The sequence below is a fragment of the Gossypium hirsutum genome, chromosome A12, assembly GCF_007990345.1.
Source record: "Gossypium hirsutum isolate 1008001.06 chromosome A12, Gossypium_hirsutum_v2.1, whole genome shotgun sequence".
In the NCBI taxonomy this organism is placed as follows: domain Eukaryota; kingdom Viridiplantae; phylum Streptophyta; class Magnoliopsida; order Malvales; family Malvaceae; genus Gossypium; species Gossypium hirsutum.
In genome coordinates, this window is record NC_053435.1 from 89898339 (window position 1) to 89970427 (window position 72089).

Here is a 72089-nt window from a genome sequence, read left to right on the forward strand (position 1 = left end):
CTATGTTTGTTTCAGGCTCACATAATTTATTCTAAAATAATAAATAAATCATGCATGGAGATGATAGTCCACAATCTAATTATACATACCCGAAATTTAAAAATAATTACATTCATTTTCTAGGAATCACAACTTTGGCAAAATTACTTTATCATATATAATAATAAAATAATAACATACATTTATTTACATACATATCTCTAAACATGCTGATAATTACAAGGATGTCATATCTTATCAAAATTAATCACATATGAATAAGAGAGAAAATTTTGGTATTAGATTATACTATAAACATAGAACAACTTGTCTCTGATACTAATTGTTGGAAAAAATCCTGTTCAAAAACGGTTTTCTTACACAATGAAAAATTAAAATTTTGAAAATCAAGTCAGTTTGTGATATTTATATCAATAAACATTACCTGAACTCGCACATATGTTTTCGGTTAGACAAATTCTTATCGTTCTTGACTTTCAATCAAACAACCTTCTCTATTGTTCTTGTACCACAAGTTGCTTTGAGTGTGGACTCAAACGAATTCGAATAAAATATAAAACTATAAATTATTTATTTTACTTTCAGTGGGAAAGCAAAAAATCTCTCTTTAATAAAAATCGGAAGAATTGTAATTCTAACAAATAGAATTTATACTTAGAAATAATTTCTCACTATTTTTGAGTAGAATAATAATATGTCAAAGTTGTGTAAAACTTATTTTCTTTTTAGAATAATAATATCTCAAAGTTGTGTAAAACTTATTGTCTTTTTAGCCCTACCGATGCCACCTATTTATAAGAAGAAGAAGTGAAACCCTTGTTAAATTAGTAGAGGTCTATTTAATAAAAAAAAAAAACTTCCTAGATGAACTAGGAGAGAGGGGTGTCCAATAAGGTGTGCTTCCCCTCATATGTATTATCATGGGGATTCAGGCCTCTCTTGTATTGAGTTTAATTATACGTGCTTCCTAAATTTTTAACTCAACACTTTATAATTTAATCCAACTCAGTACATGTTTTTTCTATTTCTTAAAATAGACATTATTTATTAAATTAATTAATTTTCCAATTAAATAAGTTTTTCAACCCAATTCTAATTTCGTTAAAATTATGACAACTTTATCATAAAAGAATCTATGAGAAAATATATTTAATTTTTTTACATTTAATGGATTCACTATGATCAATTAATTTTATTTTATTTTCGAACTTCAATTAATTAATAATTCCAAAAACCATAAATTAATACTCAGGTCATTTTCATATTTGGTGAGAAAACCATATTCATGTCCAAATGTGTCACATTTCTCTAACTTTACCATTTTTATTCATTTCTGTTCATTTGATTTAGCATGCAGTTCATTTTCGGTTTCAACAAGTTAGCGGAGGAACCGATTTAACATATGTAATTAGGGCTCAAATGGTTTATAATTAAGTTCCAACTTTTAGTCTATTAATTGTAAATTCATTTAGTTACAAAGTCATTCCACTATAGTATCATGATTGAGATCTCCCTAATGACATATAAAAACAACTTGACTAGTGCTCGTCCAATGGCCTTGTTATAAGTGTGTTACCCTCATAGAATATCATTAATCTCTTTGGGATAAATTCACTCTCCCAATATGATCATATTTTATCTCATAGTAACCATTACATCTTCCTTCATGAAAAGTTAATTACTATCAAATAGTAATTAAGTCATTCATCACAAAAACAAACAACCCGTGGCCATATTTACTTTTCATCTATAATGCAATGTCAATGAGAGGATATCATTTACTCATGTTTTAGGCTATGAATTCCACTATTGCGAATGATGCTACATCTAGCAAAAGTCATATACCCAACGCTCCAGCTTTTGATTCCTTATCTATTCGAACTCAAGCTTTTACTTACATCAAAATATACGAGTCACGCATACATAGTTCATCGCTCACTCAAGATTAAGGTATGCCACTCTATGAATGTTACAAGTGAATAAATCTATAAACAGATTTAGGATCTATTCTACTTGGGTCATGTTCAATTTACTATCTGTTCAGTTAGTCACATCTATATTTGTATCTTCTAAGAGTCATCGGCTCCGATACCCAAGACAAAACATCTCCCAAATCAGACTTGATGGACAACATATTATTCTTTCAATCGGTTTGCCTATTTTCGATTAGATTAAGGACATAATTAGGTTTGTCTAATAATATAAGTTGTCTTTTTGTATTATGATCCAACCACTTAATACCGATTAGTATTAGTTAAACATTAAACAACTAGTGAGCTACTATTACAACTATTGAGTTAATATTCGCTTTCATTTTGCTTTGTATGCAAAAACCATTGAGGAAAATATACAAAAGATATTAATATAATTCATGAATAATTTTATTAACCAATCTGTTCAAAAAAATTATAAGTGTACAAATGAATATACTATACTAAGGGCATTAGATCCAACATGTATAACAATTTCCACTGGTCAAGGAAGAGATTATAAAATGACCTTCCTCGAGACAATACTTATTAGTGGATGACTGTTTATGGCATGGGAGTGGTTATATCATTGCTTGCATAAGAGAATAAGCTTGAAAAGTCAAGTTTAGTGAAGCGAGCCTGATAAGGTGAACCTTGTACAAGTGAGCTTGAAGAGGGGAGCTTGAACGCCTTATGAGGTGAGCTTGGAAGAGTGAGCCTAATAATGTGACCTTTGTAGGAGCAAGCTTGAAGAGTTGAGCCATATAAGAGAAAAGGTGAGTTTTATAAAACTGAGCATAAAGAGCCAAGCTTTATTTAAATGAGCTTGAAAAGGCAAGGTTGTACGATCCTAGGTTTGTAGACCTTTGTAAGGACTTCTCTTGCATTTAGAAGAACTGGTAACCAGAGAGTTGCCTGAAGCACGTTTGAATGACTGTGATATGGTAGTTTCCCTAAATGTTGGCCTTTCATGGTTGATTATTGTTAAAACTAATGTCGATAATGATAATATAGAACGATCGCAAAGCAGAAAGAAAAGGAAAAATAAAACACACAAATTTTACATGGAAACCCTATCGGGAAAAAAACCACGGACAGAAGAGGAGAAAACCAATGTTGAAAATTGAATGTTACAAGAGGAATTTCGACTACATCTAAGCCCTACACTGATCCCCTAATTTTACCACTATATTTTTTTTAATAGAAATTTGAGTCACACAATTCTAACAATTATTAAATGACAGGCCTCAAATCAAATTCTAAGTGATGGATGACACGACATGAAAATGATTCTTTTGCGCATAGAATTGATGCGGTGGTAAAAAAAATCAATAAAATTATAAACTCAATAAACCTTACCACAATATTGAACCATTAATATTGCAATATACTTGTAAGTGCATGTTGCCAAGTAAGAATTAAAATGAAATAAATCTATATGGGAGAACTTTGAGGGTCTAACTCAAAGGAAAAATTGAACCATTAATAATAAAATAAAATTAAAGAAAATAACTATCACTAGCAAATTAGCTAATTAATGTAAATATTTAATCTGAAAAATTAACCAACTAATTAGCTAACAAGTACTTAGTGTTTGAGAGAAATATTCTAAATTAACTAACAATAATAATTGGTAATTTTTTTCAATAATGGGTATTAATAACTTATGTCTAATAAATATTCTTGATATAATAACTTGAATAATCTTAAACTTGGTAACCTAAGTTGAGATACATCTTTTAGGTTCTTAGAAATATCTAAATTGGTGCATATTTTATAGGTGATTTTTAAGATTTAAACCCTCACTACCATGAACTCCCTCTTAATCTGAGTTCGGTGTAAAACTTACAGATTAAACCTTGATTGTTGACATATTTCTCAAGGTTGAGTAATTCCAATAACTAGATATTTAGGACCAGAGCTATAATATCCCTAGCATATAATTAATTTGTCGTCAGTCAAACTAGTAAATGATCACAGGTTATTAAGTTAATCTAGTTATTAATCTTAAGTTATATTCATCAAATTTCAATTAAACAAGGAGGACACATGCAACAATGAGGTAATGAGGAGGCAATACCAACCTTGCCGTCACCACTTTCACCACATACATTGACCCGTCATGTCCAGCAAGGTTGATGCACTTACAGTGACAGTTCACACTTTTTGCGATGATGTGGTGCTTCGTATTACAGCTTTGGAGGAGAGCATGGCACATCTTATGGCTCGATATCGATGCCACCATCAGTCGAGTGATTTTTATTTTGGTACTTGGGATGTTCTTGTTGGGTTGGATTTGCTTTTAATGTTTGGTTGACTTTTGGATGTAGGTGTTTATTGCATTATACCATTGGTACTTGTTATTTCAATTGGATTTTTTAACTTTGCTACTTGGATGGATATTTTAATATGTTTATGCTTTTTAGTCCTTTTAGTATGTTTATGTTTGTTATTTGGTTTTGCCATTTTCTATCATGCTTTGTCGTATATCTCCTTATGATTGACTTTGTAAAGTGTTCTCCTCCAAAACTTTGATTTTTCAAATTACTTTTAAGTTGGAATCTTATGCTTTAAATTGACAATTCTTTTAAATATACCCAAAAGAGGACAAGTTGTATGTTAAAAAAATTGTAACCTATAACCTTATGCAATCGACAAATTAATTTGTTTTCAACATTAAAACATTGCATATGGTTCAATTCAATCAACCTGAAAAATGGATCTGGAAAGCAACTTTAAATTAAATTATCCCTTGACAATCTACTTGCTTTGGATTTAACGGAAGTGGAAAAGTCCATGGTACATTCATATCATGGCTTTTAATTATATGGTAATGTTAGTGTCGGTGAATATTTTCACGGTGTGCGAAAATCCTTGATGAGCTTCGAGAAGTTGAGGGTGGCTTTGATACTTTGGTGCCTCTTAGGCTTCGGTTTCGAAGTAAATAGCCTCTCCTCGCTATAACCATCGCCTTCTCAAATTTTCTGCTCAAAAGTAACTTCCTCATTAACCTGCCCTGCTCCCAACTGGAATCCCGTATTGATGATATCCATGTGTTGTTCACAGATTGTGAGCCTTCGATTTCCAAGAAATAAAGAAAAAAACCGGTAAGAGGCAGTTGTAAAACGATGTGCTTTGCATCTCAAATACAATACTGCTACTAGTACTTCTTTAGAAACAATACGTACCTGGAAAATTTTCTGCTGATGACGACATAGAAGGGATGCTGATGTGAAGCATTAACAGGAAGAAAATTCCTACAAGGACATACATCAATCTCTCCATAGCAACGTAGTTGATTTGCCACTGTCATGCACGAGTCGCCTGGTTTTTGAACAAGTTGCTGCTATACCATGAGTTGACATTTATGCCAAGCTCCTAGCTGGATTATTTAAAGAAGCGAATGTACAACAAGTTTCTTCTCTTTAGCTGCGAATTTTGCGAACGCTGACTTTGGAGTTATTTATATTATGGGTTTTAAATATTCGATCATTGATATTGATTGCATTAGTATTCATTATTTTTTTACATGTACTAAATCGCAAAGTGATTGAAAATACCACAATTTAATTTATGATTATGTTTTAATTATTTGGAATAATTTGGCAACTTGCAGGTGATCCAACTGAAATTCTATGGGTTAGTAAAGACAGAGACAGACAGCCTGCATTTTGCATCAAATTATGCCTGGAACCTCAAACCTCTAAGGCTGTTTATATAATAATAATAATAATAATAAACCTTGAAATCTTTATTTTTCAGTAACTAAGAGGTTTATTTGAATTTCATTCGGATCAGGTTTATAAGAAATCAATAAGATGATGCATTGCTTTTTGCATTGAAAACTAAAACACGAGTTGATTGAAAGGCCAACTGAAAGCTGTTGGTTCTTTACCATTGTGCCCACCTTTTAATTAATATTTACTGGGGAGTGGAGTTGGCTACACAATCAATCCATTCCATCCCCCCAAAGCCTCAATATGAACAACAATAACAACTTAAAAACATTATTCAGAAAAAAATTTTGAACTAATTACTAGACATAATCATTTTGTTCTTCTCATCTAGAGTAAGATAATGATAAATAATAATAATTTATATGATTTAAGTTTTAGAATTTTATCATGATTTGTATGGGATGGTGATTAATTTTTTTGTCAAACACCCACTTGACATAGGTTCAAGCCTTGTCACCCATCTCAATATCGTATAAAAGACTTCTTGAATATTTTTTGCTATTCAAGGAGAAATTTTTAGGCGAGAGAATGTTACTGAATCCAAAATCAAGACATGTTAGAGGCTTAAAAAAGATTAACAATGATATTTAAGGATTACTGAGGAGAGGTCAAAACTTTTTACTGGGAAAAATTTTCAAAGTGTCATTTGTTAGGAGTAGGTGTACTCCTCAACGATAGAAGTATTGTGTTTGGGGAGTTTGTGCTCGGTTTTATCCCTAGACTTTGTCTCCTAACTTTGCGGAAAGCCTTCAATGGGTTCACGGAAGGGGAGCGCCTCACCCACCAAGGAAATGTGAGCATTTGGCCTTGGTGGGATTCGAACTCATGCCTTTATACGATATTAGTGGGTAAGAATGGTACCACTTAAGCACACGCTTCCTTAGTGGGCAGGCAATCTGTGACAGCCCTAATTCGACCCTAGTCGGAATGTGGTTTCGGGACCACAAAACCGAGTCATAAAATTTATTTAAAATTTAGTTGCATATCCTCTATGTGTATTAGTGCATGTGTGAAAATTTGATGTTTTAATTTAGACTTATGAATGTGAATTTTCTTGAAAGGTCTTAGTTGAGAAACTTAGAAAATATGATAGGCAAATTGTAAGGACCAAATAACTACAAAGTGTGAAAGCTTGGGTTTGCATGTCAAAATACCCAAAAATTCAATAAGTGGCCGGCCAAGTGGTGATGACCCTCCACTAAATTCAATTAATTATAATATTTGGTTAGAAAATGATTAAAATATTTAAAATAAAATGATTTAATAAGAAAAATAGATGAATAAAGAAGAAATTCAAGGAGAGAGAGTGTGTTCATCTCCTTCTTCCTCCAAAAACCGAAACCAAAGAAAAGAAAAAGGAAAATTCTCATTAAGGCAATTCGGCACTACTTCTTGCTAGTAGGAGGTAAGTTTTGAAGTGTTAGTTAAATCTTCTTATATGTTTAAGTTAATTTGTGAATGTATTTTGACAATATTAAGAAAAATTCAAACTTTTATGATGGTTGGGCACTAAACCGTGTATCAAAGTACTAGAATTAGTAGTTGTTTACATGTATTATTGAATAAATAGACGATAGAATGGGGTTTAAATGGAAGGTTCATTTGATTTATTTTTGTCCTTGTATGAAAAGTGATTCATTGTTAAGGTCGAATGAGTCATGCTAGATTAGTTTAAAAAAAATGTTCATGTTATGAGGTAATTTGAATAATTGACCGAAACATGGAAGGAAGGGTGAGATTTATAAATTATGTTTTAGGGTGAAAGGTATAATGAAAGTTGTATTAAGTTTAATGTGCATACTTTAGTCTAAGTGTTGAGGAGTATTCGACTAAGATAGTTGAAATGTGAGTGTTGTCGATTTTTAAATTTAGATTATGGGAGTGACTATAATGGGCATTAAGATGTTGAACTTAAGAAATTAGAAGTTTATGAACTTGATAGTATTTAAAAGATAGTACGAATAAATGGGGAGCTTTTGCTAGTTTAGAAGAATACGGTCAAAATGTTTATGAAGTGAAAATATGTGTTGAATGACAAAATGATGACCAAATGTTATTTTGATAATGATAATACATTCGGCTTTGAGATATAATATAAACATTAGTTGAAATTTTGATATTTGGAACAAGGAGGGTTGTAAGAAGAAGTGGAATCATTAAATTTACATAGTTATGAATATCTTGCAAGGTAAATTAAACTATTAACTTATTTATTCTAGCTCAAGAATCCAAAGGAGGGGAACCAAGCAAAGGCAAAGCAAAGAATATTGAGTAGTCGATTGGGAATCATTCCATCCGACATAAGGTAAGTCCTTAAGCATTTTTGTAAGGTTGATTAGCTTGTATATAAATAATATTAGTGAATCATAAAAGAATTCCTTTTGTTAGGTATTCTTTTGGAGTGATTTTCCTATTTATTAATGTAACCATATGTACTATTTGAGTTAAGTAAATGGCCTTATCATAATGAGTTGACATATGGCACTATGTGTGCGGAATTAAGTGGCACTAGGTGTGCCGATTTGGATGCTGAAAGCATGAGAGAAAATCCAATGCACTATGTGTGCGGTTTACTATGGCACTATGTGTGCGAGTGTAATTAGCACTATGTGTGCAAGTACGGTTGATAATATAAAAGGTGCATGAAAGAACTAAGTGATAGAACTATTAACTAAAATATCGAATTTGAGGCATGTGATGTGTATGTATAAATTTACCTAGTGCATCATTGTTCCATGCTATGAGGAAATGAATCTGAATCAATTGGGTTGTTTTGGTATTTGGTATGATTGTAGGACTTGGCATGAGATTGAACCGAAAATCTAAGAAATTATAGCATAGTTCGGTATGGATGGAGTAATTGATCTTGCATTATTTGTTTTCTCTTATGATCTTTTATTAATGGACGGTAGTGTAATGCTTATGACTTACTGAGTTATATACTCATTTGGTGTGTTTACTTGTTACTTATTTAGGTTTCTTTGACCCATTTTGTGTGCTCGGGACCATCGTCGAAGTCATCACGCCAGCTTGCAACTTTTTGGTACCTTCTTCTTAGTTGGTCTAAGAGAACATTTCGGCATGTATAGGCTATTATGTTTTGTTTGAACTTTGATATGTATACTTTTAGCCATGCGAATATGGCTTAAATGTTAAGTTTGGATTTGGTCTTATGGGTGCTTAGTTATAAGTTTTAGTAAGTTTGGTCTTGATAATTTGGTTATGATCGATAGTGGTTTAAATTCATTTTAGTTAAAGTGATCAGTACTACAAATGGATGATGTTTGTGGTAAGCATTTCATGCATTGAGAATGACTTTAATCTTAGGTTCGAATTCGGTTTTGGTTGAGTAATAGTCTAAGTCTATTTGATTATTATGACGTATGTCATGGCTGATCATTTTTGGTATTACGCTTATGATATGGTTATTGAGTAGTATGGAAATGCTTGGTAATGATTAGTCATTGGAATGGCTAATCATGATCATATTTGGTGATATGTATGTCAAATTACTAGTTAATCCATGGAAAACTATGAAATAGGTAAAATTTACCATAAAATAGATTCAGACAGCAATAGTGATGTGAATTTGAAAAATCACTAAAAATAGTAGAAATGGAATTAAATAATGAATAAATTATGTAATCGAAGCTTGATGAGTATATTTTTATATGGAAGAAACGAAACAACTATATGAGCTATATTTTATGAGATGTTTAAATTTTTGTGAAACAGGGCCAGAGTGATTTCCGGATCCCTTGTTCTGACTTTGGAAATTTATCATAAATTTTACAAAGATAATTAGAAGTCATGCTTTGTATGTACAGATTCATTATTGAGTCTAGTTTTATTAGAGACAAACGGCATAGGCATTGAAGCCCTGTACAGGGAGATATCTAATTCAAAATGGACAGAGGTCAGAGTAGTCGAACCCTGAAACAGGGGAGACTTTAACTAATAAACTGTACTAATTGGCCCGACCAACAATTTTACAAAAATTTTACTAGGTAGATATATGAGTCTAGTTTCAGGAAAAATTTACGGATTTGGATTTTGAGTTTCGGAACTCGAGATATGATTTTTAAAGCGACTGCGATGCAGTTAGCTAGCTTGTCTAGAAAATTTTAAAACGAATTGTATGAGCCGTTTAAGTAATGAATTAAGCCCGTTAACACCTCGTGTTTGACTCCGGCAACGGTCTTGGGTACGAGGTGTTACACAATCCCACTCTGTGAATCTGACGAGGGCTCTCCACGAAGTCGGGAGATAGAAGTCAAGGATAAAACCAAGCATAAACGCCCCTGACACAATATCTCCATCGTTAGACTTCTCCCAAGAGAGAGTCCGACCTCCCCTCAACACATATCATTACATCTTAATACTTGTTAATGCATTAATAAATCAACCAATTGAGTCATAAAATTTTATATATTACTCTTTTATTTTTAGTAAAGAATTTTTTTAGTACTAGTATCAATAAAAGTACCATAGAGGCCTTTGTATTATGAGTCATATTGTATTTTGCTCTCTTTACTCAAAAAATAGGCAAAGTAGTCCCTGTTGGTTAGATCAAAGAGCAAATTAGTCCTTTTTGTTAAAAATTTCTTCCATTTCTACTATTAAAAACTAGCGTAACTGACAGAATAACCGTACAATTATTCATTTCATGGAGTGCCACGCATGCCTCATTTTGACATACAAAGACCAATTTTTAATAGAAGAAGTGAATAATTTTTTTAACAAAATGACCCGCTTGCTCTTTGATCCAACGTATAATAATTAATTTGTTCATTTTTTTAAATAAATGGGGCAAAATACAATTCGACTACTAATACAAAAACTTCTGTAATACTTTTACCATTATTATCCAAACAAATGTGAATGTATTGTCAAATCTTTTTAAATAAATTTTTTTATCTTCTGGATGAATTTTTTTTAAAATTCATATTTTAGGAAAGAATTCAAATTCAATTACAATATTAAACATTATCCTTAAAATAAATTTTAAAAGCGTACTTTGCTAATAAATTCAAATTATTTAATTGTAATCTAAACCTTCATAACTAAACTTTACTTAAACATTTTTGTTTGGATCATTTCCTTTCTTTGGATGAGGCTTTATCTTCCAGCTAATGAAAGGAAAAGAAAAAGCCTTCTTTTGACAAAGCCTCTTAAAGAATTAGGCTTTTTTTTCCCCTTTATATCAAATTAAGAGAATTAGGTTTTTATTATATTTTTCTTATTAAAAAAAAGGAAATTTACAAACTACAATGGGCAAAGTTATCAAACACATAAAATTTGCAAACTCATCTAATGTAAAAGGAAAAATTAAAAATTTTTGGAAAAATAACATTCGCGATGGTATAAATTAAATTATTTTGACTTAATATAATTATATTATTGTTGAGAGATTTTAGAAAGAAATTTTTAGAGTTATCTCTCAATTTGGACAATAGCTCAAGTGCTTGAGTTTATCTGAAAAGATGGTGAGTCAACAAAATAAAAATGTCTCGTCGGATCAGGCTATGTACGGTATATAATCACCTATTAAAGAAATGTGAGTATTTATATTTGGTAGGGTTTGAGCACGTGCCCTAAAACATATATGACACTTATGGACTGCTATATTACCACTTGAAATAGACACTTTCAAACTCTCAATAGAGTCAAAAAATAAAACTCTTACCGAAAGCAATATTGATCCATTGAAGAGTCTATTAACTTTCGGTGGATAACAAGTTGAAAGTTTTTAAAAAAATCGAATATAAAAATAATAATTAAAATGTGTCATAATATATATAAGATTTTAAATATAATTTGACTTATTGATTAAGGGTGTTCACTATATTTTCGAGATTGTGAGATCAGATTACAGGTAGGATCTATAATTGTTTAAATGGATGTATGAGTTTAAAATTGTATTGTATAAAAAAATTTAAATATAAATATAATTTAAAAAATAACATAATTAAATACAATGAAAATGCGAAATCAGATGTCATGTCTGTCGCACACAATTTGGCGCCAAAATCCAAGTAGTTGTTTTCGGCCTTTTGGGCTTTTGTTTGTTTTTTTTTTTTCTAATTATATAAATTTCAATGCTTATGTCACGAGTTTCCTCGGGTTCTCTTTTTGAAGTTTTGATTGGTATAAACACAACATTCATGGCTACATATTTCTTTGAATTTATTATAATGATGATATTGATTTGTTTATTTAAAGCCCTTTGCAGTTGACTGCAAACATTTTTTCTCTTCTCTCATCGCCCTTCACCTTCTTTCTTCCTTTCTTGCTAACCAAAACCTCTCTATTCCCTTTCCATTCCCACCACTTTCCTTCTGCTTTCCATTTGATTCTCTCCACAAAAGGAAAAGAAAAGAATTACATCTTTCCTTTTTTTCTCCTTCTTTATTCCCTTATTCTTTCCTGGCTAGCTATAATTGTAGTTGGAAGCTGTGGGTAAATTCAGTTCGATCCAAGGAAATGGGGGTTTCAGGGAAGCCAAAAGTGGATGAGGGTCTAGATTCACAAGGCCAAAAATGGGTTTTAGCTGTGATTTCTATACGAGCTCCATTGAAGCCTATATACACGAGTGGTCCATTGAAGACAAATAATGATGAACAAGGTGACGACTCATGTTCCACCACTCCAACGGGTGAAGATGCCAAAATTCAAACCTCTTTGACGTGTCCGCCTGCTCCTAGGAAGCCAAAGCCTTCTTTGAAGTGTAGCTATGGAAGAAGTGTTAGAGAGTTCTTCACTCCTCCCGATTTGGAGAATGCCTTTATATGCCATGTCGAAAGGGAAAGCTCTAGTTAACGACTAATTCATCAACCCCAAGTTTGTAGGAGCTTTAATTGCCTCCCCACCTCTTGTCATCTGCTTATCAACTTTTCTTACTCTTTTAGTTTTCCTTTTTCTCTTTAATTCCATCTGTTTTAGGGTGTTTTATAGTGATGATCGTTAGAAGTTTATGTACATGGGACTTTATAAATTAATAACATTGATGGAAATCTTTAGCTTCTTTACTTTACTTTTTAGGTTTCTATATAGAGTAGTATTCTTTCTGGCTTCTGTATTGAATCTAAATACCACTAGAACTGGAAATTTAATCGAGAAATTCTAAAGCATCCAAATTTCAGACAAGTAATGTGGGCTTTTGTATTTTTGAAACAACAGTAGGTAAAACTATTCATGTTCATGCGTGGAAGTGATACATTCAAGTCAACATCTAACTAAGGTTACTTTATATCTTACACGAAAAGTTGTTAAACCCAAAGTAAAGGTAAGTAATCCTTTTCTAAGGGTAAGGAAGATGCTGCATCGATGCTTCACATTTCACACCAGCCACATCCATTTTCCTACTTTGCCCAATCACCCACTTCCTTTTTCCCTTGCTCTTTCCACTTCCAACCCAACCCCTCCAATAATTGACCATATTCTCACTTGCATTTACATTTCTAAAATTAATCCTTCTGCTACAACTACTAATTGCAAACATTTTTAACTCTATAAATAGGATTGATATATCTTTAAATTGTACTTATAAATTTAAAAAAGTAAATGACAAAATTTAGACTCATTTATAAAATTAAAAATAAGTGGGAAAATCCAATTGTTTATAAGTGAAGAATGTGAAGCAGCTAGCATCTATCCAAACCCGTAGTTCAACAAAATGGAGAAGGGGAGTTCATGTAATCTGGAGTTTGATTTTGTACACTTAAAAAACAAAGCGTTCTCGGGATTAGAGCTATGAGATTGAAGCAATCATGTTTCAACACGTCTAATAAAGGCTGCCAATCAATCCATTTTGGATTAGATTCTTCACTAAACCAACCTCCCCGCCTGCATACTGGCATTATTGGACACCACATGGAGAGTCCAGACTCGACACCTTGTATATTTATAATAATATTATTCTTTATTCATTCAGCAATGTCTGCCGCCCATGGTGGCTACTTTGTCATTGCCTCTGCCTGTTAGTCATTTTTTTTTTTAATTTAAATTCTGTCTTGTTGAGTATGCCTTTCCACTTGTATCATTGAAGGGGACAAGGGAGCAATGGGCCTAATCATGCAAGAATATGAATATGGATCAATTTACTTTGATACTTTTGCTATTTCCAAAACCACATTACATCATGATTTTTTTTCTTTTACTTATTCTGAACTCTGAAGTAGTTTTTGCTTCAATTATTGCAGAATCTCTATATGAAGTTTAAACAAATGAGTTGCTATATAACATGTAGCACATAAAAGTCATAAATATAATATTGGTACAACTTTTAAATATTCAAATCTAATTTTATTAAATTTATTTTAACTTGCATAGAGTAATAGTTAAAGTTTATGTAGACACTTGATTGGCACAAGTTCAAATCGTTTTATCCTATCTCCACTCATAATATTGTATAAAATTTTCATTTAATTTATTTAAAAATCTAAATTTTTTATTACCCAATTATTATTAGAATATACATTTAATTTTAAAAATAATATTCAGCAGATATCTAAATCAGTCAATATCCAAATTTGATAAATCAATTTTTAAATAAGTAATATAAAATTAAACAAGAACCAATTAGGCAAATAAAAATTCAAAGTTGTTATGGTATAAATAAGATAAGATTTATATAGTATATTTGAATATCAACTTCACTTGAATCAAAACTTAAATACATTCGGATACTTAAAAGATTCATACCCATAATCACTATAAATTTATTGTATTAAACAATGAGAATCATGTGGTGTTTTGCATTTCTCACTGGATGTTGGAATTTGAATTTTATAGCATGCTTCCATGTTTAATTGATTTATGACACATATCTTTTTAAGTTGTAATAATAAAATAAAATAAAAATTAAGTTCTTTTAGTGTCGTTTAAAATTTTCAATATCAATGTACCAACCCTTTATGAACTATGGCTCACCAAGTTTCTGATATAAATGTTTTCATTGGAAAACAATATCAACAGAGGAATAGGAATTAGAGTTTTATATTTATTTAATTTCTTTAGGAGTTTTAGCTTTACTAGGTTTTCTATTTCCTTATAAACTTTAAATTAGGAATTCTATCAGGACTTTAAATTAGGAATTAGATTAGGATTTTCCTTTGTAATTAACAGCCTATAAAAAGGCTGCCAATATGAAATAAAGGGGGAGTTTATTTTTTATCACAAACGTTAGTTTGGGAAGGGGGTTCAGTCAAAGACGAATCTGCCTTTGAGTAACCATAGGTCGAAGCAAGGATACTTTCTCGTCTAGACCTGTGACTAGATCTTACGCCAAGACGCATAACAACTTGGTATCAGAGTCAGCTGTCATGGGTGACGAAAAAACTTTTACAGCCAAGCTGGAGGCATTTATGGAACAAATGGCTACAAGGCAACAAGCATTAGAGGAGCAGATGGCGATTTTATCTCTTTCGGTCCAAAAGACAACGAAAGGGAATTCAGAAAAAAAATAATGAAGAACAAGGCAGCAGTGGAGGCAAAAAAAGAAATTCAGATTCGCAACACGGTGGGGGCATGGTGCCAAGATACTCTAAGATGGAATTTCCCACTTATGATGGTGTTGGAGATCCTTTAAGATGGTTAAAAAGATGCGAAAATTTTTTTAGCAATCAGCGGACCAACGAAGAAGACAAAGTCGGCTTAGCTTTATTCCATCTCTTAGGAGAAGCACAATTGTGGTTTGATTAAATCGAGGAAGAGGAGGCAAATCTGGATTGGGAGCGCTTTAGAGAGTGTTGTCATGTCAGGTTTGGGCCACCTATGAGTAATAACCCCTTAGGGGAACTTGCAAACTTGAGACAAACTAGGACGGTATAGGAATATCAACGCCAATTTCAATCACTACTGGCTAGGACTACTGATCTTAAACCTCGACAACAAGTAAACCTTTTTACTGCCGGATTGGTAGAGGAACTTAGAATTGATATCGAGATGCAACAACCAGGAAACCTTGGAGTTGCAATGAATATGGCTCGAGCTTTGGAACGGAAACAAAAAGTCTCTTCCAAGATGTTATCTCAAACCAATCTAAACTGGTCAGCTTCCCAAAACGCTGGCAGCACTTCAATTATTCCAACAACTAAGAGCTTTGCAAAGGGAGGAGGACAAACAACGAAACCAATGGGGAATAACAGCAAAATAGGTTCTTCCGCACCATTTATCAAAAGATTGACACGAGCAGAGATGGCGGAGAGAAGGGCTAAGGGATTGTGTTATAATTGTGACGAGTCTTACTCCATGGGGCACAGATGTAAAAGGCTATTTTGGATAGAAGTACCAGATATTGAAGATAAGCAAGATGATAAGGTAGATGATCTTGAAATTTCCTTACATGCCATTAGAGGAACTTGCAATTCATCTACTATGCAACTACCAGCAAAGGTGTCAGGAAAAACAGTGTTAGTTTTTGTTGATTCAGGCAGTACACATAACTTTCTACGTGAAGGTCTAGTGCCAAGATTGGGACTAAAAATACAAAAGAAATCGGGGTTGCAAGTATGTGTGGCAAACGGAGAACGAGTTCCTAGCATTGGCATTTGTAAATCAGTACAGTTCTTTATGGCCAATGACAACTTTCAAGCTGATTTTTATACAATACCATTAGAAGGGTTTGATATGATTTTGGGGGTTAAATGGTTGTGTACCCTTGGTCCAATTTTATGGGATTTCAGCTCCTTAATTATGCAATTTGCAATAAACAAGAAGAAGATACTCTGGCAAGGGCCGCACCCAGAGGAAGTTCCACGACTTAGTTTGATACAGGGACAGGATTTAACTAATATAGTATTAGATAAACTACTGGTAGAATTTGCGCATTTATTCTAAGAACCGTCTGGGTTACCTCCTAATCGCAAATGTAACCATCGTATAACTCTCAAACCAGGAACGGGACCAATTGTAGTCAGGCCTTATCGATATCCACATTTTCAAAAGGATGAGATTGAGAAGCAGTGTGATCAAATGTTACAACAAGGAATCATTCGACCCAGTAGATCACCATTCTCTTCTCCAGTACTATTAGTAAAGAAGCATGACGGGTCATGGCGTTTTTGCATCGATTATCGAGAGCTTAATACTTGCACTGTTAAAGACAAATATCCAATTCTTGTCGTGGATGAATTGTTGGACAAACTTCATGGGGCAAAATATTTTACAAAATTGGATTTACGATCGGGATATTTTCAAATTAGAATGGCAACTACTGATGTGGAAAAGATAGCCTTCCGAACCCACCATGGACACTTTGAGTTTCTTGTCATGCCATTCGGGCTTACCAATGCCCCTTCCACATTTCAGAGTTTGATGAATGACATTTTTCGCCCTTACTTGCGTAAGTTTGTTTTAGTCTTCTTTGATGACATATTAATTTATAGCAAAACATGGACTGAACATATGCATCATGTAAGATTAGTTTTTGAACTCTTGCGGGATAATATGTTGTTCTTAAAGAAATCCAAGTGTTTCTTTGGAGAGTCTTAGGTAACCTACCTCGGTCATGTCATCCATGGTGAAGGGGTCGAGGTTGATCACACTAAAATTAAAGATGTCACCGATTGGCCAACTCCTAAAACTACCAAGTTCTACGAGGCTTTCTTGGGTTGGTAGGATATTACAGAAAATTCATCAAGAATTATGGACAAGTGGCTGCACCCTTAACATCTCTTCTAAAAAAAAATGCCTTCAACTGAACTAAGGAAGCTGATGTTGCTTTCACCCAATTAAAAACTTCTCTTTCAGCAGCCCCAGTTTTGCAATTACCCAACTTTGCGGAGGAATTTGTGGTTGAATGTGATGCTTCGGACAGCGGGTTTAGAGCCGTACTGCAACAAAAGGGACACCCCATTGCCTTTTTCAGTTGCAAGATTGCAGATCGACACCTTAAGTTGGCTGCCTACGAACGTGAATTAATTGGTTTGGCAAAGGCAGTGACTCATTGGTGACCCTATCTTTGGGGAAGGCACTTCCTCATCCGTACTGATCATTTCAGTCTTAAGTATTTGTTAGACCAACGATTTACGACATCCCCACAACAACATTGGATCAGTAAGCTAATGGGGTTTGATTTCCGAGTGGAATATAAAGTAGGAAAGTTGAACAGGGCCGCAGATGCTTTATCTAGAAAAGACGAAGACTTACCACACCTCATGATTGTTTCATTCCCTCAAGTTGAAATTCTTAAAGCCATCAGACGAGAAATAGAAGCTTCCCCAGAATTATCACAACTCCAGCAAAGAATTCTACAATGAGAGTTGGGGCCCGATTGGGTTGCACAAGATGGGTTGATTTTCTTCAAAGGGAGGTTGTACCTTTTACTTACCTCACCAATTATTCCTAATCTTATCTCCTCTATACATGTTATGGCACATGAAGGGGAATTGAAAACATTGCATCGTCTTCGCCAAGATTTTTTTTGGAAATGAATGAAGCTTGCAACCTCAGAATTTGTGCAACATTGTTTAGTATGCCAACGCCACAAATGGCAAAATTTACAGCCCGCAGGTTTACTTCAACCTCTTCCAATACCACAACATGTTTGGGTTGATATCTCTATGGATTTCGTGGAAGGTCTACCCAAAGTAAAAAGGAAATCGGTACTTATGGTGGTTGTGGACAGACTGTCGAAGTACGCTAATTTTTTACCTTTGTCCCATCCATTTACTGCTATATCTGTTGCTACCGTCTTCTTTGCAGAGGTATTCTGACTTCATGGCTTGCCGGAATCCATAGTTTCTGACCGTGATAAAGTTTTCCTCGGCCTGTTTTGGAAGGAATTATTTCGTCAAAGTGGTTTTAAGCTCGCTTTTTCCTCAGCATACCATCCCCAATCTGATGGTCAGACAGAGGTAGTTAATCGAACAATAGAAATGTACCTACGATGCCTCTCTAGTGATCGTCCACGACCGTGGGTCGATTGGGTTCCATGGGCTGAGTATTGCTACAACACCTCATATCACACTGCCCTAAAGGCCACTCCCTTCCAATTAGTATACGGTAGGGATCCACCTCGACTTCTCTCCTATTCAGCTGGTTCTACAAGGATTGAAGCTGTGGATAAGGTTCTACAAGATAGGGATGCACTTTTACACAATGCTCGGGATAGACTCTTGCAAGCTCAGCAACGAATGAAAGCCACTTATGATTTGGGGCACAGAGAGTTGAATTTTAAAGTCGGGGATTGGGTTTGGTTACGGCTTCAATAGTATCGACAATTGACGATAACTAAACAGAAGCATCACAAGTTATTGCCAAAATATTTTGGTCCTTTTAAAGTCTTGAACAAAATAGAATCAGTAGCCTATCAGCTTGAATTACCTACAGGCAGCAGAATACATGATGTATTCCATGTTTCTTTCCTCAAAGAATACAAGGGACCTCAACCAGATGAGGTAGGAGACTTGCCCTTAGTATATGATGGCAAGGCCTTGCCTACTCCACAAGCTATTATTAATACCAGGCTTAATCGAGGTCGGCGGGAACTATTAGTGCAATGGGCAGGATGTCCTCAAGAAGATGCCACTTGAGAACCAATTAATAATTTTCGAGCAGCTTATCCTGAATTTGAGCTTGAAGACAAGCTCAACTCCGAGAAGGGGAGTAATGATATAGATGTTTTCATTGGAAAACAATATCAACAGAGGAATAAGAATTAGAGTTTTACATTTATTTAATTTCTTTAGGAGTTTTAGTTTTACTAGGTTTTCTATTTCCTTATAAACTTTAAAATAGGAATTTTATTAGGACTTTAAATTAGGAATTAGATTAAGATTTTCCTTTGTAATTAACAGCCTATAAAAAGGCTACCAATATGAAATAAAGGGGGAGTTTATTTTTTATCACAAACGTTAGTTTGGGAAGGGGGTTTAGTCAAAGACGAATCTGCCTTTGAGTAACCATAGGTCGAAGCAATGATACTTTCTAGTCTAGACCTATGACTAGATCTTACGCCAAGGCGCATAACAGTTTCACAAACCCATTGTCACAGTGGACGTCTATTATCTGGATTCCTTATTTTTAAATTATTTTGTATGACATTTGCATTCACTCATAAAAGCCATATGCTTATAACCAAAGTACATAAATATAGATATGGATATATAGTTCATAAGCACATAAATATTACTTCAGAAAGAAATAGAGTGATGATCTTCATGAAGACCAACATAATAAGGCAAGAACTCTGTAATTCAGAACCTCAAAATACATTGTGATTCTGTAACAGTAAAAGAGATGCAACTGATTTAAAGGCTTGTCCCAAGCAAATGCAAATATTTAATTTAGTAACTAATAGTTTGAGCTCTGAGGCGAATGGCTCAACTATTTAATATTTGATGTATATATTGCACACTGCAAACTGCAAACTGCAAAGCATAATGTTTGCTAAAATCCGAGTTGAAGATCAATTCAAAGCTTAGCAATTATCCCGTTTTGGATAGGCTTTGTTGCAATGTCAGTGTCCTTGAGCTCCAGATCAGTTGCGCTAGGAGGAACATCAACGGCTGGTGAGCAATTAAAGAAACCATGTGGCTGCATTACAAATAGCAAAGGGTAAACCAAGCAGTGAAATTCTTTTTTCGATGCAATAGACAAGCCCGCATCGCATGCATCCTAGCAATACGTCCCTAACCACCTACACACACTAAGGGTTCTAATTTCTAAATTGAAGTGAACTGGGATCAAATGCATGATCCCATGTTATGAGCTGCTAAGAAGCAAAGGTATGTAACTCAATCTCACAAATACTAGCATGAGGCTGTTCATTTTCATGCATGGGGTTTAGCTTATCAGAAAAGGAAAAGCAAGTGTTATATATTAAGTTAAGAAGAATCAGTCAAGTGAAGCAAAGAATGTCCAGTACCATGAGCATGAAACCAATGCGTTCCACTGGCATGACAGGCCAGTCTTCCAGCCGAGGAATGTGTGTCACTCCAAAGACATACCTGCACATAATTGTCAACATAGCCCAATACCATAAGTTCATAAAGACTGATTCATTCTAAACTACCCTGTTTTGTAAATGAAAATGATAGACTTGGAAGTCATGTACCAAGAGCAAACATAGATGATACATATCAAGATGCCTGTGAATGCATATAAAGTTTAAATTTGTACTAATTATTATTTATTTTTATGTCTTAACTATTTTAACACGTATTAAATAAGCTTCTTTCTCATGTTATTACACTACTAACCAAACGTGACATAATTCCTAAGAGACACATGTCAGAAACTAACCACAGAACTATATCAGCTTCTTCCAAAGATCGATTCTGCTTAACCCAAGTAGCTAATCCCTCCCCGACACGTGGATTTTGATTTGGAAACTCCCCTCCGGGATGCATTTCTTCACGTGAATACGGCGTGACCCAAAGATTATGTTTCAAGAAAGTGGCCCTTCTCAGAAATTTTGCCTCAGAGCCAGCCAGTGGCAAACAGTTTGAACCAGGTACCAGTTTGAAGCCTGTCAGCTGCCCAGTCCTGTTGACATTTCTTGTGTTTCTAACCTATATTCGAAAATAGCAAATATTGTGGAGGGATAAATTGCTTGAACAATGCAGAAGATGAGGCATTTCCAAAATAGAAGATAGATTGCCAAAAAAATTATTAAAAATCTCAATGAGATTGACATAAAATTCCAAAAATTCTTTTAACATGCATATACAAAAGCAAATTACTTACAATCCAGTGGCGTGCAGACAATGGATCACAATCACGCATTGCTTGTAGTTCAGATTTGAGTAGTTCCTCTTCAGCATAGAATGCATTGTTATGGACATTATTCTTCCCTGGTTCTTCAACTTTAAGATTCACCTCAACCACCTGTAAGAATATATTGATGTTTTAGTTCTGTACGAGTTTTGGTTGAATAACACCTCACATTCTTACTAGAAGAGAAAACAGCAATAACGAGACATTCAATGCTACAAGCCAAAATTGTCATGAAAATTTTACGGCAAAATAGTAGATATCATAGGATGCACTATAGACAGCAAATGTCAATGTAATAAAGGAGCCAAAGAATTATAAATGAATAACACTACAACTTACTTGATTAAACGCTTCACCGGGCTTACAATCAACTGCCATGTCCATGCGAGCCACGAAAAAGTGTTGATGAACAGGGGCATACAATCCAGGAGCAATGGTCGTGCCATATTTCCGTGTTTCACCAGGCTGCAATGCTCCTAAGCTGAGAATTCCAGTGAGTTTAACCTCAGCTTCAATTTTACCATCCTATAACAGGCATCCATAATTCAAATTTTAAGTAACATGACTTTCAAAACAAGGGGAAATTCAACATTAAAAACAGAGGAAGATGGCACCATTAATGCATAAGCATTAAGCATAAAAGCATAAGCATTAAGCATAAAAGCATAAGCATCCCTAATTCCAAAGACAACCCAAATGCTTAAACTTTGAATAGAAAACAACTTCAACTAGTTACAAGGAGGAATTAGTTTCCCAGAAGTCTAAACAAAGTTAAGTTTAATAGCCAATTTATGCAAAAAGTAAGCAAAGAAAATCCTGAGACACCAACTTGCCTGATAGAAATGCCAGAAAAACCCATACTCATAGTTAGCTACTGTGCATATAAAAGATACTGTTAGCCTTCTCGACCGTCGGACTTCTGCTAAACCTGTTCTCCAGTCCTGATGCTTCCATAAGATCCCATGATCCTCTTCATGCAAACAAACACAATTCTCAATTGTTTCAACACCTCCAGTGAAATTTGTAAAATGAGCATCAAAGTACTTGATATATCCCAAACAATCGCAACCCTACAAAACATATGAGGCAAAAAGGGGTCATTTCAACTTACATTAATGAAATGGAAGATCTAAACGAAACTCAACATGAAAAAGAAAAAACATAAAAGAAGAGAAAAACCTTCTTAAGAGAATGTGCATTTTTACCCAGCCCATCTTCTCCTGCATCAAATGCATTCTTCCTATAATGTGGCTCATTTGGATCTCCGTAAGGAACTACCATTTCAACAAAACTTAATCTATGGGCTATAGGTCTCCGACCACGACTACCATCAACATAAGCAACAGAATATATTACGAGACCCTCCCTAGGAGTGAAACCAATTCGGAAATTCCACTGAAACCAGAATTGCAAATAAAATATATTAGTACATCTTAAACTGATAAAAAGTTATAAATATAGTTTTACTACCAAGCACCTTCTGCCATTCAACAAAGTTCCCACTGACACGAAAACTGGGACCTTCTGGTTGAATGATTTGTAGTGGTTTCACATCACTTCGATCAACACCTCCTCGTGTTTCACCAGCAGTGTAATTTCTTAAAGGATCAGCTGGTGGAAGAGGAACAAGTTTACGGTCTTCAAATTCAATCACCACCATATTTTGCATGTCAACAAGGACATGTATTCCCTCAACTGGACGAGCATAACCATTTTCTATGGGGCAGTCACTCTCAGTTCTGCAGAAGATAAGGGGTTTAGCAAGTCTTCGAGTAGGAGCATCAGCATCGCTATGATACCCCACACACCTATAGAAAAAAGCAAGGCACCAAAATATGAAAGGGTGAACACCAGCATTGAAGAAATGATTTTATAGAACACCCAAATATAGGAATCTAAAGATGATCACTTACCAGGGATCAACCATCACAAGATCCATATCCTCAATGCCCCTCTTTTTCATTGCCTCTCGAAAAGGAGGAAAGTCTTTAACAACAGCCTCACATTCAGCATATTCCATAGCATCCTATAGGTTGAAAAAAAGAATATTGATGGACAACCATTCTGAATTACAAATTTATCATATATGCCGGGTGCAAAAGATGATGATAGAAGACAAACACAACACAGATTAACAGATATTAATCAAACAATATCTATTCCAACCCACATAAATAACCAATAAAGTCACGTATTAGAAGTGTTCTAATAGCAATTTGTGGACAGCGGTGCAACCGTAGAATGCACCTACAGGCTTTCTGTCAATATGATATTGTCAACAACTCATAATCTCAGTATTCCAATACAGGGGTTAAACAGATCTTGAAGAGAACCACTATATAAATTTCAATTGAATCAATGAAAGTCATTTCAACACTGAATTTTAACTGACAGTAAATCCAAACTATACCTATACAAATACTTCCATATTTCCATATTGTTAAAAGAGAAAGCATATATTTACCATGGGAGGTTGCACATCCGGAACAACTTTAGACGAAATGACTTTGCCCCTGTGGTGGCCTCCTCGAGTTGCAGCATGAACTTCTGATAATTCAACTATCCATATACTCGTCTCATTGGACCTTTTATTGTAAACAACAAGTCTTGCTTGGCGAGGAGGAAGTTTACTAGGAATCACAGGTCCACCCTTTGTCCTGGGAATCAATGAAGGCTGGAAAGGAGGGAAAAAGTACGCATCTGCCAATGCAACAAAGTGCTTCTCTGGTTCCACCAAGGCCACCTCAATAAAGCGCATGCTATCTCTCACCTAAATAAAGAAAATAGCCATATCATTTCATTCATACGAAAACAAAAAAAAGGCTACTGAAATGATAACATCAAAATTGAAGCAAGTTAAACTAAGAAAATATACATACCAGTTCATTCATATGATTAAGATAGCTCTAAAACGATAACATCAGAACAGAAGCAGCAATACAAGTTAAACATAGATTAACTTTCTTTTTACCTCAGGGGTTTTTCCAGCTGCCCTTACAGTTGCCACTGCAACCGAGATTTCAGCAGCAGATAATGGATCCAAAGGATGGCTGGTTTGAGCCCTTGGCATGATTGAAATTCCTATGCAACAAAATCACCAATTTGTACAAAAAGCACATATTCAGACTAATGACAGCCAAAAGAATTGACAGGCAAACATTTTGAAACTGATATCATATAAAAATAAATAAATAAATGAACCCAAGTCAAAAGAAGTCTTCATTTGCATAGCATAACGATCTGACATCAGCAGGCATAACTAAACATCTTGATTAATAGCAAAGAAATTGTTGTGAAATGGAAGAAGGGAGAAAAAACATCTTTCGGACCGCAACATTCTTTTTGGGACCCAAAAAGAAGAAGCCTTTTTCATTCTTTTACTCCACTGAAAAACATAGCTTCCCAATATTTTGCAAACTCAAAATCAGCAGGCATAAATAAACATCTTGATTAATAGCAAAGAAATTGTTCTGAAATGGAAGAAGGGAGAAAAAGCATCTTTCGGACCGCAACATTCTTTTTGGGACCCAAAAAGAAGAAGCCTTTTTCATTCTTCTATTCGACTGAAAAACATAGCTTCCCAATATTTTGCAAACTCAAAACAACCAGGAAATAAAAATAAAAAGAGGACAGGAACAATCTAGTAATATAGCATTCAATAAGAAAACGAACCAAGTAGGATTATCCAACAAATGATGAAGAAAAAGTGAGGTTAAGTAACTTAAACCTTTGCTGGTAGTGGTATTGGTAGCAGGAGGATCCGAGATGGGTTCAACAGGGCGGATCAGGGTTGCCATGGAAGCTCTCTTGGAAATGGTATCCTCAGACGGATTAGACCCAGAAACAAGAGCAACACTCCAGTTCTGCAACACCTTAGTAGATGAAGAAGGAGGAGGAGGACGAGGGGCCTTGTTGTTTTTGATGTCGTCGTTGGTTTTGGGAATGCAACAATGCGTCGCCTTTTCCTGAGTTGAGGCCATTGCGAGGGGTTAGCAACCTCACCGTATCCACCGTAGTACTTATCACTATAGTATTCTACTGACATACAGCAAATACTAAATCTCTGTGTTTACAGTTTTGGATTCTGAACTTCTAACCTTTCACTTCAAAAGGCTTCCAGAGAATACCCAATTTAGAAATGAAGGATGGCTTTGCTTTTATAGACAAAAGCAGGAAGAGAGTTTATTGGTTTTTCAGTGAAAGACGAAAACAAAGAAAAAGTGACTTAGTTGAGTGGTCCGGTTGGATATTTGACTTTATACGGCAGTATGCGGAAAAAGACAAATACACTTGCTAATCCATTTTCTTTTTGCTTTTTTATTAAATAATATCTTTTTACTAAAATAATATAAACTCAAACTTTTATTTACCAGTAAAAAAATTTCATTTTACCATGCCCAAATCTAAACAGTTTGTGGTATAGAAAATTGAACTATGGTGATTAGGCATGGGAAAACTTTTCTTTTTACTTTGTTTCCTAAATATTTTGATTCCAATAAAAAATTTGAATCGATTTTTGAGTAAATTAATTTTTAAATTTTTAATAATTATAATTAATTTTAAAATAAATTAATATAGAAATGGTGTGAAATACATTTAAATAGGATTGAGTGGGATTTAATATTTGAGTTGATTGAGGTTGTGGGGCTTAGGGAACAAAATAGAAAATTTTATTTTGTCAATCTGGGGCATGCAAAAACGAATTCAATCCATATCATTTGCTATATAAATTTGGGTTTATCTTAATTTAGTAGAAAAAAAAATTCTATTGTATAAATATTATAATTTGTTAATAATCTGTGTCAAGTATATCCATATTATATTATTTATCTGTACTATTATTTAAATTTTTAAGTGAATAGGTGTCAAGGGTTAATCGAACACCAATTTAGTTAGAAAAATTATTAAAATATCATTTCATATTTAAAAATAAGTTATATTATTTAAGGATACTTTAATTTTTTAAATTTAAAAATATATAAAAAATACGAATACCAATTACATCAATAAAACTTTAAATTCACCACTCAATCAAAACTTTATTTGATTTTTTTATATATTTTAATTTTGTTATGCACATTTTATTACATCCATTAATTGTATATATTAATAATGTTGTTGATTTAGTTGGTGTCACAAATTAACTCAACACCAACTTAAAATTGATGACGATACCATGATAAACAATTGTATTCATTTTGTGTTTTTAATATGATGTATTTATATGTTTAATTTTTTTTACTCACAATTGAATCTAGTTTTTATTTTAATATCGTATATGTCGAAACTATTTTCAAATCGAGCTTTGGAAAATGGGAATCGATTTTAAAAATGAAAACGGGAGTCGCCACCAATCTTTTTAGGTGTGATTGAATCACCTTTAAAACATTTTGTTTTAAAATCATTAGTTTTGGTCCACGAAGTAAAAGAACGGGTTAGGGAGTCGGTTACGTACGAGGAAGGATTAGCACCCTCGTAACGCCCCAAAATTGGTACCTAATTGATTATCAAATGTCTTTAACGTCGAAAGAAAAAAAAATTTAAGATGTAGTCCTCTTTAAAATATTTTAACTTTAAAAATTGGGATTCACTAGCGTCAAAGTATTAGCATTAAGTTATCCCTTTTTTTGAAATTCCTATCTCGAAGCAGCAAAACGCTATATCCAATAAGTTAGGACATATTGCTTTGAAATTCCAAGATACTGGCTTGCATTTAGAAAACCTTAAAAAAAACTTAGAAGGGTGCTTAATTATTCGAATTCAACGAGAAAAGTGGCAACCCAATAAGTTAGGGCACTACTTTCTCGAAATTTCCAAACACCAAGCATCGCCTTATTTGCAAAAAAAAAATCTTATCTCGAGATAATAAGATGTCATATCCAGTGAGTTAGGACACAACACCTCAAATATCAGAGAGTAAGTATTTTATTTAACACTCGTATTATGATTTAAAAGAATATGCCGTTATTTAGGTTAAACGTGAGAAAAAAAATCGAAATCCAGTAAGTTAGGGAACGATTGTCTCGGATTACCAAATACGAAATATTTACTTTAGTGAAAAAATCACTATCGGGTTGGATAAAACCTTAATTCGTAATGAAACGAGATAATAAAGAATGCATAACAAATAAAAATTGATAACCATAACAGGATAAACATAAACACAAATATGAATACTAACGATAAATACAAAGGTAAGATAAATGAGTCGAATAAATAATAAGAAAGGGAAATAATGAATAAGCTAAATGTTTAAAATTATTTTAAAAAAAACTATAAATAGAATAGATGATGAAATAATAATAAAAGTAATGATATGTAAATAAAATAAATATGCTAAAAAATATACAGTTATCAAATTAGTTAATATAAAATAATAATATATAAGTAAATATAAAAATAAAGGAAAATATAATAACAATAATAGAAAAATACAACAATAATAATAGTAAAAGATATAATAACATAATAATATAATAGTAATAGTAACAATATGACGATAATAGTAAAAATAGTATATTAAATAATAGTAATAATAATAATAATAATAATAATAATCTATTAAGTTATAATGAAAATAATGGTAATGATGATATATTAGATAATAATAGTAAAGCAATAAGTAACAATAATAAATTATAATAACAGTGATGAGAATAACAAGTGATGATAATAACAGTAACAATAGTAGTAATAATATATTAGTAATACATAATAGAGGTAGTAAAAAAATATAGTAGTTATAGTAATAATGATATAAACAATAGCATATATACGTATGAAAAATAATGATAGTAAAATATAATAATAGTAATAATAATAATGGAATGACGGTAATAATAATATTAAAATAAAGTAAACAAAAATAATACTATATATCAATATATATATACATATAATGCAGATACACACTACCATATAATAATAATAATAATAATAATAATATAGAAATACAAAGAGCAAATAAAAATATTAAATTTAAAAAACAATACTATATATAAAAGTATATACATACATATATGTACATAAAAATATACACTAATATATAATAATAATAATAATAATAATATTAAAATGCAGAAAGTAAATATGATATAATAGTAATATTAAAATGACGTAATAAAAATAATACTTATATATAAAAATGTACATACGTACATGTATAATAAACATACATTAATTAATAGTAAAAACAATAGAAGTGCTAATAATACTAGTATTAGAATGAAATAAGAGATAAATGCAAACATAATAATATAAATAAGGTAAATAGAAATAATAAAAATAATAGGAAGGACATAATCGAATCTGAGAGCAATATTTTGGGGCAAATTTGTAATAAATAAAAGAAGAGGGGATTAATTCGCACACGCAAATAACCGGGAAGGACTAAAACGGACAATAGCCCTTTGACCCAAAACGCGCAGCTTTGATTCTATCCATTATTTCTTACTACGATTGGAGTGAATATAATGAAACCCTTTGAACCTTTTTGATTGCTATTGATATACTGATTTTTTGTTCTTGAATCTCGAAAAAAGAAAAATCCCCTCTTGAATCTCAAAAATCTCTTCTTGAATCTCAAAAAAAATCTATTCTCTCCAAAATACCATAGATTCCTCTCCAATCCCCCTTTTACATTGAGATTGTGGCTTTTTATAAGCTTTTACAACTTGTTCTTCTTTTTTTTTTAAATTTATTTGTCTTTTCCATTGTAGGCAAGTGGAGCAAAATGGGGGTGGGTGGCTAATTATGGTGGTGGAGTAGGTGGGATTAGGTTTTTTTTTTTTGGGTTGGGTTAGTGTTTTGGGCTAAGTTTTGGGTTTGTATTGGGTTTTAATTGGGTAGTTGAGTTATGTTTATTTGGGTTTGGTTTTATTGGGCCCCGGGCAAAATTTGGGCCATACAGCTACCCCTCTTTGCTTGTTGTTGTGTAACAAGAACAGAGCAAAGACTATAAAAGGACCAATTTTGCCCGGGCTCGCCGAGTCTTGAGTTCTTGATCTGCTTCTTCGATCTGTTCCCCATAAACACAGGGATGCCAAATCTGCTGTCTTCAACTTGTTCCTTATAAACACAGGGATGCCATGCTGAAATCTTCGATCTGCTTCACTGTAAGCACAGGAATGTCAGATCTATTTCTTCGATTTGTTCCCTGACAATACAGAGATGCCAAATCATCTTAGATTTGCTTTAACGTAAGCACGTGAAAGCCAAATCAACTATGATTCGATTTGCTCCTTGTAAGCATAAGGATGCCAAACCATCTTGGATCCGCTTCAGCATAAACATTCGAAGGTGAGATCTGCTATGTGTCTGCTCTCCATCAAAGTGAAGATGCCAAACTTCGATTCGTTCTCTGACGATACAGAGACGAAAAATCATCTTAGATTTGCTTTCTCGTAATCACGTGAAAGCCAAATCAACTATGTCTTCGATTTGTTCCTTGTAAACACAAGGATGCCAAACCATCTTGAATCCGCTTCAGCATAAACATCTGAAGGCGAGATCTGCTATGTGTGGCCTATTACCCTACTGCTTAAGGGATTAAGGCGTGTCATCCTGTAAAATGATTATGCCTGATAATTAGGATGCCATGATCGAAATGAGTCGGATGTTCCTAATTAAACATGTTATGATGCAAAATTTTACGAATATGACCCCAATCTTAGACGTCACCACTCATTCCTTCTTTTATCTTTTCAAAGCATTATTCTTGCTCAACCTGTAGGCCTGTACCCTTCCTCCAATGCTACGATCCACTGAGGATGTCTGTAAAACAATCTTTTCTTAAAATTGAATCATTGATTTTGTTCATTTTCCTTTTAGACTGGATGAAAGAAATTCCTCGAGTTCCTTCATCCTTTACTTACGTGAATTTCTCGAACAATTGTCCTGTTTTAGTTTCTTGTATTGTCTAGAAATTTCAGAGTAATGCACAAAACTTCGTTTGTAAACATATTTAGTTCATCTATCATTATTTCAATGCAACATGGAAGATGAATAAATCTTTAAGAATAATTGGATTTGAATGAATTAAGAAGAAAGAATACAAAGGAAATTAATCCGAATGCCTATCTTTAGGAAGGAATAGAATCTAAAGATGGAAAACAAGATAGAAGTTAGATCCTCCAGATATCACCGCTTGAGTGCCTATACACCAGCTCCATGAAGTCTTTCTTGAGTTCAAAATGTGTTTAAAAGATCCCAAGTACTTTGTTGATGCCCCAGTTTGTAGCAAGATCACTGTGTACTCTTCAAAATTTGGGCTGCCCTTACAGGTTTTCAACTCAAAAACCTTTTGGTCACAAGGTACCTTTTGCGGGTTTTCACATTGGCCTCTCCGTTTTTGATTTTTTTTTCAAGGCGCCCTTTGCGGGTTTTCACCTTAGATTCTCTTTTTCTTTAGACAAAGTATTTTTTAACTGAGTCCGAGTTCACTGGATTAGGTAAACTTTTCCCATCCATTTCTGCTAAGATCAATGCACCACCGGAGAAAGCTTTCTTCACGACATACGGCCCTTCCCAATTCGGTATCCATTTTCCTCTAAAATCGTTTTGAATAGGAATGATCTTTTTCAGTACAAGGTCTCCCTCATGGAATTCTCTTGGTCGAACTTTCTTGTCATAAGCTCGCATGATTCGCTTCTAATACATCTGACCATGTCGAATGGCTTTTAGCCTCTTTTCTTCAATCAAGTTCAACTGGTCATACCGGGATTGAACCCACTCAGCTTCATCTAATTTTACTTCTGTCAAAATTCGAAGAGAAGGTATTTCTACTTCAATAGGTAATACTGCTTCCATCCCGTAAACTAACGAGAATGGAGTTGCCCCAGTAGAGGTTCTGACAGATGTTCGATAGGCCAGGAGTGCAAACGGTAACTTCTCATGCCAATCTCTATAGGTCTCAGTCATCTTCCCCACTATTTTCTTAATATTCTTGTTGGCAGCTTCTACCGCCCCATTCATTTTTGGACGATAGGGGGAAGAATTGTGATGCTTAATCTTGAACTGGTCGCAAACTTCTGCTATCGTTTTGTTGTTTAGGTTCAATGCATTTCGGATATGATCTTCTCAAGCATTCCATACCGACAAATGATCTCCTTCTTCAAGAATCGACTCACAGCTGACTTAGTAACATTCGCATAAGAAGCAGCCTCTACCCATTTTGTGAAGTAGTCAATTAATACAAAGATAAACCGATGTCCATTCGAAGCTCTCGGTGATATTGGTCCAATAACATCCATGCCCCACATGAAAAAGGGCCATGGAAAAGTCATAACATGCAAAGGTGAAGGTGGTACATGAATTTTATCCCCATAAATCTGGCACTTATGGCATTTCTTGGTGTAATTGATGCAATCCCCTTCCATAGTGGCCCAATAATAGCCAAACCTCATGATTTACCTTGCCATCGTGAACCCATTTGCATGCATCCCGCATACACCTTCGTGAACTTCTTCTAGAATTAACTTAGCTTCCACAGCATCGACACATCTCAAAAGTACTTGGTCTTTTCGTCTTTTGTACAGGATATCTCCGTCTAAAACATAGTCGCAAGCTAACCTCCTCAAGGTTCGTTTGTCATTTTCACTGGCCTGTTCAGGGTATTTACGATCTCTTACGTATCGCAATATATCTTGATACCAGGGGTTATTGTCATTTCCCTCCCTCTCAATGTTAAAACAATGAGCTGGAGCCTCGTAAACACTCATTTGAATTGGCTTCATTTCTTCTTCTTTATTTGCCTTGATCATTGAGGCCAAGGTTGCTAAAGCATCTGTCATCTGATTTTTGTCTCGTGGGAGATAATTGAAGGTGATGCTATCAAATTCCTCAAGTAACCCCAAAACTACCTTTCGATAACTAATCAATTTAGGGCCCCTTGCCTCTCATTCACCTCTAAGCTGATAAACAACCAACGCCGAATCCCCATATACTTCTAGAGTTTTTATACCTCGCTCTATAGTTGCTTGAAGTCCTATGATGCATGCTTCATATTCAGCCATATTGTTTGTGCAATCAAAGTCCAACTTGCACATAAAAGGATAATGATCGCCATTCGGAGATACCAAGACTGCCCCAATTTCATTTCCAACTGCATTAGAAGCCCCATCAAAATTGAGCCTCCAAGAAGAATTTTCAGTCATTGCTATACACATCAACTCCTTATTTGGAAAATCGAAGTTTAGTGGCTCATAATCCTCTAGAGCCCTACTAGCCAAGAAGTCCGCTACCGCACTTCCTTTTATAGCCTTCTGACTTATGTAGACTATATCAAACTCCGAGAGTAAAATTTGCCATCTCGCCATTCTCCCATTTAGAGCTGTTGACTCCATCATGTATTTCAACGGATCAAGTTTTGAGATAAGCCAAGTGGTATGGTATAGCATGTACTTTCTTAATCTCTGAGTTGTCCAAATCAGCGCACAACACAACTTTTCGATTGGTGAATATCTCATCTCACAGTTAGTGAACTTCTTACTGAGATAATAAATTGCCTTCTTCTTTTTCCCTGACTCATCATGCTGGCCAAGCACACATTCCATAGAATTACTGAACACTGATAAGTACAGTATTAATGGTTTATCTTGGCTGGGTGGAGACAATACCGAAGCATTCAACAAATACTGCTTGACCTTTTCAAAAGCATTCTGGCATTTCCCATCCCAAATACCTTGATTGTGCTTTCTGAGGAGGCGAAAGATAGGATCACATTTCTCGGTTAGTTGTGAAATGAACCGAGCAATGTAATTCAACCTTCCTAGGAATCCTCGAACTTCTTTTTGAGTACGTGGTGGAGGTAATTCTCGTATGGCTTTGACCTTGTCTGAGTCGACTTCAATTCCTTTTTCACTGACTACGAAGCCTAACAACTTTCCGGATCTGGCTCCAAAGGTACACTTTGCTGGATTGAGCTTCAACTGAAATTTTCTCAACCTTACAAACAATCTTCTCAAGACCTCAACATGCTCTTTTTCCGTACGGGACTTGGCAATCATATCATCGACGTATACCTCAATATCCTTATACATCATGTCATGGAACAAGTTCACCATGGCCCTTTGGTACGTTGCCCCTGCACTTTTTAGTCCAAATGGCATTACTTTATAGCAAAAGGTGCCCCACAAGGTTATAAGGGTGGTTTTATCCATGTCCTCTGGATGCATCTTTATCTGGTTGTATCCTGAGAAACCATCCATAAAGGAGAACAATGAATATCCCGTTGTGTTATCTACTAAAGTGTCAATGTGGGGTAAAGGAAAATTATCTTTTAGGCTTGCTTTGTTCAAGTCTCTGTAATCAACACACATTCGTACTTTTCCATCCTTCTTGGGGACTGGCACAATGTTAGCTACCCATTCGGAGTACTTCACTTCTTGCAAGAATCCTGCATCAAACTGTTTTTTGACTTCATCCTTTATCTTCAAAACGATATCTGGCCTCATTCTTCGCAACTTTTATTGGACTGGCTTACAATCTTGTTTTATCGGAAGACGATGTACCACAATGTCAGTACTCAATCTAGGCATATCTTGATATGACCAGGCGAAGATATCCTTGAACTCTCGAAGCAACTCAATCAGATCATGCCTTGTGTCTACGCCAATTAGGGTTCTGATTTTCAACTCATTCCCTTCCTCTAGAACTATATTCTCTATTGCCTCTTTCTCATGTGGCATGATTTATTTCTCCTCCTGCTTAACCATTCTTAACAGATCGAGAGATACGTCACAATCCTGAACATCTTCAAAATCCTGAGGTTCCTCTAAACACATGTCTTGCTCGCCAGAGAAATTAGGAGCTGTAGTATCAGCGCTCATATCATTGATATCTAGGGACCTGTGGGGGTATGAAAGAATATACAAAGAATGATTGTTTATGTGCTATGAATAAAAGAATAAGAATTGCTAGAATTTAAAGGAATATTGGTCGATAAAAATAGAACGATACTCGTTTAAATTGATAAAAAGTTATGTTTTATTTAAATAATTATAGATGAACATAAGCCTATTTCACGAATATAATCTTACTACTCCTAGGCCCTAGAGTAACAGACATGTTTTGAGAATTACTCTGAAAAACTCCTAAAGACTACAGGAAGGTCTTCCACAGTCCAATTATTCAGAGAGCTCCCCGGTTCGTAAGGGCGAATGCCCTCGAGGCTTCCTTGCTCCAATCCTTCATCGTGTACAGCATTAACTTGATGACTTTCCTTTATCAGCAATCCTCCTGATTTGAAGGATTTGGATATAGGTGGGAATGTCATCGGTCTCCACTCCACTTCTCTTCCATTCAAACGCGCTTTTCTTCTCGCTTGGCGCTTCTCTATTTCCTGCCTCTTGTGCTTGTGGTCTGGCTTAAAGCCTAAGCCAAAGCGGTCCTTCTTCTCAATCAGTTTTGGGATTTGAACTTCTCCTTGCAACTGTCTTCCTAGCCCTTTTCCCGGCAATGCTCCTTTCCCCATCATCATTTGTAGGGCCATCCTCGTGGCTCCAGACATTTTGGGTACCAGCACTTTGCTTCCCTCTAAAATAAAGGTGGCATTGATGACCTCTAAAGAGCGGAAAGAACATTCAATAGCCTCTTCATTTGCCTCAACATAAGGGGTCTTGTTGGTAACTGCCGCTATGATGTCCTCTTCCGCATTGATGGTTATTAAGCGACCATCTGTCACTAACTTTAATTTTTGGTGCAATGAAGAGGGCACCGCTCCTGCCGAGTGTATCCATGGTCTCCCCAATAAACAATTGTAGGAGGGCTTGGTATCCATTACTAAAAAATCAACTTCATACGTATTCGGCCCAATCTCCAGAGGGATGTCAATTCGTCCCATTACTTTTCTTTCAGTTCCATCAAAGGCTCTTACCACATTATGACACATTTTCATATGCGAACTGTCAATGGGCAATCTGTTCAGGGTAGATAGCGGCAGGACGTTCAAAGCGGACCCATTATCCACGAGTACACTTGGAAGTGTGTATCCTTTGCACCGAGTAGTGATGTGTAGGGCTTTGGTTGACCCTATGCCCCCAGGTGGAATTTCATCATCATTAAAATAAATGAAATTGTCAGCACTAATGTTGTTTACTAACCGGTCTAGCTTGTTAACGGATATGTCATGGGTAACATATATTTCGTTAAGCACCTTTAACAACGCATCTCGATGCACCTCAGAATTCAAGAGTAGGGCTAACACGGATATACGCGCCAGCTGCTTGCGCAACTGCTCGACCACACTATACTCGCTATGTTTCAGGAATTTTAGAAACTCCTTAGCCTCTTCCTCTTTTACCGGCTCATTGATGAGTACTTCAGTCTCCTTCTCCCTTTCAGTCTCGACATCTTTTGTCTTTGCGGGCTCTACTATGATATTTCCCCGTCATAATGTTTCCCACTTCGTGTATGAGAACCTTCATTTTGCGTGTCCCTGGATGTGCTAGCTATACTCTCCCCTTCAGGTATTGTTATATTGCAGTCATAGCTCCATGGCACCCTCCTATCATCCTTATAAGGGAAATGATTGGGTTTACGGATGACTATTTTGGGCCTAGTTTGCGACCCCTCCTCATTATTCCCTGGCAAGGAAATAATAATTTTCGGTTGGTTGGTTCTTTGTCGTTCATTCTCCAGCACACATATTTGTCTTTCATAAGAACTACTTTCAGAAACCTGCAACTCATTGTTAACTATAAGGCCTTGTACCATGACCTTGAACTTTTCACAATTTTGGATCATATGACCCACTTCCCCATGGAACTCACAATGGTTCTCTATTCCTTCTCTTCCTTTTCTAGAGGTCAGTATACCTCTCTTCACTATCTCCTCCCATATTACCTTCATAGGTGTCTTCACCTTAGCAATGTCTCCCTTGATTTTTCCTTTCTTTGTTTCATCAATGGCATTCACTCCTTGATTACCATGATCTGGTAACAGATTTTCGGTATTAGGGGTACTGTCAAATTTCACAACCCCCATCTTGATAAGCCTTCCACTGCCTTCTTGAATCCTGTGCAGTTTTCGATCGAATGCCCCGGTATTCCCGCATGATACTCGCACTTAGCATTTGCATCATACCATCTGGGGTATGGTGGTTGTAGTGGTTTCAAGTGAAATGGAGCAATGGCATGTGCATCATACAAGCTTTGATAAAGCTCACGATACGTCACAGGGATAGGCGTAAATTGCATTCTTTCTGAATTCTATCTTATGCCCGATTCATGTCTTTGGGTATTTTGTTATTCGACCATAGCTGCTTTGGGTTGACCAACTGTGATTGCCCTCGTGTTGAGACTATTCACCTCATTGTCCTTTCTTCTTGGGGCCGATCTTTTAGCCACTTCCCCCTCGATTTTACCACCTCTCACGGCATTCTCAATCATCTCACCCGCCATAATTATATCCGCGAAACTTTTTGTGGTTCTTCCAATCATATGTGTGATGAATGACGCCTTCAAAGTATTAATAAATAACATGGTGGTTTCATTTTCTAACAATGGTGGTTGTACTTGCATTGCCACCTCCCTCCATCGTTGTGCATATTGCCTAAAACTTTCATTAGGTTTTTTCTCCATGTTTTAAAGTGTGATCCTATCTGGCGTCATATCAGTCACATGGTTATACTGTTGCATGAAAGCCTGTGCAAGATCTCTCCATGAACTGATTCTTGCACGGCTCAACTGATTGTACCACCTAGCCACCGCTCCTACTAAGCTGTCTTGAAAACAATGGATCAACAGTTGATCGTTGTTCACATAACCAGTCATTCTTCTACAAAACATTGTTATGTGTGCCTCTGGGCAAGTAGTCCCATCGTATTTTTCAAACTCTGGCATCTTAAATTTATGAGAAAGCACCAAATCTGGAACCAAACTTAAGTCTTTGGCATCAATCCCATGATGATTGCCAGCACATTCTAAAACCCTAAACTTCTCCTCTAACCACCTGCAACGATCTTCCAATTGTTTTGAGGATTTAGTGGCCATTCTTTCCTTCCCCATTAAATCCAGATCAGGAGTAATAGGGTTGATCGAGCTATCACCTAAATTATTTCCCAACCCAGATGGGAAATTTATAGGGATTCTAGCATCCACTGGCCCATATTGAGGCCTTACTGTGACAGATGGCCTTCTAGGAGGTGCCTCGGTTTGCAGAGGCACATGAGGCGGAGTAAAACCTGGAGGAGGGCCTTCATTATCCTCTTCAGTGATCGCCATGGGAGCTTTTCCTTTATCAGTGGCTCTTAGCAGTTGAGCCATTTCAACCATCATGTTTCTCTGAGCCTCTAGCATCTGCTCCCTCATTTCATTCTGTATTTTGGCTAACTGCTCTTGCATTTGATCCTGCATATCTTTTTGTAATTGCTCAAACCTTTGATCCATGTTCTTAGTTTTAGTACGAGTGCCGTAAGGATGTGTGATTTTCAGATTTTCTTTTCTACCTCTCTCTTTTCTACCTCTCTGGAAAGTAAACTTTAACTAATCAGGGTCTTTCTATAACTTTGAATGCAAATGATGTGATGAAATGTTATGAGATGCAAATGCATGAATGCAAAAAGAATATCGATTCTGGTTCAACTTCATTTAGAAAATTTTATTTAGAAAAAGAATATCTTTACATATAAGAGGATTACAAATACGATTTTGCCTTAAGGCCCAAAGCTTTAACTCTATCTAATAAAAGGGCTAACTTTCGTCCTACATCCGACGATGATGAATACATCAGACTCAATACGTCAGCTCGAATTGTCAAGTCTTGCACATACTCAGCAACCTCTCGAATCTGGGCTATGGCTTCACTAATGACATGATCCCTTTTTCTGACCTGTTCTTTAGCCTGATATAGCTCTCCCCTCAGATAATCCTCTTGCGCCTTGAGCTGCTCAACCCGGAGATCACCGTCATGCAATGCCACCTCAAAATCTTTAACCTTGCTTCTTAGCTCCTTTAACTCGACCGTAGAATTATGGTTTTGGTGCCAACACAGGGATTTTCCAAGTTCCATTACCTTGGTCCTCAATCCTTTATTCTCTTCCTCTAATGCCAAATTCTGCCTCCGCATTTCTTGGGATTTCCTCTCCCAGTACTCGGCTCTATCCTTTTCTTCTTGAACCTCCTTCTGCCACTGATTCGAAGATCCTCCTACTCTCGCCCTCCTCAAGGCTACTTGTGCCCTTTTGTAATGCTCCCTTAGATCATCTCGATCTTCCTCAATCTTCCTTTTTTCTTTCTTCTCTTTCTCGACTTCCATCTTTTGAACATCAACGTCTAAACTCAAGTACATCTTTTCTTCTTCGAGCTTTGCTATCCTCCTCTCGAACTCCAAGCTTTGTCTCTCGAACTCTTGTTTCATAATTTCTAACTTTGAAGGCCTTACTTGCAAATATTCCTCCATTGGTCGAGCTCCTTCCATACTTGGCTTAGGGATATTATCATTAACTCTTCTACCTCTCCATTCTATATATTCCGGTGTCGTAGCGGGGCTAATAGCTTTTCCTCTCAATCAACAAGTCTTCTTCCAAGCACTAGAAACTTCACTAACCCTCCTATTGTAATCGGCTCCTCTATATACAAACTCACTTTAAGCCAAACCTTGAGTCGCTAGTATGAACTGTCTCAATCCATGCTGCCTCAGTACGAGCAAAGGGGCATAGCCAATGGCACCCCAAATCCCCAATAAGGGTACCCAATCAAAACTACCGCATCGGTAAAGAACCTCACCAGGCATCATCCACGGAGCCCTCCACTCGACATCTTTCGACTGAAGGTTCTGAAGTAACGTTATCCAATTCTCTTCTGGAACATCAACTCTCCTGGTTGAAGCTATTATATCTTTCAACGGTGAATAATCCTCAAAGTAAACCCGACAAACCACCCTATCTATCAACCGGAAATGACTGTAGAACCAAGCCAAAAGCAACTGAGCACACCCTATAAACCTGCCAGCACCAGCCCTCCTACATGCACCTAAAGACCTAAATGTTTCCGCCAAAATTGCAGGGACAGAAGTAACCTTTTTACTAAGTCGATGAAAAAGATCCGTGGTTGCCTCATCCACATATCCCAAAGCCTTAGGGAAGACCATCAATCAATATAAACTTAGGGCAAAAACATCTATCTTCTTTGTCTCATCAGGGTGTGTCAGAATCAAATCTTTTAAAGCATCCCACGAAATGCACTTGCACTCACCATTTTCTTTAATTCGGGCCGTGGCCCACTGCTCGCTCATCCCCGTAATAATCATCAATTTCTTCCAAAAGGTAGGGATACAAGGAACTCGGGAATAGATCCTATCATTCTGAAACCGGGGACAACGAAGTAAAGCAGTGTACTCTTCCACAGTAGGTAAATGTCTACTTCCCCAAAAGTGAAGCAACTGTACGCCGGGTTCCAAAACTGTGCAAGGGCTCTGAATAAGTGCTCGCCTATCTGAACATCAAGCAAGTAAGGTAAGTTTCCATAGTTACCGTAGAATAATTGCTTAGTCTCTTTGCCCCACTGATCCCAAATTTCCTTAAGCTCTTGGAGATTATTCTGTGTGACACTTATACGAGTATAATCTGGCAGCTCCGACACATATCCTATAGCTTTACTGTCTCCCTTTTCTAGTTGAGTTTGCTCGGACCATCTGTGGACGTTAACGTTGCCTTCCACTTTATCAAGAAGTCCGTTCTCCATAATAAAACTTCCTAACTTAGAAACTGACCATGAACCGATATCTTTGTAAATGCAAAATGACATGCAAGCAAAAGAAAAGAGATAGTCAGTATCACATGATATCAATAAATTTCAACGATAACTTATAAGGGTGATGTCTAAGTTGGGCTTATACGGTCCTTCGACATGGGGTTGGTTCTAAAGTTTGAGGTACCCGAACCAGCAGATTCCTCGATCCTCACCCATTATAGGCTCATTTGAATCGAGTTCAGTTCAGGGGAATACATTTCCCTATGGCTACACGGAGATGAAAATATTACGAAACCATAGGTACGGATGTATCCCGAAAGTGATCCACTGTCCTGCACGGAGGCGAAAACCTCACGAAGGCGTAGCTACTTACTCCCACTTAAGGGTGTGACCACAACGGTCATGCAAAATGCAATGCGATCAAAATATAGCATGTAATAATACAAACACATGTAATGCAAAGAGGATTAAATTTTAAAATTTTTAATTTCCGACATTAAGACAAGAGATAATCAATTGCATGGCCTGACTCTCTTATTACATTCCCCAGCGGAGTCGCCAAGCTGTCGAAACTATTTTCAAATCGAGCTTTGGAAAATGGGAATCGATTTTAAAAATGAAAACGGGAGTCGCCACCAATATTTTTAGGTGTGATTGGATCACCTTTAAAACATTTTGTTTTAAAATCATTAGTTTTGGTCCACGAAGTAAAAGAACGGGTTCGGGAGTCACGAAGTAAAAGAACGGGTTCGGGAGTCGGTTACGTACGAGGAAGGATTAACACCCTCGTAACGCCCCAAAATTGGTACCTAATTGATTATCAAATGTCTTTAACGTCGAAAGAAAAAAAAATTTAAGATATAGTCCTCTTTAAAATATTTTAACTTTGAAAATTGGGATTCACTAGCGTCAAAGTATTAATTAAGTTATCCCTGTTTTTGAAATTCCTATCTCGAAGCAGCAAAACGCTATATCCAATAAGTTAGGACATATTGCTTTGAAATTCCAAGATACTGGCTTGCATTTAGAAAACCTTAAAAAAACTTAGAAGGGTGCTTAATTATTCGAATTCAACGAGAAAAGTGGCAACCCAATAAGTTAGGGCACTACTTTCTCGAAATTTCCAAACACCAAGCATCGCCTTATTTGCAAAAAAAAATCTTATCTCGAGGTAATAAGATGTCATATCCAGTGAGTTAGGACACAACACCTCAAATATCAGAGAGTAAGTATTTTATTTAACACTCGTATTATGATTTAAAAGAATATGCCGTTATTTAGGTTAAACGTGAGAAAAAAAAATCAAAATCCAATAAGTTAGGGAACGATTGTCTCGGATTACCAAATACGAAATATTTACTTTAGTGAAAGAATCACTATCGGGTTGGATAAAACCTAAATTCGTAATGAAACGAGATAATAAAGAATGCATAACAAATAAAAATTGATAACCATAACAGGATAAACATAAACACAAATATGAATACTAACGATAAATACGAAGGTAAGATAAATGAGTCGAATAAATAATAAGAAAGGGAAATAATGAATAAGCTAAATGTTTGAAATTATTTAAAAAAAAACTATAAATAGAATAGATGATGAAATAATAATAAAAGTAATGATATGTAAATAAAATAAATATGCTAAAAAATATACAGTTATCAAATTAGTTAATATAAAATAATAATATATAAGTAAATACAAAAATAAAGGAAAATATAATAACAATAATAGAAAAATACAACAATAATAATAGTAAAAGATATAATAACATAATAATATAATAGTAATAGTAACAATATGACGATAATAGTAAAAATAATATATTAAATAATAATAATAATAATAATCTATTAAGTTATAATGAAAATAATGGTAATGATGATATATTAGATAATAATAGTAAAGCAATAAGTAACAATAATAAATTATAATAATAGTGATGAGAATAACAAGTGATGATAATAACAGTAACAATAGTAGTAATAATATATTAGTAATACATAATAGAGGTAGTAAAAAAATATAGTAGTTATAGTAATAATGATATAAACAATAGCATATATACGTATGAAAAATAATGATAGTAAAATATAATAATAGTAATAATAATAATGGAATGAAGGTAATAATAATATTAAAATAAAGTAAACAAAAATAATACTATATATCAATATATATATACATATAATGCAGATACACACTACCATATAATAATAATAATAATAATAATATAGAAATACAAAGAGCAAATAAAAATATTAAATTTAAAAAACAATACTATATATAAAAGTATATACATACATATATGTACATAAAAATACACACTAATATATAATAATAATAATAATAATAAAATGCAGAAAGTAAATATGATATAATAGTAATATTAAAATGACGTAATAAAAATAATACTTATATATAGAAATGTACATACGTACATGTATAATAAACATACATTAATTAATAGTAAAAACAATAGAAGTGCTAATAATACTAGTATTAGAATGAAATAAGAGATAAATGCAAACATAATAATATAAATAAGGTAAACAGAAACAATAAAAATAATAGGAAGGACATAATCGAATCTGAGAGCAATATTTTGGGGCAAATTTGTAATAAATAAAAGAAGAGGGGATTAATTCGCACACGCAAATAACCGGGAAGGACTAAAACGGACAATAGCCCTTTGACCCAAAACGCGCAGCTTTAATTCTATCCCTTATTTCTTACTACGATTGGAGTGAATATAATGAAACCCTTTGAACCTTTTTGATTGCTATTGATATACTGATTTTTTGTTCTTGAATCTCGAAAAAAAAAAATCCCCTCTTGAATCTCAAAAATCTCTTCTTGAATCTCAAAAAAAATCTCTTCTCTCCAAAATACCATAGATTCCTCTCCAATCCCCCTTTTACATTGAGATTGTGGCTTTTTATAAGCTTTTACAACTTGTTCTTCTTCTTCTTTTTTTTTTTAATTTATTTGCCTTTTCCATTGTAGGCAAGTGGAGCAAAATGGGGGTGGGTGGCTAATTATGGTGGTGGAGTAGGTGGGATTAGGTTTTTTTTTTTGGGGTTGGGTTAGTGTTTTGGGCTAAGTTTTGGGTTGGGTTTTAATTGGGTAGTTGAATTATGTTTATTTGGGTTTGGTTTTATTGGGCCCCGGGCAAAATTTGGGCCATACAGTATATATTTCATGTGTTATTACTATTAATTGTATGTTATTAGTTTTAAACCGTACATTTTATTATTTATTGTATGTTATTTTTAAACACACATCTCTGTTCTAAATATATGGTTTTCACATGCATACGCATATTATAAAATCTCTATTATTTATAAAAAATTTAATTAAATTGATATCACAATTGATTGGTAAAAAAGTTAAAAACTATAATGTTTAAAAATAAATGTAATTATAAATGTATATATCTCTTTTAATAATTTTATAATTATTTTTAAATTAAATAGTTTAAACTATAACTATGCTTCTTCAAGTATCGGGTTATTTGTTCAGGTTCTAAGGCTGCCAAAGATTTGAGAAGGTTTGAACAAAAATATTAACTTGAGCAAAATGATTAAATTTTTTTAAAAATATGGGTCGAACTCGGGCTCAATATTCAATACTCGAGCTTGACCCATTTTCTATATTTATAATATATTATATTATATTTTTGTATATATTAAGTAATTTATAAAACATGAAAATCATATCTATAGTAATATACAATATTATAATGTAAGCATTAAAAATTATTGACGGCGTATATATAAAATTGTAATAAAGGAAAAATATAAAAATTTAAATTTAAATAATTTTTAAAAAAATAATATCGGCGGATTTAAAATGGATTTGGTTTAGCTATTTACAAATGTTGGCGAGTTTGAACAAAATTTTACGTTCATATTCTAGACTAGACCAAGGTTGAGTAAACATAAAGTGTATAAATATTATAGTTAAACTTATCCCCAAACTCGACATGGCCTGACCATGAGCCCCTTAAACTATAATATTAAAATAAATTTTAAAAGGGATGAGTGGTTAAATTAAAGGGGTGTTTAGTTGATATTATCTTAATACTCCTTATTTGTAGATTAAACTCGAGTATGCATGTGAATTCATACTTATTGTCAAAAGAAGTTAAAAGAGTAAGCAGTACTAATCCTCAAAAATTTGTTGGGCTTTGAATACTCCAAATTTAATTTCATATGTCTTACAATTGAATACACTTGTAGATAAATAAAAAAGGTAGGGTTGAATCCCAAATAGAGCAGATAAAAAAACAAATTGTTGTGACCCGGGCTTAATCATGGGCACAACTAAGAAAGGGTTTAATTATTCTGAAATTTTAAAAAATAAAACATAAATAAAATGTAAAATAAGCCACAATTTGAAATAATAAAAAAATAAACTAAAACATTGAAAACTTCAACCTTAGGCAGGAGGTTAAGTTTTGGATGTGGATTTATGGTATCTTCTGATTCATGGATAAACTAGTTATTGTGATCAAAAAATGGATTTATATCACAAACCTTTTCTTACATTGCATGAACAATTTAATAAGTAATCATTACCAGTTAAATAACCTTAAAACACATTCTTAGAATTTAATTCACTATCAACTTTACAAATTAAAAAGACCTGAGTTTAATTAATAAATTACTGCATTACTTATTTAAATTGCCTAGTCTAGTAACTTGATAGTAATTATTAGCATATAAAGATAATTATAGATATAGTTTTCCTAATTAATTGTTTATCGTCAGGAATCTCACAACTCTAATGTATCTGAGTTTCTATCTACCTTTGGCTATAAATATGGAATTTAACTATGAAAAATGTTGAAATATTATTAAATAAGGAAAAAGAAATTGTTCAATCGTCACCTTTATAGGAAGGAGTTTCACCCTAACTTCCTCTCTATAACATTAAAGTTAATAAATGATAAAATAAAGGATAAGATATTAAAAAATAAAAAACGTAAAAAAAAATATTTAATAGAATAGAATAAAATATTTATCATTCATGAAAATAAATACAAAATAACTATTTATCTCAAAATTATCGACTTGATCCACAAGTCCTCATGTGCATGTGCTTCCCAATTTCTTGGCCCACATCACCCTCATGCCTCCGTCAAATGTCATCATTGCTCAAATTTACTCCAAATTCTAGTATCCATGCGGCATATATTGCACCCGCCAAAATCCACGTCATTCACTGTAATCATGTTCCTATTTTACTAGAATTAGTGATAAAAATATGTCAAATATACATACTAAGGTTATAGAGCTGTGCATGGGCCGGGCGGCCCGGCTCGGCCCGAAGACCCGCCCGAAAAATGAGAGGGTTTGGGTAAAAATATAGACCCGAAAAACGGGCTTGGACAAAAAACGAGGCCCATTTAGAAAACGGGCCGGGCCTCGAGTAAGATTTTTTTGGCCCGGGCCCAACCCGGCCTGGCCCGATTTTAATATTAAATTATTTTAACTTTTTTATTTTTAATTTTAAATAACTTTAGTACTTTTACTTTACTTTTTTTGTTGTTTTGATGTTATTTTGATATTGTAAAACTTTTGTTATTAATATAATTTAATTCTTAATTTAGTTTTAATTTGTTTCAATTTTTCAATTTTAATATAATTACTTTTTATTATATTTTTAATTTATGTATTATTTTAATAATTATTTTGGTCCCATTATTTATTTATTTTTTTTAATATTTGTTTTTATGTTTTAAATGTATTTGATTTATTATATTTTAAAGTTTTTATTTAATAAAAAAAGAAAAAAAATTAATATGACCGGGCCGGGCTCGGGCCTACCATTTTTTTATCGGGCCGGGCTTGGACAAATTTTCAGGCCCATATTTCGGGCTGGACCGGGCTCGGGCCTTGAAAACGGGCTGAAATTTTTTTATAGGCCCGACCCGAACCCGGCCCGGCCCGGCCCATGCACACCTCTACGTCAACCAAACCTGTTTAAAATAATATTATTTTTAGGTATATTGCGTGAATCAAAAACTAAAACATTATATTTCAACTAAATTAAACAAACAAAGCAATCCAATAAATTAAGGGCAAAGCCATAAAATTTTTTTAACAATGGTCAAAATTAAATTATAATTTTTACAGTAAAAATATAATTTTTTAAAGATTAAATCAAAATTTTATCATTTTTAAGAGGTTAAAGTATAATTTTACTTTTATTAACTTAAATTTTTAAAAAATTTAAAGGGCTAAGGGAGTCGAGACCCCTGCCAGCCCCCTAGATTCGCCCCTACAACAAATGCCAAGTAATTTTATATTCTAGTAATTCTATTACCATAGGTAATCTTACATTTCTTGAACCAAATGCCCATTAAAAGTGTTTTCTTAAAAAAATGACTTATAAATTTATTTTTTAATATTGTTCCTAATATTTTATAAAAATTTTATATTAATATTTCAATAATAAATAGAGAGAAGAATATTATATAAATAATTAATAATAAATACTTTGAAATATTAACATATCTTTTTATTATTATCTACAAATAATTAACTTTTTTCTATTAGAAATATGTTAACATTAATATTTCGAATAGAGATAGGGTAATAATACTAATTTACCCACTAGTATTACTATTGTTAACATATTTATATGTGAAATATGTATATTAAATATATTAAATAATTAATATTTTATATTTATCTCAATATTTTTATTTTAGAAAAGGTAAAGTAATAAATCAATAAAATTTATATTATTATCTATATTATTATTTATATCCATGACTAAGTTGATGTCACGAGTTAATTGAGTAAGAACTCAATTGAGAAAAGACTAATTTATCTTTTCTATTAAATTATTACTATTATTATTTTGATGAATTTTTTTCTTTTCATACTTTTATATAACTTTTAAATAAAAGAACTAAAATTAACATATATTGAACACATTTTGTCACATCCCGAATTTCTAATTGATAAAAATTGTTAAATTTTAGTAAGAATGGATAATTGTGTAACACACCTAATCTGTATCCGTACCAGAATAGGGTTACGAGGCACTACTGAACAATACACATCATTCACATACATAATACATACATTTATGCATTCATTAATTAAATACATTCAACACATTCACATTGTCCCTTATAAAGCCTTACGAGACCTTACAACATGCTTAAAAGAGGTTCGGGACTTAATCGATAACATTTAAAAACTTCGGGAAATTTATAAAATTTTCATGCATATAATGATCACACACCCGTGTGAACAGGCCGTGTGAGGCAGACACGCCCATGTCACAGGCCGTGTGAAAACAGGGCATACATACTGACTTGCACCACATGGCCAGAAACACGCCCGTGTGCCATGGCCGTGGGAAAACTGGAGGGTATACTGACTTGGGTCACAAGGCCGGCCACACGCCCATGTGCCAGCCTGTGTGCCACACATGGCCAATAGACACGCCCATGTGTCTAAGCTGTGTAACTAACTGACTTGTTTTAACTAGAATTTAGGAGTCAGACAGTCGAGTCACACGCCCGTATGCTCATCCGTGTGGCATAAAAATAGGTTTGATTTAAGCCATTTTCCCATCTATCTTTCATGTACCTAAAAGCATTCATTTGACATTATTTTCACGTACAATAGGCAACCAAAAATGACCATTTCATGTACATTTCATGCCATTAAAATTCCATCCATTTCACTACTAAAATCCTCAACCAAAATCATGCCAAATCAATATGCCATAACCTTAACTTCCATATGCATTTTCTCACCATCTTATTAACTATTTCATACCACAAAATATACCAATTCATCATCTTAAAACTAAGGCACAACATGCCATTTCTCAACCATTATACATCATTGATAATTTTGCTAATTGAAGGACCATATAACCATCACAAGAATCATACCAAACATGTCGAAACACAAGGCAATATATATATACATCATATATCTCTTATCAAACTTATGATTTAAGCCAACTTAAATGGCCAAAAACACACCAACATTTACATCACAAACAAGCCAAATCTCATGGCTATATCATACTCAAAACTTATCATCAACTCACTAGCCTTTACGTGTCATATACCATATTTACAAAGCATCCAAAAATACCAACAAGTAGTTGATAGTGTGATGATGTTCCTGATGATTCCTGAGTCCGAGCTAGCTTCAATTATCTATAAAACAGGGAAAGAACACACAAAGTAAGTTTTAAAAGCTTAGTAAACCATAGACTAATAAATTTCCATATGAATCAACATTATTTCCATCAATAGGAAAAATATGAGTAAGCACAAATAGATACACAAACCTTTCACAATGAATACTTATTCAAATTTACATGTAATTTCATCAAATACTTCCCTTTTCAATACCCGTATGAATATCGTACATACCTGTTAATTCAATCTCATATTCTTTCTTGTCTTGATTTAGCCCGTTGAACCATTCGGAATCGTTAAGGATACTCAGAAATCACATAAAGCTCGTACAATGTCATATCTCAGATATGGTCTTACATGTTATCACATATCGATGCCACTGTCCCAAACAGGGTCTTACACGAAATCATATAACGATGCCAATGTCCCAGACATGGTCTTACACATAATCACAATACAATGCCAATGTCCTAGACATGGTCTTACATGTAATCACATCTCAGTAACCTAATGTCATGACATTTGTATCCTATACTATTCCTAAGGTTCGTACGAGACTTTCAGATATCGTAACTTCGTCGATTCTTGCTCATATTTTCTCGTTCAACATCCATAACAATTCAATGAAAAATAAACATATATAATTAAATTTAAAGGTATTTATTTGCATATGAACTTACCTCGTATTAAGGATTGACATATCAGGTCGACTATTCAATAACCTTCGATTTCCCCTGATCTAAATCTGATTTCTTTCTTTCTTGATCTATACACATTCAAAATTAACTCATTTATTCACCAAATCATTCAATTTAGTCCACAAACACATATTTGGGTATTTTAACACTTTAGCCCCTAAAGTGTCACATTTCTTACAATTTAGTCCTTATTTCAATAAACAAAAAATTACACCAATTCAATTCAAACCCATGTGTGCCGAATTACTATAGTACCCTTATCATCCATATTTTCTCATTTATTCACAATTTTAACCCCACATTTTCATCTTTTTACAATTTAATTCCTAATTTGTATTTTCTCAAAAAATCACTTAACAAAACATATTAATCTATCAATAATTATTCATTTTCCATCATCAACATTAAAAAACATCAAGCTATCATCAATTTCAACTCACAAATTCATCAACAAATTCAGAAATTAGGGCACAAGCTAGCTAGATTACAAAGCAACGATCTAAAAAATGTAAAAATCATCAAAAAACCGAACAAAGAACATACCTTAATCTAGCTACCAAGGTGACGAATGCATGAAAGCTTCAAAACCTTGTTTTATTTTCTCAATTTCGGTTAACAAGGATGAATGAAGATGATTTTTTAAATTTTTTTATTTTAATTACTTTAATTAATTAAATTACACATTTAACCTTCATGAAACCATTATGAAATCACCTAATATATGCCCATTTATGTCCATTCCCACTATTAATGGTCTAATAACATTATAAGGACCTTTGGTTTAATAAACCATAGCAAATAGACACTCTTAACTTATAGCATGCTACTTTTGTATTTTACGCGATTTAGTCCTTTCGTCAAATTAAGCACTCAAACGCTAAAATTATTTCACAAAATTTTCACACATACATATTCACATGCTATAAACACCTAAAATAATATTAAAATAATTTTTTAACTTTAAATTTTTGGTTCCGAAACCACTGTTTCGATTTAGCTAAAACTGGGCTGTTACAAATTAGCTAATGGTTAAGAGTTAGTGAAGTTGCCATTGACACTTGACTTCAATTCCCCTCAATTGAAAATTATTTTTCTTTTAAGCATGTGTCGTCCACCTCTAGCAAGTTGTCAGATTTCAGTCAGACTCAAACATTGAAAAATCTGATTAACTTGAATATTTAAAAAATTTATCTAAATTATCTAAAGGTTATCAGTTTTTTTAAAAAAGATTAAACTAATTTATGTTGAGTTTTCTTTTCTTTTCCCCTACTGCCATCCCCCTCTCTAGTTTCTTTCTCTTTTTTATTTTTTCTTCCTCCTTTGTGCCGTCCAATATTCTACTCTCTATTATTGTCGCCGTCTCCTTGACCATTTGGTTGCTGATTTTGCCACCATTGTTGCCGCACCTTGTTGTCCACTTTTGAACCTCATTGTTGATGTAACGACCTAAAAGTCAGTTATACTAGAAAGTGTGGTTTTTGAACCCCGCATCCATAAATTGGACTTGTAAATATTTACGAAGTTATAATTGAAGTGAATTGAGTTTTGGTTAGGTGATTTTATTGAATTAGGGCTTAATTAACGTACAGGGAATAAATCACGTAAATGATAAAAGTGTGAATTGCTAAGGATTTTAATTAGAACTTAATAAAGGCGACTTATAAAGTCATTAAACTTAGGGGTGTTCAAACTTCGGTTAAAATAAAATTAACCAACAGAATCGATCTAATTCTATTAATTGGTCAGTTAACCGATCTAGTTCAGTCAGAGGTCAGTTAAAGGTTTTGTAGAATTACAAAATGGTTAATTTGGTTCAAAATCAAGTAATTCACCAAACTTAATAATTAATATTATATATTATATGTATTAGGCTATAACTAATTATGTTAATTTGGTCAAATAAAATTATCATTTTTTATATGTTTTATACTTGTTTTAACAAAAAAAATATAAATTTCGATTAACCGATCGAATTAAACAAAATATTTCAATTCAGTTAATTTTTTTGAAAAAAATTTTGTTTGGTTAATGATTAAAATATTAAAAAGTTCAGCTAATTCGGTTAATACTAGTTCGATTTAGTTAACCGATCGGTTAACGGTTTGAACACCCCTAATTAAACCAATGGTTTAATGTAAGTGGACCGTAATGAATGAAATTATAAAAGAAAATTTAATAAAATTAATAAATAAAAATAAAACATAATGTAATAAAATAAATTAAAACTAAATTAATGGAAACTAAAAACAAAACACTTTTTCTTTTTTCTTTTTTTTTTCAAAGTTTTGAAGCATAGGAAGGAAGGAGAGAACACATGGCTAGGGACCTAACCATTCAAACTTCAATTTGGTTAGTGCAATTTAGTCATTTTCTTGCAATTTTTATATTTTCAGAATCTCGATACCTCGAATTAGCTAACCCATGTATTTTTCATTATTGTTAAAATTTGAGGATGTTACTTTAGTTAAACAGTTAAAGTTTTAGGGACCAATTTGATATATTTTTAGGTTAGAAGTGAAAAAGGACTAAATTGTAAGGTCAATTGTTGATTTTGTGTACTAGGGACTAAAATGAATAAATTGTGAAATTTATGGTATAATTGTAAAATAGGAAGTGCTATAGGGACTCTTGTGAATTTGGCCTAAAATTAGAGGGTTAAATGTGAAGTTATGTTAGTCTTAGTTTTAAGGACTAAATTGAATAAAATGTAAAAGTTGTATAAATTAGAAATTGAATGTGAAATTGGCTATGTATTGATAATTTATTATATTTGTTTTAATCCATTGGTAACTGTTGGGAAATGTGTCCATATTATAGTAAACACGTAACTGTTTTCTATTTATTTGAACGATGAATAATAAATAAAGTTAATTTCACATTTCGCTATTATGTCTTTTGTATTTCTGTCTTTTATATTTTGCATGCATAGCGAAATTGTGACAAGCAAATAGATAATCTAAATAAGTCTATAATCCCATAAAAGAATCAAAGTGAGTATTTGATTCAAATACTGAGAAGGGTTATTATGCCGTCTACAATTTTAATTGGGGAGATGGCTAGTCTTGGCTATCGGAGTAGTTGACTCTACGAGTAGAGACATAGATGTATTCATTGGTAGAATGATATACTGGACTGGACCTAAGATGAATTAATTCTGAATCCACTTGCGAATTAATTGTGAATAAATTCACTTGTGATGTTCATGGTGTGATTTACCTAAATCTGAGTTAGTCACTAACCATGCATATGCAACTCATATGCTTTGATATAAATGGAGGGTTATGCTCTAAAGATGATCAAGCCCATAACCGGTATGTTGGGTATATGTAACACCCCTAACACTTACCCATCGCTGGAACAAGGTTACAGAGCATTACCAGACATTTCATATCAAATATGAACATTTCATAACATTTAATATACATACCAGAAACTAATCATAAAATACTCATATGGTCCCTTGTATGAGCCCTCAAGGCTCATAATACGCATTAAAAATAAATTGAGACTAAACCGAAAACTCAGAGAATTTTTCTCAAAAATTTAAAATTCTTCCTAAGTTCAGGGGATACACGCCCGTGTGGCTAGGCTGTGTTGGCATTCGAAGTGGGGCACATGGCCGTGTCCCAGCCCGTGTCCTTACCCGTGTAACTCTCTGACTTGGGTCACACGGCTAAGCCATACGCCCGTGTGCTAGGCCATCGTGGTAGGCCGTGTAGGCATACTAATTTGTGAAATTAAGGTGCAGGGGTCACACGACCAAGCCACATGCCCGTGTGCTAGGTCGTATGCAAATACCGGGGCATTCTGTTTCTTAATTTTTAAGATGCATGAGACACACGACCAAACCACATGCCCATGTGCTTGGCCGTGTGTGATCACAAGGTTTTGTGATAGGTTTTAAAAATTTATAATTAATCGTTCTTGAAACTAACTATTGTCGCGATTTAGGCAAGTGTACCTATCGAACAGTAGTATAGTTTCAGCAAGACCGGATTGTCGAACCCAAAGGAACTAGAAGTACTAGTAATGACTATCTTTTTATTATCTAAATAAGAATAATGGGGTTTTGTTTTAATTAACTTATTATCTAAACTAAGAACGCACAGAGAAAAGAATTGGGGAATTGCTTTTGGGAAAAATCGATTGACTTAAGACAATACCTAAGGAAAAATCCACCTAGACTTTACTTGTTATTCTAGCTCCGAATCGGATGATTTATTCATTTAACTTGTTCCGTAGAGATCCCTTAGTTATGTTATTATCCCTATTCAAGACTAATAACATCTAATCCCTAGATTGAACAACCAAGACTTTTCTCTAATTAACACTCTAGGGTTGCATTAACTCAATCTATGGATCCCCTTATTAGGTTTCACCCTAATCCGGCAAAATCTTGTCACCCTATTTCTAGGCGCGCAATCAACTCTGTTTAATTATGACAAAAGTACTCTTAGACAGGGTCTATTCCTCCTCTAAATAAGAGCATGTCTTGAATCAGTATCCTGGGATATCAAAACAAGAATTAAGAACACATAATTAAGAACAAGTTAAATATTTATCATACGATTCAGAAAATAATAACAAGATTTGTCTTAGGTTTCATTCCCCTTAGGTATTTAGGGGTTTTAGTTCATAACTAAATAAGAAAACATCTCAAAAGAATAAAGAATATAAAACATAAAGAAAACCCAAAACTCTTGAAGGAAAATTGAGGAGAGATCTTCAGTCTTAATGATGAATCCGGCTTCTGAGATGGTTCAATCGGCTTCCTTGGAGTAATTCCTTACTCCCTATTCTCTGTCTCCCTTTTCTTCCTCCTATAGGGTGTATTTATAGGCTTTGGAATGCTTAGAGGTTCTCAAAATTAGCCTTTTCTGAATTGGACTCAACTTGGGCTCGGCAGGGACACGCTCGTGTGACACGCCCGTGTGAAATTACTTCAGGCCGTGTTCGAGCCTGTTAGAATGGCACAGGCGTGTGCTATACTCGTGTGAGTCGTGCTCTAATTCTGCCAGATTGACACGGCCGTGTGGTCTGCCCGTGTGAGGAGGTCCAGGCCGTGTTGATCTCGTACTTTGGCCCATTTTCTCTATTTTTGGCCTGTTTCTCGTTCTTTTCTCTCTCCTATGCTCTCTTAAGTATAAAACATGAAATTAAATCGAATTCACCAATTCTTATGGAAAATCATCCATAAAATGCGTTAAACATGGGGTAAAAATATGTATAAATTACGGTTTATTAAATACCCCCACACTTAAGCATTTGCTTGTCCTCAAGCAAAATTCTCAACTCACAATCAAAATAATTTCTCCTCAATTTATAATTCTTATCGATAATATCTCAAACTAATCCATAGGTAATCATACATTGAGAATTCAACTAAAAGAACATAAAAGTTTAAAACATTCCAAGTTGAGTATTTAATCATGCAAACATAGGTGTTTCTTCGCATCTAAGTAATTACCTTTGATTCAGAATATTACAGAGTTTCACATTCTCACTAAAGATTCACTCAAATCACTCGAGGTTTTTAAGGACAATAAATGAAGCACTCAATAGCCAATAATGAAAAGTCATTACCATAGGCTTGCATGAAAGTCAAATCTCCACCACTATAATTTAAGATGATATATCAATCAAAAGGTCTTTAGAGGGTTATAGTGAGGCTTGGTTAGGGGGGTGTGGCCATAAGTTGAAAGAAAGGGTTAGAATCTAGATTGAATTGAAAAATTGCCTAACTAGAAAAAGAGTTAATCTTTACTTGCGTACAACAGAGCTTCTCTCAGAATATGAAAGTACAGATATGTATCCATAGTTTTTTTTAAGAATAAGTTAAAATAATATAGAATAATTATTAAGAACAAAACATAGCTAGGCAGTCCATTCAACTCAAATCTCGACAAAAATAGGGATTAATTTAGGGGATTTCAACAATAATGGGTTAAAGGTTAATATTAAGGGTAATACAAGAAATGGTTTGTTAGGCTCACGGGGGTTTACTAGGGGTTAATCGTGGAGGTAGGCTTTTCATGGCATGAATAGGTTAATCTTAAGTGCCTTAATCATTTTGACATATCAAATCAAATGGTGTGGTCTCGACATGCATAATCAACAAGTTCTAGAATAACAGTTCAATACTGACGCACTCAAAGCAACAAAGAAAGTGAGCATGAAAGAATTTATAGATGCTCAAAAGGCTCAAAAATCTCACAAAAATTATGGCTTTTTGATGTTTAGACTCGTGAAATCCAATTCAAAGTAATACATAGACTTGGGGAAACAACCTATAATTTTAAATTCTTAAAAATCAACTTATCATGCTTGATTCTCTAATGTCTTAAAGTTTAAATAATCATTGCATAAATCCCTATGTTTTAATTCAAGATATATCATTCAAAATCATAAAATAATTAAAATTTATCCTAAATATGATATGAGAGCTTTTCAAGAGAACAAGATGATTATTTAGGGATTTTTCTGATAATAAAATAAATACCCTCCACACATAAGGTGTACATTGCCCTCAATGTACCAAGATAGATATTAGAGTATAGAAATAAGATAGGGAGAGAAGTGAAACTTCCTGTATGATGAATTCTTCGAACTAGAGTTTTGGAGAGTGATCGGTTCGAGAGTGGAGGAGGATACTCCGGCGGCCGTAGAGGTTCACTAGGCCATAAGTCCTGCTCTAAAAGAATATTATATCTAGTGGTAGCTATGGTCCTGGTATCAAGACATGGCAGTCGTGGAGAACCTTCCCCGGTGGAGTTTTAGTTCCTATGTGATGATGAGCTTAAGAGCTCTATATAACTGTGATAAAATCAGGAACTTTTTAGGGGATATTAGGAAGAATAATTACTCAAAAAGAAAAACTGAAATTTATAATAAAATTCTAAAATCTGCTAAAAAAATAAAAAGTAGTTTGAATAAAAAATAAAAACATAAAATAATAAATAAATATTTCGAAATATCTTCATCGCTAGATGGTTCGCGAGGTGGGATTGGCGATGAGATGTAGAGGTGCTGACAAATCTACTGTAGAGTAGTATCAATGTTATCAAATCGTTGAAAACACTGATGCTCGAATCGGGTGAGGCGCTCAAAGATGTCAGGATATGAAGCCGCCGCATGAACTGGACGAGAGGGTGGTGGTGGCTGAATCGGTGGTTCTTCGTGCTGTGGGGGGACATCATTAGGAATGTCCTCGTAGGCTTCCTCCTCGGTAGATTGGGTGAGACGATACTAGGGAGGGTAGGTTCCTCGGTGCCTCTCGATCATCCTCATGCTAAGTATGCTTGAGATGCCTTGTGGAGACATCTGGCCGATGAGGGTGAGGGATGATTCTTGGGCCACGGTGTTGAGGAGCCCGAGTGTCGCGCCAGCCTAGTCATGTAGGGGCCAATGGAGATGACCCTCTTCCGATGCCGCTCTGTCTGGTGCTGAATTGAAAGGGCGATGAAATAGGTAAGGTCGATGACGTGCGCTTGCAACGTGCACCATAAGAAGTAGATGTCGTGGGTGTTGACGACACCAGTGCTCTCTCACCTCCCTATAATCGTGTGAGCTAAAATAGCGTGTAAGTACTTCAGGGATGGGGGGAGAACTGATGCCTTGAAGCAGCTAGGATTGTATGAGGCCGTGCTAGGGGCCAAAGTGTGCCAGCACTTCAAGGGAGAGAAATGTATGAGGCGACTGAGAGCATGTAGTTCATTCTCCTCCCTGAACTCTTCCGTATATAGGCCTAGTGCAGCACCAAACTCTGGGACACTTAGCTGGCAGTTTAATCCATCTAGGTGAAACTAGACCGTGTCGGGATCATCGTACCTTCTCATTACGGTCTGGAGATGGAATGTTGAGCAGAGTTCGATCGTGAGCTCGAGGTATGTCGACTCGATAATCCCGAAGAACAGCTCCCACAGGTCGGTGGTTAAGAAAGCCCGAATCACATCTATAACACCCCCGTACCCGAGACCTTCGCCAGAGTCGAGTACGAGGTGTTACTAAACTTAATTCATTAATTAAACAGCTTAAACAATTTATTTTAGAATTTCCAGACAAGCTGGCTAACTGCGTCACAGTTGCTTAAAAATTCATATCTCGAGTTCCAAAACTCGAAATTAAGATCTATAAATTTTCCCTGAAACTAGGCTCATATATATACTAACTAAATTTTTTCTAGAATTTTTGGTAGGACCAATTAGTACATTTTATTAGTTAAAGTCTCCCCTATTTTAGGGTTCGGCTACTCTAACCCCTGTGCACTACGAATCAAATTTCCTTTACAAAGATCCAATGACAATGTCGTTTTTTCTATTAAATATAAACTCAATAAGGAATCCATACATATAAAGTGTGAGTCCTAATTATTTTTGCACAATTTATGATGAATTTCTAAATTCAGAACAGGGAATCCAGAAATCACTCTGATCCTGTGACAACCCTAATTTGACCTTAGTTGGAAAGTGGTTTCGGGACCACAAAACCGAGTCGGAAAAACAATTAACCATTAAATTTTGTGTTTATTGTATGTGAAAAGGAATGTGTGAAAGTTTCATGCTTTAATTTTATCATTTGTATGCGAAATTATTAAATAGGACTTATGTGAGAAAATTTAGTAATGTGTTAGGCAAATGTTGAAGTGACTTATTAATGCATGTTATAAAAATGCTTGGACTTGCATGTCAAATATCCCCTTTTGCTAGTAGTGGCCGGCCATGATGATGAATTTATATTAAAATATGTATTAATTTTAGTTAAATGGTTTTATACTTTAAATAAAACTAAAGAAATTTGGTGATGAAAACAAAGTTCTCTCTTTGTTCAACTTGGCCGAATAGAAGAAAGAAAGGAGGGGAAGAATTTCGGTCACTTGAATCCTTAGGGAGGTTAGTATATTGTGTTAAATTTGTGAAATGTTTACTTGTTTTAGGTAAATTATCATGGTTCTTGCTTAGCCCATGCTAAAATTTTCAATAATGATGGGTGAATGGAGCATTCGGCTATGGTTATAAAGGAAGGAATTTTGATTGTTTTATTTGAATTTTGATGATGAATGTGTTTAGGAAAGAAATTGGTCTTTCTAAAAATATGAATGGTTAATGCTTATACTAGTAATAGCCGAAATAAAGATGCTTGATGTCATGAATAAATGTTGTTTATATGTTTTGAATTGAGTAAAATTTGATGTTTAATCACTTAAGGATTCGACATTGTTTAAGATAATTGATTTAAAATGTGATTTTGAATATTATGAGTATTGGGATGTAAGTATACGTGTGTGCTCGGTCATAGGAGTTTGCTATGAAATTTTGTTTGGTTGAGTGATGAATGGCCGAATGAACTATAGGCTAGGGTGGATAAATTTTTGTACATAAGTAGTGTGTGTGACTATTGGTTAATGACATTCGGCATTATATTTTTTATATGTGTGCATTTGGTCTTTGGGGGGGGATAACAAGATGAAGTCAAAATGTTAAAGAAGGATTCTAAGACTTGCTAAGTTGTTATGATCATTGCCGAATGTATATTGGTCAAAGAGAAATTTTCAAATCGTCTATGTATGAGTATGGGAACAAATATTAATTGAATATTCGGCATAATGGGGTTTATGAGTAAATGGCATACTATATATATATGTGAATACGTGGTAGTGCATAAAACAAGTAATCGATTAAATTGTGGTAGTCACACATAGGTATAGATATATGAACGCTTTATGTATGTACCTTGAGACATAGAGACATTTAGATATATATATATAGTTAAATTCGTGTATATGGAAGCATGGTAAGTTATGTGAATTTTTGCTTGTTCATGTGAAATAGATATCGGTATAATAAGCATAAAAATTTAGTCTTGGCATATTATATAAAACATATTATACTTTGAAGTTATGTGACTGCCAAATGTGAATAATAAGTAAATAATATTAGTTAAGATATTAAACAAATTTATTTACATTTATTAAGCTAAAGAGCAAGGAGGATCGAAGTTGGATAGGGGAAAAGAGAAAGCAATAGAGTAACCAATCTACAACCGTTCGAATATATCGAGATAAGTCTTTGAGTAACGGAACTTAGCTTATGATTTTATAGGTATCATATAAAAGCATAGTAGATAAATTGTGATCTTATGGTTCTATATAAATTACATAGTGAAACAAATGATGTTTATTTTATATGACTTGGAGCCGAATGGTTAAAGAATTCATGTGGAATAGCAAAATGAAATCGTATTACGTGTATGTAGCTATTGAGCCGTAAGAGTAAGGGTTGATAAGCATGTTGAACTTGTTTTCTAGTAATGCTAATGGTTATGATATATATATGTGCATAGCATTCGTGCGGGTTATTATAACCGGGTTAAGTCCCGAAGGCATTCGTGCGGGTTATTATAATCGGGTTAAGTCCCAAAGGCATTTGTGCGGGTTATTATAACCGAGTTAAGTCCCGAAGGCATTCGTGCTGGTTGTTATATCCGAGCCAAATTCTGAAAGTATTTATGTTTGGAAAGGTGCGATTCTGTCGTAATAATTCCGATTAATGTGCTCATAATCCCTAATATGACCAGGTATGGATCGTATATACATTGGAAAAATTTGGTACAGTATAAGTTGTGACTATGTAATCGAATAATGCTCTCCCGGCCATTTCTTAGGGTTATATGAAGTCTATAGCCCACTCGAGTTACATGAAATTGATTCAAATGAAATTTAGTTAAGTTTGACTTCGAATGTGTAAACATATTGATAGAAGTGTAAATTAAAATGAATATGTGATCTTGTGCATAGACATTTATTTATCCTTATGAATGCTATTTCTTTTGTGTTTTTGTTTCAAATGATTTCCTTACTTATAAGCTTACTAAGCATCGAAACACTTACCCCGTTGCTTAAATTCTCTGTATTATAGATTTTGTTCGTCAGCAATCGGACTCGGAAGTGTCAAAGTCGAAGTCATCCACACTATCTAAGCCCCTTTTTGGTACTCTTTTAGTTGAATTTTGATAATGGCATGTATAGGACTGACCTTTGTTGTTAATTAAGTATCTTTTGGTAATGTATATATTCGTATAGCCATGCGAAAATGGCTTGTATATTTTGAGTATAGCTTTATAATCATTTTGTATATATGGTCTGATGATATGGTTATTGAGTGGTATGGAAATGCTTGGTAATGATTAGCCATTGGAATGGCTAATCATGATCATATTTGGTGCTATGTATGTCAAATTGCTAGCTAATCCATGGAAACCATGAAATAGGTAAAATTTATCACAAAATAGATTCAGACAGCAGTAGTGACGTGAATTTGAAAAATAACTAAAAATAGTAGAAATGGAATTAAATAATGAATAAGTTATGGAATCGAAGCTTGATGAGTCTATTTTCATATGGAAGAAACAAAACAGGTATATGAGCTATATTTTATGAGATGTTTAAATTTTTGTGAAACAGGGCCAGAGTGATTTATGGATCCCCTATTATGACTTTGGAAATTCACCATAAATTTTAAAAAGATAATTAAAAGTCATGATTTATATGTATAGATTCATTATTGAGTCTAGTTTTATTAGAAACAAACGGTATAGTCATTGAAGCTCTATACAGGGAGATATCTGATTCGTAATACACAGAGGTCAGAGTAGTCAAACCCTGAAATAGGGGAGACTTTAACTAATAAAATGTACTAACTGGCCCGACCAAAAATTCTAGAAAAAAATTAGTAGATAGATGTATGAGTCTAGTTTTAGGAAAAATTTACGGAATTGGATTTTGAGTTTTGGAACTCGAGATATGATTTTTAAAGCGACTGTGATGCAGTTAGCCAGCTTGTCTGGAAAATTTTAAAATGAATTGTATGAGCTGTTTAAGTAATGAATTAAGTCCGTTAACACCTCGTGTTCGATTCCGGCAACGGTCTCGGGTACGGGGCGTTACAGATCCTGTTTCACCAAAACGTAAATATCTCATAAAATAAAACTCTTTTACCTATTTTGTTTCTTCCACATGAAAATAGATTCATTAAGCTTCAATTTCATATTTTATTCATCGTCTAATTCTATCTCTACTATTTTTAGTGATTTTTCAAACTCACTTCACTGCTGCTGTGTGATTCTGTTTTATAGCCAATTTCACCATTTTATAAATTTCCATAGATTAGTTAGGACATAAAGCATACGTGTTATCAAATATAATCTTGGTTAGCCACTCTAATAACTAATCATTCTCAAACATTTCCATGCCATCCATGAGCCATATCATAAGATTATATACACAAAATGATTTTAATGCTATACATGCCGTATTCCTAAAATATACAGGTCATTATACCGAAATAGTTTGTTGATAGTGTGAGCGCGCCTCAGACCGTTCCCGATCTCCTAGCCGGCTTGACAAAACTTCAAAGAATAGAGATGAGGGAGTCAACATAATTGCTTAGTAAGTTCACATGCAAATAACAAGTAACATAATCATGCCATTCAACATAAACATTATTTGCATAAACAACACCAAGACACTCATGTTGCATTATCTTACTACAATTTCATCATACTAAGTTCTCAACCCGAGGGTTTAAATACATACCTGTCAAATTTTCTTATTCACCACACTTACCAACATGTCACCTTCGTATTAGGCATTCTCCTTACTCTATTAGAGATCTCCCATTGAACACATCGGAATATGATTTCGGATACACGGATAATGTGCACATAAGTGCTATACTCATAGCTAAACAAGCTCAATAGCTTTTGATATCTATGTAGCCAAGCTACCATGTAACCCGCCCATAAACGAACTCGGACTCAACTCAACGAGCTCGGAACTCAAATATCTTAGTGACATGTCACTTGTATTCTAATCTATTCCCAAGGTTCAAATGAGATTTTTCCTTGATCACACATCTTTGTTGTCTTCCACGGAATATCGAAACCGATACTCGGTAGCAATTCATATTTAACAAGTAGCACACATAATTTGCATATTACTCAATAATAACCACAAAGCATAATATTTCATGATATTAATCATCATATCATATAAATAACATTAAATTACTTAAAATGAAAATTTTGTTACTACATTTACACATTAACTTACCTCGGTACAAAATAAAGAAATTTTGCAATTTAGTCCACAATCTTTTCATTTCCCCGATCAAGGTCGATTCCACGTCTTTCTTGGTATAAAATAACACATTTAGCTGATTTAATACTCACATTTATCAAAATAGTCCTTAACTATAACTTTGGAAAAATTATGATTTTGCCCCTAAACTTTTGCATATTTACACTTTTTCCCCAAAGCTCAAAAATTATTTTTTTTCCAAAATTATAATTTTATATGACATGCTGATCATTTTTTCCTTCTATGGCAACATCAAATTCTCACTCTAACATGTAGTTATAAACATTAGGTATTTTTACCGATTATGTCATTTTACTCGTTTTCACGTAAAATCGTTTAGCAAAAGTTGTTTAATACAATTTAAAGCTTCATATTCTACCATAAAACATCAAAATAAACAAATTTCACCTATGGGTATTTTACCAAATATGAACCCTAGGTTGAATTATTGCTAGCATGAGCTAAATTGAGCTACCGGGATTTCAAAAACAAAAAAAATCATTAAAAATGGGCATAGAAATCACTTACAATCAAGGCTTAAAAGTGTTGAAACCCTAGCTATGGTGGAGAGAAAAATTTTGCAGCAACTTATGGAGAAGATGATCATTTTTGTGTTATTTTTCCCATTTTATTTCATTTAATATCCAAATGACCAAAATGCCCTTCCTTACTAAACTTTCAAAAATTTCATCCATGTCCAATTTTTGTCCATAAACTTAGAAATTGGTCAAATTTATATTTAATACCTCCTTATTAATATTCCAAAGCAATTTCATACTAAAGACTTCTAGAATGCAAGTTTTGCAAATTATTCGATTTAGTCCCTAATTTCAACTTAAGCACTTTATGCATAGAATTTCATCACGAAATTTTCACAAAATCATGCAATCATATCATAAACCTAAAAATAATTATAAAATAATTATTTCTATCTCAGATTTGTGGTCACGAAACCACTATTCTGATTAGGCCCTAATTCGGGATATTACAGCGTCAGCCATCTAGACTTGTTCTACGGCAGCCCAGTCGATGCAGCGGCCTGCAATTAAGGGTCGGGCCCAAAGTATTTGTAACAGTTCTTCCTGGGGTCCTCTGGGAAACTGTAGGAGAGGGTGACAGATTTCCGCAGTTGGGCCCGTGGAAGAGAACGCTCCCTTCCTCTTCTTCGAAACAGGTACGACAGTTTTCTTTCCTCTTGACAATGACATGGTACCTGCGATTGGAATCATCAAGTCATCTTGATGAGTGGTCGAAGTAAAAGGAATACAATTTCCAACTAAAAAGCAGACTTTCAGCCGCAACCAAACATAACTAATATAATAATTTCGTGACTTTGTCATTGTATGTAGTAATGGCATGTGTAAAAGAATGAAGCTTTCCTAACAACATGAAATGTATAAGAAATAATTGAACAATACAAATTACATGAGAGATATTGGCATGAGAATATCATGAGAATGAGCATGGTAAAATCATGGGTATGAAGTTTCCTAATCACTTGATTTAACATGCAATGTATAATAACTAACTAAAAATGCAAACTAAATGATAAAGTAATGTAACACTCCTAACCTGTATCCGTTGCCGGAATAAGGTTATGAGGTATTACTTGACTGAACAAAACTTCTATAAGATCAGAGATACTTACCAGACATAAATTATCAACAATACAAACATGTCTCATTGATTTTCCATAAGAGTTCTTATAAATTTTCAAAATGACTCACTATCAAAACATAACCGAATATCTAATAACAATTTAACTACTATCAAGTTATAACTAAAACACTTCACCACATTAGTTCAATTATAAGGCTTCTCTAAACAAAATGAGCAAGCCATCTTGGCATGGCTATAATGTATACAAAGTCGAAATATCATTCTACTAATAGTCTATCCTATACATGCCTTAAACCATGATGATATACAATCTTCTCAACTCACATAATAACTCGATAGTGTGATGATATCTCCGGCACTTCCAACTCGAGCCAAAGTATAAACCTATTAAAAAAAAGGGAAAAGAGAACACGGAGTAAGCTTCAATGCTTAGTAAGTTTTAAGCAATGCAAACAATTAATTTACTTATAGATCGATTATTTCAAATTCTCAAGAAATCATTCCTAGATAATTGACATTTTGGCCAATTATCCATGAACATAATGCATATTTAGCAAATTCACCTCACTTGAATCTGAACTCAATTAAAACCAAATATTGAAATCACAAATAAGATCATAAGAACTCGAAAAGCATCTCATTACAAGTTTTAACCATGTTTGTAACAAAATCACAAATTCACTACAAGCTGTTTTCCTGAGCAACAGTCACTAAATTATTTATAACTGGAGCTAAGAAACTCCAAATCAAGTGACGCTAATTTTTACTGAAAATAGACTCATATATCTTCCATTCATAAAATTTTCAGAATTTTTTGTTTTACCAATCAATACCAGATTTTTATTTAAGTTTCCCCTGTTTCACTATTTGACTATTCTGACCACTCTTCACTACAAATCAATTTTCTCATTATACAGAATTTGAAATACGTTATCGTTTATTTCATTTGAAACTAGACTCATTAAGGAGTCTAAGAATATAAATTTTATCTTATAACCATTTTTTTACCATTTATAATGATTTTCTGAAAACAGAATAGGGAACCTCCAAGTCATTTTGACTCTGTTCCACGCCACTTCAAATATCTCATTATTGGCAATTCTTTTGCTTACACGGGTTCTTTTATAAGAAACTAGACTCATTAAGATTTCATGACATAATTTATTCAACCTCTAACTCAACTCCCACAATTTATGGTGATTTTCCGAAATCATGTTACTGCTGCTGTCCCAAGCAGATTTATTACCCATTCTTCGCATACATATTATTTAACATGTATATCACCAAATCAATCTCATATAACCTTCCACCATAACCGAATACACACATACACATATGAGATTTTCACATATACTTCTCATTTCGCATTCACGATTCAATTCTGATCAATCTAACATATAAAAGTATATAATACATACCAAGTATATAATACATACCTGACCAACTTAATGCATTGAACATATTCAATGGTAGTTTACTACGAACATTCGAAATCATAATCTTACTCCAATCATCGGCATTAAGTTTGCTAGGTTTGAAACCCAAATCCAATCACCACCAGAAAGCATGCGGGACTTTAAGCCCGGATATAATACCAGCATAAAGCCTGCGGGACTTTAGCCCGGATATAATACCAGCATAAATGCCTTCGGGACTTAGCCCGGATATAACACCAGCACAAATGCCTTCGAGACTTAGCCCGGATATAACACCAGAACAAATGCCTTCGGGACTTAGCCCAGATATAACACCAGCACAAATGCCTTCGGGACTTAGCTCGGATATAATACCAGCATAAAGCCTGCGGACCTCATGTCCGGATATATTTCTATTCTCATACATACTTGGTCATATTATAACACATCTCAGCCATCTTATCACTTAATAGTCATATATTACATTTGAATATAAACTCAATATGCACATCATCATTCACATTTCAGCTCAAGAGTTATATCTCATATCACTCATTCTTTTCACCATTTAATCTTAAACTCAAAATGACCATCAGACTATAAGTCATATACATGCATTATCTGTTATTCAACTTTATTCAAGTGCAAACCAAAGATCGCAATTCACCTAATATACTCTTATAAAGACATTGTCAATTATATACTAGAGGAGACTACTTAAAACTTACCTCGGATATTTTGAACAGTTGTGGATAATCTATTTGACTGCTTTCTCCTTTCCCCTATCTGATTTAGACTTCCCTTGCTCTTGAGCTTAATTAAAACAAATAGATTTATTTAAATTACTTACTCAACTTTACTTCTTAGTAGTCACATTTGACAATCATATAAAACTCCAATACATATTATATTTTATAAAATATGTCATGAATCGATTTCATACTTATTTAATCAATATCTAATTCGCATACATAAACAAAGATTCATATAATTTATCATGCTCTCATATGCATGAATTTAATCATACATCCGATTGTCACTATAAGTACATGGTACATACATAAGACATATATATATTCGTACCTATATATGATTATCATCACTTAATCATTTATTCATAATTATGCACAACCGCATATACACATGCACATATATATATATATAATGCATACTTTAATATTATACACTTTTATTTTCAAATTACAGTATAGTTCCAAAACATATAGCTAACTCCGAATGTCATCTTATCAACATTTACCACAATACCAATTTCCATTTAGCTTTAATGCTGCACACACAAATACCTACACACTCATATGCATACAATCCATTTAATATCATTATATGACCCATTTAACCCTAACTACTCAAGCTTAAACTTTCATATACAAATTCCATCTCATGATCAAATGTAGCAAATTACACATAGGTTATATCATTGCCAACAATGACCGAATATGCATATCAAATAATTAGGTTACTTAACACCTAACTCACATAGCCAAAGTATATATAACCTTAATGTCCAAATATGAATACCACCCAAAATTCTTATGACTTAACCCTTAACCCCATTTTGCCGAATATTCATTAAATATTTAGTTCACATACTCATGCATAAACGATTGAAAATTTCCTTTAACCAAACATACATTTGGCAATAGCCACAACGACTTAACAAGTCTTAGAAACATTCTTTATCATTTTAACTTCATCTATTTACTCTCAAAGACCGAATGCACATATATATAAATGAAGAATAATACCGAATGCCATTAACTAATAAAGCCACACATACACACACAACTTATATACAAATTTTATCCTTACATAGCCTATAGCTCATTCGGCCATTCATCCCTCAACCTATCAAAACTTCAAATCAAATTCATTTGGCCGAATACACATATACTTATATAATGCACATATAACATTTTTCTTCATGATACATTCGGCTTTGGCAAAATTTCATTATAGAACCCGAATAGCCAGTTCGCAATCTTATGTATCATCTACTTAATGCTTCACAATTAGCATGCTAATGACATCAAAGCAATCCACCATAATTTTTTTTAAAACACCTTAGCCGAATCTTAACTCATTCAAAACCTACCTTCAAACCATAAAATAGGTAGAATTTAAACTAATCATCCAAATGATGCTTAAGTTTCCAAGAATAACATTGAACTTACCTTAATTTAGCCAACCACCATAGCCGAATTTTCCCAAAGATTTTCTTCTTCTTCTTCTTTTAGTTACGGCAATGGAGGAGCAAACATGGACTAACTTTGGTTTCTCTTCCCACTAATCAATATTTTATTTTTCTTTATTCATTATTTCCTTTTGTAATATAAAATATTAACATATAATAAATATAATATGTTTTAATCAATAACATGGCTGGCCACTATCTAAAAGAATTGGCTAATTTGACATGCAGGTCCAACCTTTTTGACAACATGTACTATTAGATCACTTTTACATTTGGCTAACACATTTCACAATTTTCTCACTTAAGTCCCAACTAATAAATTTCACATACAAATGACAAAAGTAAAGTATGAAACTTTCACACATGCATATTCACATATAATAAACATAGAATATGACGGTTAATTATTTTTATGATTCGGTTTTGTGGTCCCGAAACCACTTTCCGACTAGGGTCAAATTAGGGCTGTCACAAGTAATGAACAGAAATGGAAGGTAGTTCAAAATAAATGGAAATTATTGTAATAATAAGCATTAGTAATAAGTAAAATAAAAGTGAAGAGAGTAAACAAACACTAAGGGAGAGAGATTAGGGTCAAAAATGAAGTTGAAGGCGGTGCACGGGCGTGGCAAGGGGCTGTGTGGAGTTGCAGCAGCTAGGATTAGGGTTTTTGAATTGGGAAGAAAGTGAATAGTGCAGGGTATTTATAGATTTTGGGGCACACGGCCATGGCACACGCCTGTGTCCCCCAATTTCAGCTCGTGTGATTCGCGAATTTCAAATTTGGGCGCGTCTGACATTTAGTACACGCCCGTGTTGCACGGCCGTGTCTAGCTTCGTTCGCTTCTCCCACGCCCGTGTGTTCAAGCTCCACTCCCGTATTAATTTAATAGGTTCAACCATAGGTATTAGACGACACGCCCATGCTAGTTTCTCAGTTTCAACCATGAGTCTTCCACACGGGTGTGTTGCACGCCCGTGTTGTTTTGGCAGGCTCGACCAAGGCCATGTCGCACGGCCGTGGCGTTTAATCGTAGCCCGTGTTGGGGAAATCTTTTGCCCTGTTTTCACACGGCTTTAAGCACGTCCGTGTGCTTAGCCGTGTCTCTATGGAAACACATGTATTCAAGATTTCTATTAGTAAGTTAGGAGTTAAATACCAAAATTCAAAGAAATTAATATTGTTAGTGCTTGGGTTGCCTCCCGAGAAGCACTTATTTATAGTCTAAGCTCGACTTACCTCACCGTTGTATGGTCATGGTGGTTCGAAGAGCTTATACTTCTCATTCCTGCTATCAGTCTCATCAAAATAAGGTTTTAAACGGATGTTGTTTGCCTTAAAAGTGCCGAACCTGAGATGACTCACTTCCACTGTACCGAATGGAAAAATACTGAGTACTGTAAGAGGGATTTCCTCATTCAGTGTGGTAGTGACAATGTGGGGATGTGCGGCATCTAGTAAGACTTTATCACTAACCTTAGGTTGATTTGGAGAGGTATCGGGCTCGTTTTGGCGTAGTTTCAGTTTATCGTGTGTTCTCAGTTTATGTGCTCGCCATTCGTCTACCTTCTCTATCCGTAGCCTTCGTTTTTCATGATTTTGTCCTCTATCATTTCTAGAACATGGCTCGTGAACTTCTTTGAAGCTCAATTTCTACAAAGTCATATTGTCAGTTTTAGTAGATTGGTGTGGACCATTACCTCCAATGTTCGATGTGATGCCAGAATTACGAGCTTGAAGGGTGCTCGTTTCGTCTCCCACACGAAGTGTAAGCTCACCTGTGCCAACATCAATAATTTTTTAGCAGTTGCTAAAAAGGGCCTCCCTAAAATCAAAGGGTTGTTATTATCCTCCTCTATGTTTAGAACAACGAAATCAACGGAAAAAATGAACTTATCTACTTTCACTAGTACATCTTCAATAATACCCCTAGGAAATCTTATAGTTTTATCTGCCAATTGAATGCTCATCCTAGTTTGTTTAGGTTTCCCAAGACCTAGTTGCTTAAACATTTTGTAAGGCATGATGACGTTAATACTAGCCCCTAAATCAGCTAATGCATGATTTATATCTAAACTACCAATTAAGCAAGGAATTGTAAAACTCCCTGGATCTTTCAATTTGTGGGGTAGCTTATTCTGTAGAATAGCTGAGCAGACTGCGTTTAGCTCCACATGCGATGCTTCGTCCAACTTCCGCTTATTTACTAAAAGCTCTTTTAAAAATTTCATTGCATTCAACATCTGCGACAGAGCTTCAATAAACGGTAAGTTAATATGTAATTTTTTCAAAAGTTTAAGGAATTTACCGAATTGTTCGTCTGAGCGGTCTTTCCTTGTCGCTTTAGGATATGGGACACGAGGTTTATATTCTTCATTCATCGTTTTGTTATGACTTACCTCACTTTTACCTTTGCTCACCACAGTTTCTTGCATCAATTCAGTCTCAGGTGCAATGAATCCTTCCTTATCTTGAGTACTAATTGCGTTGAGGTGTTCCCTTGGGTTAGGTTCAGTATTACTTGGTAAGCTACCTTGTGGTCATTCGGAGATTAGTTTGGATAGCTGGCCTATCTGAGTTTCGAGTCCTTGGATTGATGCTTGTTGATTTTTAAGTGCTGTCTCGGTATTTTGGAAACGGGTTTCTGACACTAATATGAATTTTGAGAGCATTTCCTCAAGGTTCAGTTTCTTCTCTTGTTGATAAGGTGGCTGTTGAAAACCCTGAGGATTTTGTGGCTTTTGATTCCCTTGACCACCCCAGGAGAAATTTGGGTGGTTCCTCCAACCTGCATTATAAGTATTACTGTATGGGTTATTTTGAGATCTAAAGTTATTGTTACCCATATAGTTGACTTGTTCCTCTTCGGTTGTAGAATTGAAGGATTGATATTCTATATGCACACCTCCTCCACTTGAGTCACATCTCATTACTGGATGTACCTACGTAGAACCAAGTAAACCATCAATCTTTTTATTGAGAAGTTCTACCTGATTTGACAGCATAGTAACTGAGTCGACGTTATAAACGTCGGCTATTTTTGTTGGCTTAGTCCTCATGACTTGCCATTGATAGTTATTCAGTGATATTTCTTCAATGAATTCATAAGCCTCTTCAGGTGTTTTGTTGTTGATGGTTCCTCCAGCAGCTGCGTCAATCATCTGTCTTGTCGAGGGATTCACACCATTATAAAATGTTTGAACTTGCAGCCATAGAGCTAACCCATGGTGAGGGCACCTTCGCAATAGATCCTTGTATCTCTCCCATGCATCGTAAAGTGTATCTAAGTCCATCTGCACAAAAGAATATATATCATTACGTAACTTACCCGTTTTAGCCAGCGAAAAATATTTTAGTAAAAATTTTTCGATCATTTGTTCCCAAGTAGTAATTGACCCTCGTGGTAACGAGTTCAACCACTGTTTAGCTTTGTTCCTCAATAAAAAACTGAATAACCGAAGGCGAATGGCATCATCAGAAACACCATTAATTTTGAAAGTGTCACAAAATTCCAGAAAATTCGCCAAGTGAGTGTTGGGATCCTCATCCTGCAAACCATAAAACTGAACAAACTACTGTATTATCTGAATTGTATTAGTGTTCAGTTCGAAATTATTCGCAGCAATAGCAGGTCTAACTATACTTGACTCAGTTCCTGTTAAAGAAGGTTTAGCATAGTCATACGTAGTGCATGGAGTAAGATTTTGATTAACTCCAATTGCAGGAGGCAGCTGATTGCCTTGGTTTTCAGCCATCTCTTCGGTTGGAGGTTGAGTATCATCTTCTTGCTTGTTCTCCGTGTATCTTAAGCTTCGCCTTATTTCTCTTTGTTTTCTATTAACTATGCGATCGATTTCTTCGTCAAACAGTAATGGTCCTGACGGGTTTCTTCTAGTCATAACTATGAAAACCTGTCAAGAGAAGGAAAAAGGAAGTTAATAAATAATAATAAAATTAAATTAAATTGTAAGAAAAATAAATGGCTAAAGTAATAAAAATTAAGCGTTCCTAATATCTTAGTTCCCCGGTAACGGCGCCAAAAACTTGATCGCGAGGTTTCGTGATAGGTTTTAAAAATTTATAATTAATCGTTCTTGAAACTAACTATTATCGCGATTTAGGCAAGTGTACCTATCGAACAGTAGTATAGTTTTAGCAAGATCGGATTGTCGAACCCAAAGGAACTAAAAGTATTAGTAATGACTGTCTTTTTATTATCTAGCCTAAGAATAATGGGGTTTTGTTTTAATTAACTAATTATCTAAAATAAGAATGCACAGAGAAAAGAATTGGGGAATTGCTTTTGGGAAAAATAGATTGACTTAAGACAATACCTAAGGAAAAATCCACCTAGACTTTACTTGTTATTCTGGCTCCAAATCGGACGATTTATTCATTTAACTTGTTCCGTAGAGATCCCTAAGTTATGTTATTATCCCTATTCAAGACTAATAATGTCTAATCCCTAGATTGAATAACCGAGGCTTTTCTCTAATTAACACTCTAGGGTTGCATTAACTCGATCTATGGATCCCCTTATTAGGTTTCACCCTAATCCGGCAAAATCTTGTCACCCTATTTCTAGGCACGCAATCAACTCCGCTTAATTATGACAAAAGTACTCTTAGACAGGGTCTATTCCTCCTCTGAATAAAAGCATGTCTTGAATCAGTATCCTGGGATATCAAAACAAGAACTAAGAACACATAATTA

The 72089-nt window shown here is 34.2% G+C and overlaps 3 protein-coding genes across 3 annotated transcripts; 1 reads left to right on the forward strand and 2 right to left on the reverse strand.

Moving 5' to 3' along the window:
- Positions 1 to 4641: 4641 nt before the first annotated feature.
- On the reverse strand, positions 4642 to 5321 carry LOC107928684 (uncharacterized). The gene is made up of 2 exons (XM_016859934.2): positions 5159 to 5321; positions 4642 to 5045 (listed from the first exon to the last, which is right to left on the reverse strand). Exons 1-2 carry the CDS (start codon positions 5253 to 5255, stop codon positions 4807 to 4809), a joined length of 336 nt encoding a protein of 111 aa, XP_016715423.1. The 5' UTR covers positions 5256 to 5321; the 3' UTR covers positions 4642 to 4806.
- Positions 5322 to 11949: 6628 nt separating this feature from the next.
- LOC107928665 (cyclin-dependent protein kinase inhibitor SMR6) lies at positions 11950 to 12731 on the forward strand. Its single transcript, XM_016859922.2, has one exon. It carries the CDS (start codon positions 12191 to 12193, stop codon positions 12524 to 12526), a length of 336 nt encoding a protein of 111 aa, XP_016715411.1. The 5' UTR covers positions 11950 to 12190; the 3' UTR covers positions 12527 to 12731.
- A 7083-nt stretch (positions 12732 to 19814) lies between these two features.
- Positions 19815 to 25658, reverse strand: LOC107928693 (copper methylamine oxidase). Its single transcript, XM_016859947.2, has 12 exons — positions 25155 to 25658; positions 24399 to 24508; positions 23892 to 24197; positions 23341 to 23453; positions 22905 to 23235; positions 22607 to 22822; positions 22261 to 22497; positions 21767 to 21952; positions 21398 to 21538; positions 20954 to 21222; positions 20577 to 20658; positions 19815 to 20245 (listed from the first exon to the last, which is right to left on the reverse strand). The coding sequence occupies exons 1-12, from the start codon at positions 25405 to 25407 to the stop codon at positions 20123 to 20125; spliced, it is 2367 nt and encodes a 788-aa protein (XP_016715436.1). The 5' UTR covers positions 25408 to 25658; the 3' UTR covers positions 19815 to 20122.
- Positions 25659 to 72089: the final 46431 nt, after the last annotated feature.

Excerpts from the sequence above, each read along its gene's own strand:
- LOC107928684 (XM_016859934.2), bottom strand. The coding sequence starts at position 5,255 with ATGGAGAGATTGATGTATGTCCTTGTAGGAATTTTCTTCCTGTTAATG. Across the intron at positions 5,046-5,158 it reads ATCAGCAGAAAATTTTCCAG|GCTCACAATCTGTGAACAAC; the intron begins GTACGTATTGTT and ends TGGAAATCGAAG.
- LOC107928665 (XM_016859922.2), top strand. The coding sequence starts at position 12,191 with ATGGGGGTTTCAGGGAAGCCAAAAGTGGATGAGGGTCTAGATTCACAA.
- LOC107928693 (XM_016859947.2), bottom strand. The coding sequence starts at position 25,407 with ATGGCCTCAACTCAGGAAAAGGCGACGCATTGTTGCATTCCCAAAACC. Across the intron at positions 24,198-24,398 it reads CAGCTGGAAAAACCCCTGAG|GTGAGAGATAGCATGCGCTT; the intron begins GTAAAAAGAAAG and ends TTCTTTATTTAG. Across the intron at positions 23,454-23,891 it reads CGGATGTGCAACCTCCCATG|GATGCTATGGAATATGCTGA; the intron begins GTAAATATATGC and ends TTCAACCTATAG.